Source organism: Somniosus microcephalus, chromosome 26, assembly GCF_052327205.1.
Source record: "Somniosus microcephalus isolate GS21.2 chromosome 26, FLI_Smic_1.0, whole genome shotgun sequence".
Taxonomy (NCBI): domain Eukaryota; kingdom Metazoa; phylum Chordata; class Chondrichthyes; order Squaliformes; family Somniosidae; genus Somniosus; species Somniosus microcephalus.
This window is the reverse complement of record NC_141012.1, coordinates 9,233,477-9,294,424: the sequence shown is the minus strand read 5'-3', so window position 1 is coordinate 9,294,424 and position 60,948 is coordinate 9,233,477. Positions and strand designations below refer to the sequence as shown.

Sequence of the window (60,948 nt, the reverse complement as noted above, 5' to 3'; positions counted from 1 at the left end):
ATTAGGGTTGTATACCCTAGAATTTAGAAGGTTAAGGGGTGATATGATCGAAGTTTTCAGAATATTAAGGGGAATTGATAAGGTAGATAGAGAGAAACTATTTCCGCTGGTTGGGGATTCTAGGACTAAGGGGCATAGCCTAAAAATTAGAGCCAGACCTTTCAGGAGTGAAATTAGGAAACGCTTCTACACACAAAGGGTGGTAGAAGTTTGGAGCTCTCTTCTGCAAATGGCAATTGGTGCTGGGGGTCAATTGTTAATTTTAAATCGGAGATCGCTAGCTTTTTGTTAACCAAAGGTATTAAGGGATATGGGGCAAAGGTGGGTATATGGAGTTAGGTCACAGATCAGCCGTGATCTCGTTGAATGGCGGAACAGGCTCGAGGGACTGAATGGCCTCCTCCTGTTCCTATATTTCTAACATTTATAAATTTTTTAAAATAGCGCTATGATTTTCTCCCGGGGTTTGCTCGGAGCAGTGTCCAGGAGATTAATCTTCAATTCCTGGAGACTCCAGGGCAATCCTGGAGAGTTGGAAACCCTCGCTCTATTAAAGGGCAGATTTCACACAGTTTAATGGTTTCGGGGTTAACTCCTGCACCAAGAAAGCACACAGAGGAATTTAGTACAAACCTGTTAAACGTTCATATGGGTACAATGTCAGTCAGGAAATATCAGGTTCACATTTCGGTGCAGAGTTTCGAATGATGGAATGTGTGCAAGAATTTGAAGGTGGAGGTTCGTGTTCAGTGACTTGCCTGACTTTATATCCATCATTTGTAATGGACACTCACCTCGAAAATCAAAAAATAAAAAGGGCAAATTTCATGAGGTTTAACGGTTTGCGAAATATGTTAACATTTTAAAGGATGAATGTGGCTTAGGCTGGCCCAGGCCAAGCCCAAGTGTTGGATGCCAATCGTCCTCTGTTCCAGCTGTAGAGTGGAGATCCGGAATCAAATCACAGGCCTCAATAATGTGTAGGGAGAATCTCAGGCTAGGGTTGCCAACGCTGGTTGAGCATACTCCTGTAGTTCTGCGCTCTTCCAATTCTGGCCTCTTGCTCACCCCCTGATTTTAATCGCTCCACCATTGGCGGCCGTGCCTTCGGCTGCCTGGACCCTAAGCTCTGGAATTCCCTCCCTAAATCTCTCCGCCTCTCTACTTCTCTCTCCTTTAAGATCCTCCTCTAAAAACCTGCCTCTTTGACCAATTCTGTACTAATATCTTCTTATGTGGCTCGGTGTCAAATTCTGTTTGATAACCGCTCCTGCCAAACGCCTTGGGACGTTTCCCTATGTTAAAGGCGCAAGTTGTTGTTGTTGTTGTAGGGAGAGAGGGATAAGAGAGAAAACAAAGAGGTTGTTATTTATAAAAATGCAAAATTTATTGTTAAACTTCAGCGAAATGCAGTGTTGAGTTCATAGTAAAATTTAGGGATATGTGGGTAACATTTGCAAACATTCGGTTCTGCCACAAAACCTGTTGTAGGTGCCACTGGCCCCAAGATCCAAAACCCCACCGTGCGATCAATGCAGGTACCGCCCAGGAGGGGGCACAATTTTGTTAAATCCTATTCCCCCCCCTCCATGGTGCCTGGCTAATTTAAACTTTATTTTTTACATTGTCTATCAGTTTTCTTCTTTGGAATACAAATAAATTTTATTCTAAATAAACTACTCTTTTATTCATCTTCTCTTCCCTGCCCCACCCCCATCCCGTCCATTTTTCTTTTTATTGTTCTCAAACCTTCCGTTCAAGCATCGATCTGGATTCACCGATCCCGCACCCCCAGCATGGAGACTGCTGTAAACGGACAGCAGGGGAAGAACTAGTTGTAGGAGCGAGAGAGAGAGAGAGAGAGAGAAAAGAGAGGTAGAGAACGGGAGGATGGGAGGGAAAGAGAGAGATCTGCACTCCAAGTCTTCAAGAGACTTTTCAAAGTCAAGTCTCATTCCGTGAGTAAAACTGCTCAGAAAGCTGCTGGTCCGTCTCTGGTAGAATAATTTCCCTAAAGACAGTAACCAGGTATCTTCACAACCACTTTGAGTGAGATTGTGAATCGCCAAATTATGAACACAGTGAATCAAGGGATATGGCGATAGGGCCGGTGAATGGAGTTGAGGTAGAAGATCAGCCATGATCTCATTGAATGGCGGAGCAGGCTCGAGGGGCCGTATGGCCGACTCCTGCTCCTAATCCTTATGTTCCTATGAACAGGTTGGTGCTACAGTGCCAAATTAGCCGGGTTGAGGCATCCCCAACATTGATTTCACATAAAGGCCCTGGCAGAGTGAGGAGGCTTTCATTTAGCCCAGGTCCCAGATACAGAAGAGTTATTTCCTAATGAACTTCACCTCCCCAGCCCCTTGGTTATTACATTCAAAGTCTTTGAGTTTGAGGGTCAGATACAGTGGAATCGTACAACATACGAATCTAAGGCTATGAATCGGCCTTCGACGACTCCTCCCCTGTAAGTACACTGACCACACTTTGTTTCCGGTGTTTCATGGATAACTGGAGGGGGGTGTTCCGATATGTGTCCTCAGCTTTCAGGTCTGCATTGTGTCTTATCAGCGTCCTTACAATTGTAGCATTGCCATTCAGGGCACCCAAGTGCAGTGAAGTCCACCCAAATCTATTGGCAGCATTGACATCGGCTTTGTGATCAAGCAACATCACAAGACTGCGGAGTCTGCCTTTGTGGGCAGCAAGATGCAGTGGCGTCCACCCTGATTCCTCAGTTACATTGGGATTGGCACCGCTTACAAGAAGCTCTGAGACAACCTCCTCTTGGTTGTAGCATGTTGCCAAGTGTAAAGGAGTCCATTCCATATCTCCACCGATATCAAGGTCAGAGGAACTTTCAATTAGCAGGTGGACGGTTGTTATTTGCCCCTTCAGAGAGGCAAGGTGCAGAGGCGTCCAATTCTGTAAGGTCTTTTGATTGATATTAGCCCCATTTTTCAAGAGATACCTACAGATCCCCGTGTGACCATTCAGTGCCGACAAATGCAAAGGGGTGGAATGAGAGTGGTCCAGACAATCGACATCAGCTCCGCTGTTGACCAGTAGCCTTGCAACCCTGAAGAAACCCCTTTCGGCCGCCAAATGGAGTGGCGTCCTGAGGCCAACCTGTGTTTTGTTTAAATCAGCTCCTTGCCCAATCAGAAGCTTGGTGATGTTATAGTGGCCGTAATAGGCTGCAAGATGAAGAGATGTACGATTGTCACTCTCCTGTAAGTTGAGATTGGCCTGGCGCGTGAAGAGAACTCGGATTACATTTTCATGGCCATTCTGAGAGGCCAGGTGGAGAGGCGACCAACCATCGTACTCCTTTACGTTGACATGGGCATCCTTATCCAACAGCAGCCGGCCAATCCGGTCATCCCCATTTTGAGATGCAAAATGCAGAGGTGCCCAATTGTCTTCATCTGTTAGATTGACATCAGCTCCCTCCTCAATTAGTAACACACACAAGTCCACAAACCTGTTCTGTACGGCTATAATCAGGGGTGTGAACCCTCTGGATGTTTGGGCATTTACAGAGCCTCCGTGCTTCAGTACAAGCTGAACAAACTCCACATCTCCAGTGAGAACAGCCAAGTGCATCAATGTGTAGTCTTCCACAAAGATCAGGGCAACATGTTCTTTTCTTAATATTCTCTTCAAGTTACTGATGTCTTTTTCTAACAGACGCTGCAGGAGTTCCCTTCTGGAGTCAATGGAGTCATCTACAATAAGAAAACATAATTACTGTAGAGTGTATGGATGGATGGTACACCATGCTATTGAATTGAATGCTAGTGACCTCTGGTATCATTAACTTGCAACTTAATCCACTTCATGTTTTGTATCTGACACTAGCGCTGCCTGATTACCAAAGATAAGAAGTGAAAGAGTGAGTAGCAGGAACCAGTTTTACCGGCTAGGCCCTGGGAGCTGTTTTATGCAATTAATTTGAACCGTTTTATGTTTTATTTTTATTCACCACAGACTCACGTAGGTATTTGGGGTGAATCTTTAAATAAGCTTAAATTTTGAGAGCGTCTGAAATTTGAATTCTCAAATCCAAACTCAGTGAAAAGGCTAATATGTGAATAGAGGAGAGCATTGAACAGACCACAAGGGAACATAGGAACAGGAGGAGGCCATTCAGCCCCTCGAGCCTGTTCCACCAATCAATGAGATCATGGTTGATCTGTATCTTAACTCCATCTACCCGCCTTGGTTCTGTTACCCTTAATACCCTTGACTAACAAAAATCTACCAATCTCAGTTTTGACATTTTTGATTGACCCCCAGCCTCAACAGCTTTTTGAGGGAGAGTTTTCCAGATTTCCACCACCCTTTGTGTGAAGAAGTGTTTTCTGACATCACAGTCTGGCTCTAGGTTTAAGGTTACACCCCCTTGTTCTGGACTCCCCCCACCAGAGGAAATAGTTTCTCTCTATCTACCCAATCAACTCCTTTAATCATCTTAAACACATCTGAAAGGGAACATACTACAGTACCTCATTAAATGCCAGGGACTCCAACACATCTCAACTACAACAGAGCAGATGGGTGCCCACCAGGGGACACAGATAGATTGTCATTAATCCAGTTCTCTGTAAATGTTGACACTCACGGAGACCACCCTGTCCTAACTTCTGAGATACAGAAGGCAATTTTAACCCTACCTGCCAGGTAGAAACCGGGCGGGTGGCCAGTTAAAATGCCCCCCCCCCGGTGACCTACCGGCCTGGTTTGTGCCGATCCTGATTTTAACCTGCTCTTCTGCGCCGGTGGGAAAGGTCCAACGCCTGAAGCCGGCAGGATCCTTCTTTAAGTACAGGAAACTTTCTTTCAACCAGCACCTAAATATTCGGAAATCTCTCTTAACCGGCAAAATTCAGGAGTCGGTTCAGGTAAGTTTTACTGTATATTAGTGGCCATGTAACCGGGGTTCCTGCACCTGTGGTCGTGCAACAGGGACTCCTGCACAAGTGCTGTGTAACCGGGGTTCCTGGATCTGTGGCCATGTAACCGGGGTTCCTGCACCTGTGGCCATGCAACAGGGACTCCTGGATCTGTGGCCGTGTAACCGGGACTCCTGCGCAAGTGCCGTGTAACCGGGGCTCCTGCACCTGTGGCCGTGTACGGGGCTCTCGTACTTTGGTAAGTATACCTCTCTGTAATCCGGACTTTTTGATCAACCGGCACCACGCCAGTCCCGTCGGTGCCAGATAAAAAAGAGTTTCCTGTACTGGGTTGATGAGGTCATCAATTTTAACTCCGGCCTGAGCCGCTGTGGTTTTTTCCCGCCAGGTGAAGATAGGAGAGTCAGCGACCATTTAACGGAAGTTTTAGTTTATTTTACTTTCCTTGTGGGGCCAGGAGAAGCGGGTGTTTTCTTTGCTGAATTACAATTACTCTTTTTACAATTTAAACACGAGCTGGGATCTCAGCCTGTGGACACCTTCACAGACACAATCTACTCAGCTCATCAAAGACACAATGAAATGATGGCCTGGGATTTGGCCAACATCCAGTTTCACCTCTGTCCCCTCCCAAGTGACCTAATTTAATGTGTAGACTGCTGCTGGGTCCAGGAAATTGACAGTCTTCCCTGGCAGACAGATTTTATAAGTTCTCAATTCATGTACCGTGAAAAGAAAAATTACTATTAGAATAATAAAAAGCACCCAGGTGAGTGCAGCTTTCACAGAATGTTAAACTATTAACAAGGATGCGTCTTGCAAGCAGGATCTCTGTATTCAAATTAATAAAAGTCATCAGGCAGAGCTTGACACAGCCTTATTGCAACTGATAGTCAACCCTTGAAGATCGCAAGAGATAATTTGTTGCTGGAATAGTTTAGAGAACGAGTTTGTAAAGGAACTGCTACCAAAGTAATTCCAGTTAATGATTGGATTGAGCAGCGATGATTCACATAAAATCCCGAAAAGAGGAAGAGGGTGGAGTGTAGTTTAGGGTTCAGACATTTGAAAAACACGTGAAAGAAGGAGGCAGGTTCCTACAACTGGACTCTGGGACCGCGTGGGGCTGAGGGAAATTACCTGCTCCGTCGCAGAATACTAGCTCGAAGGTTAGCCCAGGCTGGATGGAATGAATGTCCTTCTCTTCTACCTAAACTTATCTTCGAATTGGCTCTGTGTTCAATAAACAATGCTTTTCCTGAGACAGTGTTGCACCAAAGTGAATGGATAAGCTGAAGCAGGTAATTTAGAAAAGCAAAATACTGCGGATGCTGGAAATCTGAAATAAAAACAGAAAATGCTGGAAATGCTCAGCAGGTCGGGCAGCATCTGTGGAGAGAGAAACAGAGTTAACGTTTCAGGTCGATGACCTTTCGTCAGAACTGGAAAAAAGCAGGAAGTGGAACAGTGTTCCATTTACTGCTTTTTTCCAGTTCTAACGAAAGGTCATTGACCTGAAACGTTAACTCAGTTCCTCTCTCCACAGATGCTGCTCGACCTGCTGAGCATTTCCAGCATTTTCTGTTTTTATTTCAGGTAATTTAGATCTTGCTTTAGGGTGCAGAATATTCTAGAGACAGATTGAGTAATTATTGGTACATATGTATCTGTATAATGATGATTATAAGAGTTGATGAGGTAGAGAAACTATTTCCTCTGATGGGGGGAGTCCAGAACAAGGGGGCATAACATTAAAATTAGAGCCAGGCCGTTCAGGGGTGATGTCAGGAAGCGCTTCTTCACACAAAGGGTGGTGTAAATCTGGAACTCTCTCCCTGAAAAAGCTGTTGAGACTGGGGGTCAATCAAAAATGTCAAAACTGAGATTGCTAGATTTTTGTTCACCAAGGGTATTAAGAGTTATGGAACCAAAGTGGGACGATGGAGTTAAGATACAGATCAGCCATGATCTAATAAGATGACAGAACAGGCTCGAGGGGCTGAATGGCCTTCTCCTGTTCCTATGTATATAGCACCAGCCGTTTTGGAGAGCTGGGGAACAGTGAGTGCTTCAGAAAGCAGTGACTGAGCCAGGGGAGTTTCTTGTAAGTACAGATATGAGACATAAATCTTTCTCGAAATCATTAAAAAAAAGCAGTGAGTTTATTTCCCAGAGACCTCAGAGGAAATTTTAGCTCTTCCCCAATCAGCAGCTAAGCAGCGGGAGAGCTGCTAAAAATGAGCGGCTCCATTTCCTGCTCCGTTCCTGCCAATTCCCCATTTTAACGGCTGTTGATTTTGTCGGATTCTGGTGGGAGACTCATTAATAAATGATGTGCATGGGATCCAGATGGCAATTTAACCCACTCCTACATAGAAACACCCATCGCAGCCATATCCTGGCATGGTAAGGCTGTTGGGTAACTAGTGACACCCTCTAAGGTCAGAGTGCTTCTCTGCCCCCCCCCCCCCCCCGCCACATGGATGGTCCGGACTTCTGCTGCCTTGGCCTCCCCTCCCCCCCCAGCCATGAGATCTTCGCAACACCTCCCCCCCCCCAACACCCCCACCGCCTAGACCTACCTTGCTCCCCACCCCCCAGCTTTCTCTTGGTGATGGCGGGCAGATTCAGGGCTCCCCACCCTTCCCCCAACTTTTGACCCAACCTGCTGCCATCTTCCACCCGAAGCAGGCGAGCAGCTGGCTGGCGGCCTTAAAAATCCTCCGATGAAGACTGCCGCACAGGAGTGCCGTCCACTCAAGCGAGCTTCCCAGCCAGTGGGAGTTAGAAATTGGCCCTTCAGTGTACAGCGAATCCCTAAGTAAATGTGGGAAGAATTGCTCTCCTTGGTATTTCAAGTGAATTCAAACGGCAGAAGAAATATTCCCATGCCTGTTCATTATGTCTCCACATGCTGTGACTGGAGTAGATCATCGCCACACTGAGACAGAACAAGCGTTAAAGTTCCCGCTCTCTTGTGATTGGCTGCAGAAGCTGCAGACTGCGCCTGGGGCTGACTCTGTCACACATTGCATAACTCTTTACTACTAAGCAAAAACCACAACAGTTTCTGGTACACTAATAACAGTATCAGCAATGGTTATCGTTGTGACTTGAAGGTTTATTCTTAGCCTCTCCTGTTCCAAAAGGGGAACTGTTCAAATAATGAAGAAAATTGATTTATGCATAAAAAAATGCATGTGGCGCATTTACTTTCCCTGGATTCAGAGTGTGTTTGGATTTGCTGTGAAAATGGGACAACTATAGGTGGCATCTCAATCTGATCTTGGCATTCGACCTCTGCCAGGAGTTGTGGAATTGAAGGCACCAATCTTTGGTACCAATCTATCTCTATTGCACACACGTACAACCAGTCACACAGGTAGATAAATTCACACTTCAAGGTACTGACTGATGTTATGGTAATTTTCCATTGGCATCAACATCAATCTAACACCTCTCCCAAGTGGCCATCCTTCATGTGTAAGCCTAGACAGCAAGTGTCAACAACAACATTTATATAACCCCTTTAAGATAGTAAAATGTCCCAAGGCGCTGCACAGGGGCTTTATAAAACAAAAATTGACACCCAGCCACATAAGGAGATATTAGGGCAGATGACCAAAAGCTTGAAAAGAAAAAAAAGAAAGACTTGCATTTCTATAGCGCCTTTCACGGCCACCGGGCGTCTCAAAATGCTTTACAGCCAATGAAGTACTTTTGGAGTGTAGTCACTGTTGTAATGTAGGAAACATGGCAACCAATTTGCACACAGCAAGCTCCCACAAACAGCAATGTGATAATGACCAGATAATCTGTTTGAGTGATGTTGATTGAGGGATAAATATTGGCCAGGACACCGGGGAGAACTTCCCTGCTCTTCTTCACAATAGTGCCATGGGATCTTTAATGTCTCATCCAAACGACAGCACCTCCAACAGTGCAGCACTCCCTCAGCGCTGCACTGGAGTGTCAGCCTAGATTTTTGTACTCAAGTCCCTGGAGTGGGACTGTGAACCCACAACCTTCTGACTCAGAGGCGAGTGTGCTACCCACTGAGTCACTGGCTGACACTTGGCCACAGAGGTAGGTTTTAAGGAGTGTTTTAAAAGAGGAGAGAGAGGTAGAGAGGTGGAGATGTTTAGGGATGGAATTCCAGAGCTTAGGGCCCAGGCAGCTGAAGGCACGGCCACCAATGGTCAGTAGGTTATTTGGTCATGGGGAGGGTGGGCGTTAGAGCCAAACCCAGTACTGGGCTCACCCATTTACGACCCACTCACAGTCAATGGGCAGAAAGTCATACCAGTATTCACACAAGTGCAGGGATTGCACACACACCATGGCTACATTTGGAGAGGGATATATATAGTATATACACACTTAGAGCAATGTATATGTAGACAGTTAGTATATGGGGTACAGCAGTGTAGTGGTTATGCTACTGGACTAGCAACTCAGAGATTATAAGTTCAAATCGCCCCATGAAAAGTTGTGGAAAAATGGCCATGTACGCTGCCGGGTTTTAATTTAAAAATCTGACTGGTTCTCTGATGCCCTTCAGACAAGGGAACCTGCTGCCCCCTACCCAATGAAGGCTGTCTTTCAGATAGGACATTAAACCGAGGCCCCGTCTGCTCTCTCAGGTTGACGTAAAAGATCCCATGGCACTATTTTGAGGGGAGTTCGCCCCGGCGTCCTGGGGCCAATATTGATCCCTCAACCAACATCACTAAAACAGATTATCTGGTCATTATCACATTGCTGTTTGTGGGAGCCTGCTGTGCGCAAATTGGCTGCCACGTTTCCCACATTACAACAGTGACTACACTTCAAAAATGTACTTCATTGTCTGTAAAGTGCTTTGAGACATCCTGAGGTCATGGAAGGCGCTATAGAAATGCAAGTCTTTCTTTCTGTGACTCTAGCTCTTCAAGTGCTCCGAATTAGTCTGGCAAGCCACAACAATGGCTACTAGGAGCCCCACCACCACCTCTTCAGGGCAACTGGGGAAGGCGGATAAATGTGACCTGCCAGAATTGCCCTCATCCAGTGAACTAATTAACAAAAGAAATTCGTACTATTTAAAGTTTTTATATCTGCCAGACAACAACAACAACTTGTATTTATATAGCGCCTTTAATGTAGTAAAACATCCCAAGGCGTTGCACAGGAGTATTTTAAGACAAAAAATTTGACACTGAACCTCATAAGGATAAATTAGGGCAGGTGACCAAAAGCTTGGTCAAAGAGGTAGGTTTTAAGGAGCATCTTAAGGGAGACAGAGAGGTTTAGGCAGGGAATTCCAGAGCTTAGGGCCCAGGCAACAGAAGGCACAGCCACCAAAGGTTGAGCGATTATAATCAGGGATGATCAAGAGGGCAGAATTAGAGGAGCACAGATAACTCGGGTGGTTGTGGGGCTGGAGGAGGTTACAGAGATAGGGAAGGACGAGGCCTCGGGAGGGCTTTGAAAACAAGGATGAGAATTTTGAAATCGAGGCGCTGCTTAACCGGGAGCCAATGTAGGTCAGCAAGCACAGGGATGATGGGCGAACGGGACTTGGTGCGAGTTAGGACTCTAAAGTTATACGATTGTAAAGAGCAAACATGTCAGATTGTAGAGTTCCCAGAGTGTTCCTGATTTGCCAATGTTAACCACGTGAAGACATCGTCGCCATGGACCAATCACAACACTGCAATCAATTCCAAATGAACACACAAGGCAGCCATTTTATGTTGATGGTGTCTCTTCCCCCCATTGTTTTACTCGATATTCCTATTTTATAATATTTGCTGCAATTTTATTTTCCAGTCTTCTTTTTTTTTAAATAGTGTTAGTGTTTTTCACTTTCTTTAGTTTAATTTCTTTCTCTCCCGCATGGCCAGGTCTCGACTCGTTCATTCAGTAGCTCTGCCCCACTCGATCTAAGCACGGCCACGTGAATCGAGATTCCAGCCGCGTCACAAAATACAGTGCGTTCGTCACTTTTAAATGCAGCCTGAAATCCGGGAGGCCGAATGATGCCTTGGTGCAAGCAATACCTCTCCACTCACCTGGCCTCGGACCCTTAGCATGGGTACAATAAATACCCTGGACTCTGTAGTATGGGCACAGTGTACATACTCACCACTGCTACCGGCCTCTGACAACAGACTCAACTTCTGCAATTCATTTCTCGTGATCTCTGCAATTATTGTTTCGTTCTGCAGGAAGGGAGAAAAAGAATGGGGCTGGATTTTTCGGGGTTGTAGTCCTGCCTCCATTGAGTTCTAGCCAACCCACGTGATTTTGACTTGATTGGCCTTGTTGAGCCCGCCCAGTGGGCTCAGCAGGCCAATTAAGGGCCACCCGGCAACAGGTGATGTCACAGATTGATATTTCATCTGTCAAGACCTTTTGACAGATGAAATATCAGCGTTTGACAGCTGTTTGAAGCTGTCAAACACTGACAATCTGTACTCCAGGTTAATTCCTTCCTCTCAGGATGATTTAGAGATCTCCCCGGAACAGAAAGCAGAGGCTGCAGATTTTGACAGCTCGCGGCCATTCTGCTTTCTGTGCCGGTGAGATGAGGGACTCCCGAGACCTGAAGGAAGGAAGGAAGGCTGTAAAGGTAAGTAAATGTATGTAAAACTTCTTTAAACACTTTACACACACCAAACACACTTACCTCTGCACTCATGCACCCATCACTCACCTGAACACCGGACATCTCGACCCCACCAAGCCCTTCAGCGCGATGGTCCGCCTCCTCTAACTTGGCGTGGTTTGGAGCCATTGGGAATCCCACACTTCAACATTAAAAATAGGGATTAGGCTAAAAACTGCCTGTTAACTACCTGTTAACAGACAGTTAATTGGCACTAATCCCCTTCCCGCCTCGGGGAGGCGGGTCCCAGCGCGGGTCGGGTACCCGCCTCCTTTGAAACTGGCATGGAGGCGGGTTGGGGGCGGGATGGGTTCGTGCCCCCCGATTTGGGAATTTTAATCCCCCACACGCCTCCAATCCCGACTCCACAGCCCAATGAAAATCCTGCCCAATGTTTTTCTTTCGATTAGACACTTTACAGCCTTCTGGACTCAACATTGAGTTCAACAATTTCAGACTTTAACCCCTGCCCCCATTTTTCAGGCTGTTTATTATTCTGCCATCCGCTTTTGCAACATTTAATCTCTCCTGCCTCCTGCCCAAGCACAGACTGTTCCATCAATTCTTTCCTCCCCTCCCCTCCCCTCCCCTCCCCCCTTTCCCTGCCTCCGCACCTGCTTAAACCCTGTTACACCTCGAACCTTTTCCAGTTCTGATGAAGGGTCCCAGACCTGAAACGTGAACTCTGTTTCTCTCTCTACGGATGCTGCCTGGCCTGCTGAGTGCTTCCAGCATTTTCTGTTGTTATTTCAGATTTCCAGCATCCGCAGTATTTTGCTATTGTAGAAAAAGAAAGTTGGCTGACTGTCGGGAAATTCTAGACCTCCTCTTTTTATTTGCTTAAGCAACGCTCAATAAGTTGCTTGTCGTCTTGTTAAATGATGAGTGTTTGCTGACTGAATTAGCGCGCACATCAAGGTGAGGAATGTCAGTGTTGAGGAGTGGAACACTCTTTGGAGTTTAGAAGAATGAGAGGTGATCTCATTGAAACATATAAAATTCTTAGAGAGCTTGACAGGGTAGATGCTGAGAGGCTGTTTCCCCTGGCTGGAGAGTCTAGAACCAGGGGTCACAGTCCAGGATACGGGGTCGGCCATTTAGGACTGAGATGAGGAGGAATTTCTTCACTCAGAGGGTGGTGAATCTTTGGAATTCTCTACCCCTGCGGGCTGTGGATGCTCAGTCGTTGAGTATATTCAAGACTGAGATCGATTTTTGAGAACTAAGGGAATCAAGGGATATGGGGATAGTGCGAGAAAGTGGAGATGAGGTAGAAGATCAGCCATGATCTTGTTGAATGGCAGAGCAGCCTCGAGGGGCCGAATGGCCGACTCCTGCTCCTATTTTTGATGTTCTTATGCTATCCAATACCACCTGCAGCAACTCCCAGTCCACAGAACCCTCTCTCTGCCTGGCTAACTCCTCCAGAAGTGAAACAGAACCACAATCTCGATCACAGTGTCGCAGCAAAATAAACCACCAGTAACAACGCTTTGATTTAAGTTCCGACTGGTCATCATAGAATAAAATCAGAGAATGAAACAGCAGAGAAGGAGGCCATTCGGCCCATTGTGCCTGTGCTGGCTCTCTGAAAAGCTTTGAAAGAAGGTACCAGACTGATACCTGGGATGGCAGGAATGACGTATGAGGAGAGAGTGGGTCGATTGGGCTTGTATTCGCTAGAGTTTAGAAGAATGAGAGGGGATCACATTGAAACATAAAATTCTAACAGGACTAGACAGACTAGATGCAGGAAGGATGTTCCCGATGGCTGGGGAGTCCAGAACCAGGGGTCACAGTCTAAGGATAAGGGGTAAGCCATTTAGGACTGAGATGAGGAGGAATTTCTTCACCCAGAGAGTGGTGAACCTGTGGAATTCTCTACCACACAAGACAGTTGAGGCCAATTCATTAAATATATTCAAGAAGGAGTTGGATATATTTCTCAAGGCTAAAGGGATCAAGGGATATGAGGAGAAAGCAGGGACAGGGTACTGAACTTGGATGATCAGCCATGATCTCATTGAATGGCGGGGCAGGCTCGAGGGGCCAAATGGCCTACTCCTGCTCCTATCTTCTATGTAATCTCTCCAATTTAGTCTCACTCCCCAGCTTGTTCCCCACAGCCCAGCTTGTTCCCCACGGCCCAGCTTGTTCCCCACGGCCCAGCTTGTTCCCCACGGCCCAGCTTGTTCCCCACGGCCCAGCTTGTTCCCCACGGCTCAGCTTGTTCCCCACAGCCCTGCAAATTAGTTCTCTTCAACTACACATCCAATTGCCTTTTGAAAGTTCCTATGAAATCTGATTCCACTGGCCTTTCAGTTACAGGAAACTCTTTTTTATCCGGCACCGACGGGACCGACGTGGTGCCGGTTTATCAAAAAGTCCAGATTACAGAGAGGTATAGTTAAAAGGTACGAGAGCCCCGTACACGGCCACAGATCCAGGCGTCCCTGTTGCATAGCAACAGGTGCAGGAACCTCGGCCACAGATCCAGGCGTCCCTGTTGCATAGCAACAGGTGCAGGAACCTCGGCCACGGATCCAGGCGTCCCTGTTGCATAGCAACAGGTGCAGGAACCTCGGCCACGGATCCAGGCGTCCCTATTGCATAGCAACAGGTGCAGGAACCCCGGTTACACGGCCACAGATCCAGGAACGGCCACTAATATGAAGTGAAACTTACCTGAACCTACTCCTGAATTTTGCCGGTTAACAGAGATTTCCGGTTATTTAGGTGCCGGTAAATCGAAAGTTTCCTGTAGTGCGTTCCAGATCATAACAGCCCTCTGTGTGAAGAATTTTCTCCTCATTTCCCTTCTAGTTCTTTTGCCGATTATTTTAAATCTATGATCTCTGGTTGTCGACCCACTTGCCAGAGGAAATCGTTTCTCTACCACTTGCCTACTTGATCTGGGTGAAGCTATTTACAGAAAATTACATAGAATGTACAGTACAAAAAACAGGTCATTCGGCCCAACTGGTCTGTGCGCCGGTCATTATGCTCCACACGGGCCTCCTCCCACCCTGCTTCATTCTCACCCCATCTGCATAACCATCTATCTGCATATCCTTCTATTTAAAGCAACAACACTCAATCCAATCAAACACAACTCTTTGCCAAGTAACTGATATGAAGAGAAAGGCCATCGTGGGAGATCACCGTACACGGAGGCTGCTACTCGATGATCGGGGAGCCAACTTTGGCTTTTCCGTTGGTTTGTTGATTTGAATATCTGGAAATTGTAACAGGCCGTACAGCATTTCAGTTTCCACAACGATTTCTGGAGAAGAAAATGTTTAAAAGTTAGTTTCCGGCCGAGAGGTTTATCAGCTTGAATTTCCTGGGAATTTTCAGCGTAAGTACACCCTAAGAGCAGAGCTGCGCCATATTCCCCCCTCCCCCACCGAGGAAATTCGCCCGTGACTGATTTACACTGGTTTTACATCGAAACTTCGCTGCGCGTGAATTCCCTCGATCATTTGCGCTGCTCCCAAATTATGTCCTTCTGAACGCCACTGGACTCATTAATATAGCCCCGCCTCCGCGCACGAGACCAGAGAACGCGAGTTTCCTGCATTTGGGTCAGTTCTGAATGGGTGCAAATTTAGTCCCAGCGGGACCCAAAATCACTATTTTTGGTATAAAAACAGAAAATGCTGGAAATACTCAGCAGGTCAGGCAGCATCTGTGGAGAGAGCAACATCAGCATCTGTAGAGAGAGAAACATCAGCATCTGTAGAGAGAGAAACATCAGCATCTGTAGAGAGAGAAACATCAGCATCTGTGGAGAGAGAAACATCGGCATCTGTGGAGAGAGAAACATCAGCATCTGTGGAGAGAGAAACATCAGCATCTGTAGAGAGAAACATCAGCATCTGTAGAGAGAGAAACATCAGCATCTGTGGAGAGAGAAACATCAGCATCTGTGGAGAGAGAAACATCAGCATCTGTGGAGAGAGAAACATCAGCATCTGTGGAGAGAGAAACATCAGCATCTGTGGAGAGAGAAACATCGGCATCTGTGGAGAGAGAAACATCAGCATCTGTGGAGAGAGAAACATCAGCATCTGTGGAGAGAGAAACATCAGCATCTGTGGAGAGAGAAACATCAGCATCTGTGGAGAGAGATTTCCAGCATCCGCAGTACTTTGCGTTTGTATCACTATTTCTGGTATTTTATAGCCAAGTTTTTGCAATTACCTTTTTTTTTATTTCAGTGGATATTTCTTTGAATTTTTTTTTTAATGGCACCAGAATCTGTTACATTAAAGAGAGGAAAAAACTTCCACGATTACAGTTTCATAAACATGCTGCAATGAATGTGCATAAATGGTGGTTTAATGGCTTCAATCTTTAATTTTTATAATATCAGTAATATAAAGAGGGACTTAAAGAAGAGAGATGTTCTGCATGTTCTGTGCTTTCCTCAGGCCCGATTAGATCCGATGATTTCTGCTGGTTTAATGCTGGTTTTTATGTCGGGTGTACACCGATGAGATTCTCAGGAAACTTTGGCATAGGTTGCCATCGGCAGCAACACCACAGGGACCCAGTAAAGTGCGGTGTCATTTTGGTGTAAGTCGGATTGAAGAAATTCTGGCCCACGTCATATTACCTTGGTGACAATAATAACATGTATTGTGACGAATTCCCCCCACTTCCTTCGTCCCACCATTGGCAGCCATGCTTTCAGCCATCTAGGGCTTAAACTCTGAAATTCACTCCCCGCCTCACTACCTCTCTCTCCTCCCTTAAGACACTTCTTAAAACCTACTTCTTTGGCCAAGCTTTTGGTCACTTGACCTCATGTCTCCCTTCTTTGGTTGGGTTTCAATTTATTTAGTCTCATTACCCTCCTGTGAAGCACCTTGGGACATTTTACTACGTTAAAGGCGCTATATAAATATATAAGTTATTGCTGTTGCTGCCACCAACTGCACAAAACTCAGGGGTTGGGAACCAGTGGCAATGGCAAAACGCTAAACCACCGATAAAACCAGCCCATGATGAGCCACAATGACACACAGTGGGCACATTCAAGGGTCCTACAGAAAGTTATTGGTTATAAATCAAGAGGTAGTGAGAGAGCTGCTGGGGGCAGGTATAGCTCGGTATTTATTGGAGGGTAAAAGAGACAAGCGGAAATCCCGTCGGAGAGAAGAGCAGAACTTCTTCAAGGTGGGCATTCCTGGAAGAGAGGTGGCGGTGATACAAAAGCAAAATACTGCGGATGCTGGAAATCTGAAATAAAAACAGAAAATGCTGGAAATACTCAACAGGTCAGGCAGCGTCTGTGGAGAGAGAAACAGAGTCAACGTTTCAGGTCGAAGACGAAGGTTCTGACGAAGGGTCATCGACCTGAAACGTTAACTCTGTTTCTCTCTCCACAGATGCTGCCTGGCCTGCTGAGTATCTCCAGCATTTTCTGTTTTTATTTCAGATTTCCAGCATCCGCAGTATTTTGCTTTTCTATTTATTATAGGGTGTTGCTTAATGTAGTTGTTTGAAATTTGTTTTGGTAACAGCTGTTGAGTGGAATCCAAGAATGTGTTGGCAGGTTATAGAAGGCTCGAGTCACCACTGGACAATGTGTTAGGAATTTCCATGTGCACAGTTCAAATCCAAACACTTTCTTAATCCCTGGCCTGTATTTTGTATGTAAACAATGTCCACAATTCCATAGACCCACTGCCCGTCCCCAAGTTCAGGGGGTCTAGAACGAGGGGTCACAGTCTCAGGATACGGGGTAGGACATTTAGTATTGAGATGAGGAGAAATTTCTTCACTCAGAGGGTGGTGAACCTGTGGAATTCTCTACCACAGAAGAATTTTTTGCCTCTGTGTTCACTATGGAGAAAGACGATGTAGACATAGAAGTCGGGCAAGGGGACTGTGACATACTTGAACATATTAGCATCGAGGGGGAGGAGGTACTAACGGTTTTAGCAGGCCAAAAAGTGGATAAATCCCCAGGCCCGGACGAGATGTATCCCAGGCTGTTGTGTGAGGCAAAGGAGGAGATTGCAGGGGCTCTGACACAAATTTTCAGAACCTCTCTGGCCACAGGGGATGTACCAGAGGACTGGAGAACAGCTAACGTAGTACCATTATTCAAGAAGGGTAGCAGGGATAAACCAGGGAATTACAGGCCAGTGAGCCTAACATCTGTGGTAGGGAAATTATTGGAAAAAATTCTGAGGGACAAAATTAGTCTCCACTTGGAGAGGCAAGGATTAATCGGGGATAGTCAGCATGGCTTTGTCAAGAGTAAATCATGTCTGACCAATCTGATTGAATTTTTTGAGGGGGTGACTAGGTGTGTGGATGAGGGAAATGCTGTGGATGTGGTTTACATGGACTTCAGTAAAGCTTTTGACAAAGTCCCGCATAGGAGACTGGTCAAGGAGGTAAGAGCCCATGGGATCCAGGGGGCCTTGGCGCGTTGGATCCTAAACTGGCTGAGTGGCAGGAGGCAGAGGGTGATGGTCGAAGGTTGCTTTTGTGACTGGAAGCCTGTGTCCAGTGGGGTACCTCAGGGATCGGTGCTGGGTCCCTTGCTGTTTGTGATCTACATTAATGATTTGGATGAGAATGTAAAGGGTATGATCAGTAAGTTCGCGGATGACACGAAAATTGGTGGGGTGGTAAATTGCGAGGAGGAAAGCCTCAGGCTACAGGACGATATTAACGGGTTGGTCAGATGGGCAGAAAAGTGGCAAATGGAATTTAACCCAGAAAAGTGCGAGGTGATGCATTTTGGACGGACAAATAAGGCAAGGGAATACACAATGAGTGGTAGGACCCTAGGAAGTACAGAGGGTCAGAGGGACCTTGGTGTACATGTACATAGATCCCTGAAGGCAGCGGAACAGGTAGATAAGGTGGTTAAAAAGGCATATGGGATACTTGCCTTCATTAGCAGAGGCATAGAATATAAGAGCAGGGAGGTTATGATGGGGCTGTACAAAACGCTGGTGAGGCCACAGCTGGAGTACTGTGTGCAGTTCTGGTCGCCTCACTATAGGAAGGATGTGATTGCTTTGGAGAGGGTGCAGAGAAGATTCACCAGGATGTTACCTGGGATGGAGCGCCTCAGCTATGAAGAAAGACTCAACAGGCTGGGGTTGTTTTCCTTGGAGCAAAGGAGGCTGAGGGGGGACCTGATTGAGGTGTACAAAATGATGAGGGGCATAGATAGGGTAGATAAAGAGGAACTTTTCCCCTTAGTAGGGGGGTCAATAACAAGGGGGCATAGATTCAGGGTAAGGGGCAGGAGATTTAGGGGGGATTTGAGGAGGAACTTTTTCACCCAGAGGGTGGTTGGAATCTGGAACTCACTGCCTGAAAGGGTGGTAGAGGCAGGAACCCTCACAACATTCAAGAAGCATTTGGATGGGCACTTGAAATGCCATTGCATACAAGGCTATGGACCAAATGCTGGAAAATGGGATTAGACTGGACAGGGATTGATGGACGGCGCAGACACGATGGGCCGAAGGGCCTCTTTCTGCGCTGTAAAACTCTATGGGCTAGATTTTCAGTATAGGCAGTTTTGGGGCGCTAACCTTAGCGCCCGCCCGAAGTTAGCGCCCGCCCCAAAGTAGCGCCCCGTTGCCGGGAATTCAGTGGCTTCGCCCTAAGAGGTTGGTGGAGCGCTAAAAGAGGCGTTCCACTACTCTCTTTAGGCGCTAAGCCGGCGGTCCAGAGGGATAGCGCCCAGGCGGGGCGCAGCACGGGTGCGGTCATTTTTGCACTGACAGCAGACCCCGTGGTGCCGACCAGCTCTTAAAGGGGGAAGGGACGAATTGGTCTGCTGCCACGCCCTGCACACTGCAGCCTTGCAAAGAGGCCTCAACACTACTGCTCAGCCCCAGGGAGTCATGGCAACGCCAGAGAAGGCCCGTCAGCGTGCCCTGCGCTTCTCAGAGGGTGATCTGGACATAATGGTCACAGCTCTGGAGGTGAGGCGCAAGATCTTGTTTCCAGACAGTGGGAGGAATCCAACCCACCACGACTACACCAAAGCCTGGAAGCAGATCGCCCAGAGGGTGACGTTCACCGGCGAGGCCCCCAGGACCCACACACAATGCCGTAAGAAATACAACGATCTGACCAGGATTGTGAGGGTGAGTAGCCTTTCCAGTCTCCTCCTCATTCTTGCATGTACACCTGACATGATGGGCAAAGGGACCTGAAAGTCCTTTTGGCCAGCCCTCAGCCAGCAGCATTGGGACAGTCATGAGCATCAAATGGCCATTCGGCACTCTACACTTTGGCCAAGCTATTCCACCATGGGAGGCAGTGGACAGTACATCAGGGCTTCACTCTGTCCAAGCTATTCCACCATGGGAGGCAGTGCACACTACATCAGGGCTTCACTCTGTCCAAGCTATTCCACCATGGGAGGCAGTGCACACTACATCAGGGCTTCACTCTGTCCAAGCTATTCCACCATGGGAGGCAGTGCACACTACATCAGGGCTTCACTCTGTCCAAGCTATTCCACCATGGGAGGCAGTGCACACTACATCAGGGCTTCACTGCGCACTTACAGCCCGTCCTTTCTCTTGCAGGCTAAAGTAGCGTTTAATCGCCAGGCCCGTGCCAGGGGTGGCCGCGCCAAGCTGCAGAAGCTCACTCGGCTGGAGGAGCGCGTGTGTGTGCTCATGGGAGCACGTGTGATTGTCCCCACAGCGTGCGGTGTATCCGACCCTCCACTGCCCGGCAATGGTAAGGACCTCGCCTTTTGGCCCTCTCGCGTCGCACTGGCCCATCCGAGCTACCTCCTTTGCCACTGTCCCACCAATGCGCTGAATCCCACCAGTCCTAACTCCCTCGCTGACGCCGTCTCCTCACTCTGAAGCTACTCTTGTGCATTCCTGCTTTCAGCTGGTGACGACCAGGACCCTGAGGCTGCCAGTGACAGCACCTCCGACCAGGAGGAGGAGGAGGAGCAAGCCGGACCTTCGGGGGAACAGTCACGTCCCGCAGGAGAGGAGGAAATGCTCGACACCTCCTCACTGGACGAGTGCCTGGAGGAACTGTCGCAGGGCAATGCAGCTTCTGGGACCAGTGGCGTCCAGCCACCCAGCAGCCGTGCGCGTGGCCCGCGGCCTTCCCCCCAAAGGGGGGAAGGATCAGAGGGGAGTACTGCTGCTCGGCACACTCGCCGTCACCAACGCGGCAAGGGTCCCCTAGTTCGGCCCCCTCCTCCCCAGCGGGAGAGTCGCAACTCCAGTCCGGACACCTTCACTTCGGAGGAGGTGCGGAAGCTCGATCAGATGGCCGACGACTCGGACCGGCGCCACACGGAGCTCATGAGCGTGGTGGGGCGCATGCCTGAGGCCATCGAGTCGCTGGCGACCAGTGTGCGCGAGTTCGGGGCAGCAACTGCCGCGACTGGCCGCATGCTAACTGATGCCATCAAGACCCTGGCGGATGTGATGCGCGCGCACACCAGGACCACAGGGCCACTCACTGCTGCCACACGCGCTGTCTCAGGCAGGCATCGCCAGGGCAGGCGCCGCGCTGGACCATCCCAGCAAGCCGGCCGTCGGCTGATTGCTGCGGATCCTGCAGTGCGGGCCCGGCCGAGTGCCACCGCGCCACAGCACCAGCCAGCGCATCCCAGACGCCAGCTGGCCCACATTGCGCCATCCGTCGCCGCCATTCCCCCTCTGGGGCGTCAAGGGCAAGCGGCTGCAGCTGATGGTGGCCAGGCTCAGGTGCGCCACTCAGGAGACGGCCCCTCGAGGCCCAAACGCCGTGTAGGCCGCCCCCCAGCGGCATCTGGCGGAAGGGCATCTGAGCCTCAGGCGCCTTCCCCCAGCCTCGCAGCAGCCACTGGGCAGAGCTTGCGAAGGAGCAGCAGGCAGGGCAGGGGAGGCAAAATGCTGGCCAAGGTCTCGCCCTCGCGGGCCACTCAGTAGAGGGTGTGGCCAGCTTTCCTTTAATATGGCGGTGGCCATCTTTATTTTGCCCATGGTTGTGCTTTTGGAGGGCTTTTTTTTTGCGTTAGGCCGACGTTGAGGCCCGGTTTCAATAAAGGTGGAGTGGCTCCTCCCCAGTTTGTGGGAGTGAGTCGTTTGTTGGGCTTTTTGTGGGGCCCGTTTATTGTTTTTGGGGATTCATGTGGGAAGGGCTTTTCATTTTTGTTTAATAAAAAATTATCTTTATTCATGCAGTCTCCATGGTTGTTCTTCTTAGTGTTTGTTGGCTTCGCCGGCTGAGGGCTTGCGGAGCGGCTGCATTCATCTTCCCTCATGGCCCCTGGCCATTCCCTGACAGGGGGCTTAGAAGTACCGTGTAATAAGGTGGCGTCGTGCGGCCCTTGGCCCTGGTCGCTCCCTCCTGGGAACGTACTCCTGCTCCTCCTCCTCCTCCTCCTCCTCCTCCTCATGCTCCTCCTGCTCCTCCTCCTGAGGTGCTGGTCCAACGTCAGGTGGCAGTGCCTGAGTCCTGCGGATAGCCAGGTTGTGTAGCATGCAGCAAACCACCACAAATTGGGAGACCCGGTCCGGCGAATACTGGAGAGCTCCTCCGGAGCGATCAAGGCAGCGGAACCGCTGCTTGAGGACCCCAATAGTTAGCTCGATGATGTTGCGGGTGGTTTGATGGCTCTCGTTGTAGGCCTCTTCAGCAGCGGTCCTGGGCGCGCGGAGCGGGGTCATGAGCCAGGTGCACAAAGGATAGCCTTTGTCCCCGAGTAGCCATCCTCTTGGGGGAGGCTGTGCCTGGAACATGTCATGCACAGTACTCTGCCGCAGGATAAAGGCATCGTGGCTGCTGCCTGGGAAGCTGGCATTGACTGCCATGATGCGCTGCTTGTGGTCACAGACCAGCTGCACATTCAGAGAATGGTAGCCCTTCCTGTTGCGATACTGCTCGCCATGCTCCAGAGGGGCCCGCAAAGCCACATGCGTACAGTCAATGGCGCCCTGCACCAAGGGGAATTCCCCGAGTCTGGAAAATCCCAATGCGCGCTGATGCTGGCTCTCCAGGGCCATGGGGAAGGAGATGAATTGGCTTCTCCTTCTGAACAGTGCTTCGGTCACCTGGCGGATGCAGCGATGCGCGCCGTACTGGGAGATGTTTGCTATGTCCCCAGCAGCGTATTGGAAGGAGCCGGTGGCATAGAAGTTCAATGCCACCGTCACCTTCACTTCCACCGACAGAGACGTCCTGCACCTGAGCTTTGGCCGCAGATCTCGGCGAAGCAGGTGGCAGATCTCTGCAATCACCCCCTTTCGGAATCGGAGCCTTTTAACACATCGCGCGGCACTCATGTTTAGGTAGGAGCGCTGCTGGCGGTATAGCCTGACTGGGTAAGGCCTACGTGGCCGACGCCTGTAGCCCCCTCTGCCTCTAGCCAGGGCTGCCCCTCTCACAATGCGTCTGCGAGCCCTACGGACATGGAGCTGCAGCTCCGCGTTGGCACCCCATGCAACCCCCATCAAATCCTGGCAAACAGTCTAATTTCCAAATGGCCACTTGCAGCGCTATTGCCTGAGTCCAAAAATACCTGGCTCTTGCTGCTTGAAACCAGTTAGCTATCCTCCTTGTTGTGTCTCCAGAAATGCGTTGCACAAGACTGTTTTCAGAAAAAAGGATGGCCTTTATACTGGAGAGGACGTTCCCTTTAATTAGCGCCCCCCGGGGCCCGCACTGGTTGTGTTGCGTTCCTTTTTCCAAACGCTCCGGCCGCCCGCCGCACAATGGGGCGGTCCGACTGAAGTTTGCAATCGGGGCGGCCAAAGGGCGTTGCACGAGGATGTGACGTCATTTTCTGCGCGCGCATCCGGGCGGGCGCTAAACTTTGCGCCGGCGCTAACGGGCAACTTAATTTGGGGCGGGGCGCAAACTGCGCTGCGCCCGGGCGCTACACGCATAGCGCCCGGAAATCACTTCTCTTAAGGCGCTAACTGCTGGCGCAAGCAACTGAAAATCTAGCCCCTGGACTCTATGACTCTATAAGGCTGTGGAGGCCAAGTCACTGAATATATTGAAGAAGGAGATAGAAAGATTTCTAGACACAAAAGGCATCAACGGGTATGGGGAGAGAGCGGGAATATGGTATTGAGATAGAGGATCAGCCATGATCATATTGAATGGCGGAGCAGGCTCGAAGGGCCGAATGGCCTACTCCTGCTCCTATTTTTCTATGTTTCTATGTTTCACAGCACTTTTAAAGACTGTTTGTTCAATTATAAATGAACCGCATGCCTGAGAACACAGGTCGTCGTTTTGGGTCCTGATCCCAGCATCTCTGCATCATGTCAACCATCTGTGCACACTCCTGCGGACAACTCTCTGGAATTAATGTAAGGCACGGCCTCTCTCCTGCCACCACTTTCACAAACACAGCCATTATGTTTGTCCCTGAAATGTGAAGAAAGAGTCAGAATCATTTAGATACTCAACAATATCAGTTCTTTCTTAAATCAAAGTAAGACCCAAGCTGGTTGTACCAAAGCTTAGATACCCAAGTACAGCACCATCTAGACCACAAGCTAAGTAATTGTACACATACACGCACCCACACATATATACACATATGCATGCACACATACATGTACACACATATATACACATATACATGCACACATACATGTACACACATATATACACATATGCATGCACACATACATGTACACACATATATACACATAATACATGCACACTCTTCTTTCTTAGGCAGTCCCTCGGGAACCGAGGATGACTTGCTTCCACATTAAAAATGGGTTCGCAGGTGACTGATGAGTCCAATGTGGGACCTACAGTCTCTGTCACAGGTGAGGCAGACGGTGGTTGAAGGGGCGGGTGGGTGGGGTGCTTGGGTTGACGTGCGCTCCTTGCGCTGCCTGTGCTTGGCTTCCGCTTGCTCCCGGCGAAGAGACTCGAGGTGTTCGCTGCTTTCCCGGATGCTTCTCCTCCACTTTTTGCGGTCTTGGGCCAGGGATTCCCAGGTGTCGGTTGGGGTGTTACACTTTTTCAAGGAGGCTTTGAGGGTGTCCTTGAAGCGTTTCCTCTGCCCACCTGTGGCTCTCTTGCCGTGTCAGAGTTCCGCGTAGAGCGCTTGTTTTGGGAGTGTCGTATCGGACATGCAGACGATGTGACCCATCCATCGGAGCTGATCATAATGCACACACATGTACACACATATATACATGGACACACACGTGTACACACATATATACACATATGCATGTACACATACATATACACATATACACACACACACACATACTTGCATACACGCACAGCTACATGTTGTTCAGTTGTAAACCAAAAACAGACTTAATTTAGAATACAGCCATGAATTCTCCTCAATTACTTAAAGAACCTGACAGGAAGAAACAACTGTTGAATTGTTGCCTGCAATCCACAAATCTTTGAGAATGCATTAACAGGTTGATTTTAGCCTTTACTTTTACATTAAGGGTTCATTGCTCTGGTAGCACGCTGGTTAACATAGCTGCATATAGTTTCTTTGTGCGTTTCTGAAACGCAGTCACTTACCCATTTATTTTAAACAGATTTATGACCATGTTAGAATACCCCACAAGGGGATTAACCAGTGCACTGCCAGAGCAAATTAAACTGTTTTGGTGTCATCGTGAATCAGAGGAACTATCAAACTCTTTGCTGAAGAGCAGTATGGCAAGGCCTCTTCAGGGTCACTGTGTACCATCATGATGATATCGCCAAGCAAACAGACAAGATAATTCTATTCAAACTCTTCCACCTTTAACAACCACGAAACTCTAGATCAAAATGAAAATTTGTGATCATGATTAAACGTTGTGATAATGATGAACAAGTCGGTCACAATAGGATCCCACGGTGGTGGGAAAGGAAAGTTGGCCTTGCTCCCGGTAAATCAGGATCATCCTATTCGCAAGGTTTGTGAATTATTCTGAGAAGGGATTAGCAGTTGCCCAGGTTGACTGGAGTGGTCTGGGTGGACGAGCTATCAATGATGGCGTTACCTGCATAGGACTTTTGCTGTGTCAGGACCTCCCACGTAATGATGGAAAAGCTGGAAGAAAAAAAGTTTCCGTTAAGTTTCCTCGTGACAGGAAAGCAAGTCGAAGTAACTTATTTGTCCAATACTGGAATTTTACAATTGGATGAACAAGTAAATTTTTAATGCAATACAACAACAACAACTTGCATTTATATAGTACCTTTAACATAGTAAAATATCACAAGGCGCTTCACAGGAGCGTTATTAAACAAAATTTGACATCGAGCCACATAAAGAGGTATTAGGACAAAATCTTGATCAAAGAGGCGGGTTTTAAGGAGCGCCTTAAAGGAGGAGAGAGGCGGAGAGGTTTAGGGAGGGAATTTCAGAGTTTAGGGCCTTGGCAGCTGAAGACACGGCCGCCAATGGTGGAGCAATTAAAATCAGGGATGCACAAGAGGCCAGAATTGGAGGAGTGCAGATATCTCAGGGTTGTGGGGCTGGAGGAGGTTACAAAGATAGGGAGGGGCGAGGCCATGGAGGGATTTGAAAACAAGGATGAGCATTTTAAAATCAAGGCGTTGCCGGACTGGGAGCCAATGTAGGTCAGTGAGCACAGGAGTGATGGGCGAACGGGAGTTGGTGCGAGTTGAATACATACAAGGCACTAAAAGCTTTATTAACAAACTCCATAATAACCGTTTAAATCCTGACTGCTAAATGGTACAGTGGCTATAACTCACCAGCAGAATGGTATTATGACACAGGTTTCTAACTAGTATTAGTAGTAGAATTTGGCTGCCAGTGGGATTGTGACTTCCATCTCTCTCTAAACAACTGTACAGTAGGGGTCACCGGACAAGAAGCAAAGGCCTAGCAGTGCAATGTAAAGCAAACACAAACTACACACTTACTGGAGAGGGAGTGAGAGAGAAAAGGGGAAGAAGGGGAGGAAGGAAGGAAGGAAGGAAGAAAGGAAAAGGAAGGAAGGAAGGAAGAAAGGAAAAGGAAGGCAGGAAGGAAGAAAGGGAGGAAGGAACGAAGGAAGGAAGAAAGGAAGGAAGAAAGGAAGGAAGGAAAAGGAAAAGGAAGGAAAAGGAAAAGGAAGAAAGGAAGACTTGCATTTATATAACGTCTTTCATGACCTCAGGACATCCCAAAGCTCTTTACAGCCAATGAAGTACTTGTTGAAGTGTAGTCACTGTTGCAATGTAGGAAACTTGCCAGCCAATTTGTGCACAGCAAGCTCCCACAAACAGCAATGTGATACTGAGCAGATAATCTGTTTTAGTGATGTTGATTGAGGGATAAATATTGGCCAGGACACCGGGGATAACTCCCCTGCTCTTTTTCAAAATAGTGCCATGGGATCTTTTCTGTCCACCTGAGAGGGCAGACGGGTCCTGGGTTTAATGTCTCATCTGAAACACGGCACCTCCGACAGTGCTGCACTCTCTCAGCACTGCACTGGGAGCGTCAGCCTAGACTTTGTGCTCAAGTCGCTGGAGTGGGACTTGAAGACATCCCTGAGTTCTGCAGTCTCATTAAACTCTAACCTGTAGACATCATGCTTGACACCAGAAGGTCTGGATGATAGTTCAGGTGGCATGTAACTAACAGTCCCTCTCACCGCAGACCTTTCAATTTGTTCCATACTACTTAAATAATCTTCCCATTTTGATAATCCAAAATCCGCAATCTAAAAGATATAACAGTCGCACGTCATTTATTGAGCACAAACCTTATGTTTCACCTAAATGCCTTCACAATGATAAAAAGACTATTGTGGTTTTGTTATACTGCAGGTATCGATTTGACACCATTAAGAGAGGTGCAGAGACAGAAGCACTGAATTAGTGTCTCAGCTGCATACCACTCCATAGAGGCAGCTCTGCTCAGCAGTATTTAAAGAGATGGCTTCATACTGTTGCACTAATATTGATATGACTCTTTGAAGTGGCCTCTCACCACTTGGCAGAATTTGAATACCCTTCAATTGATGACTTCAGTACATAGCTACACTTTCAATTCGTGTGTTGTAGCTACAAGGAAACCATGCTGAATTGACGCAGAAGTTTCAGTGTTAGCAGCTCATCTCTTACGATAGATAGAATCTATATAATTCTGCTGCATCAATCTACAGCCCGTCTTTCGGATGAGACATTAAACCGAGACGGGGCCTCCGTTTAAAATCTCATGAAGGCGGCACCTCCGACAGTGCAGCACTCCCTCACTACTGCACTGGAGTGTCAATAACCAGGGGGCATAGATTTAAAGTAATTGGTAGAAGGATTAGAGGGAAGTTGAGGAGGGTGGTGGGGGTCTGGAACTCACTGCCCGAAACGGTGGTAGAGGCAGAAATGCTCATCACATTTAAAAAGTACTTGGAAATGCACTTGTAGTGCCGTAACCTACAAGGCTACGGACCAAGAGCTGGAAAGTGGGATTAGGCTAGAGAGCTCTTTTTCGGCCGGCACAGACACGATGGGTCAAATGGCCTCCTTCTGTGCCATAAATTTCTATGATTCTATGGCCGTGATCTTACCTTTCGGTGCGAGTTGGGAGCGGGTCAGCTGACTTGCGGGTTCCGATCCCGCTCCCCAACGACGCCCGACGCACAGACGCTATTTTATGTCAATTGGCCTTGTTAAGCCCCGTCCTGCGGGCTTGCCGGCCAATTAAGAGAAAGCCGGTGTCAGATGATGTCAGTTGATGATGCATTATCTGCCGGTTTTCTTAAAGGGGACGTGCTCATTTTTGTTTGACAGCATTGAGGTGCTGCAAACACTGACAATCACTGTACAAAGGTGAGCCCTTGCACCCAGGCTCTCCAGAGACTCTCTCCTGAGGATAAAACAGATGGCAGCTGCAGGTGCGGTTACAGAAGCGATCTGTCACTGGTGAGAGTGGTTCTCCCAATGAGCTGAGAATACACAAACACTTCAAACCTTATTACCTATAAAAAAAGTCTAAATACATTAAAAATGATTTTCCCAGCATTTCCTTACCTCTGAAACTCACCGGTGTACCATTGAATCCTTCACAGCACTTCTGCAGCTGTCATCAATGAAGAAACATTACAGTAGACTCACAACATGCCACACTTACCTGGAATGGTGTCCGGACGTCGGGAAGCCTGCAGTCGACCTGGCAAAATTGGAAAAAGCCTCTTAACTGCCTGTTAACTACCTGTTAACAGGCAGTTAAGTCCTATAATCCTCTTCCCACCGCTAGGAGTCGGATCCCTGTGCAAATCGGGGACCCGATTCCCGGGAAGATTGATTGGAGGCGGGTTGGAAGCGGGTTCGGGATCCGTTGCCAATCTTTTTGTTTTTGCCAGCAGTCCTGCCTTCAAACCCGACCCCTGAGCGCCGGCAAAATCGCCCCCTTGGTGTCAGCCTGGATTTTGTGTTCAAGTGTCTGGCGTGGGGCTTGAATCCACAACCTTCTGACTCAGAGATGAAAGAGCTATCACTGAGACAAGGCTGACACCTAATTAGGACTTGAATCTCTCACTGAATACCTTTAAAATCTCAGATATAATACACTCCAGTCTGACTATTTAACATAGCAACCTTGATATGAAGGTTCTCATCCACGAGTATGTTTGCAGGCTTCAGATCCAGGTGAAGTAGGGGTGGGTTCATACTGTGCAGGAAATTCATCCCCATTGCCATCTCATGAATAATCCGGAACTTCATTGGCCAAGTTAACGTGTACCTGACGAGCAGCTTATCCAGGGAGCCATTCTCCATGTATTCCATTACAATCCCAGCCGGCCTGGTACAAATCCCATATATTGGCAAAATATACTTAAAGTTCATTTTCAACATCTGTGCTGCCTCCTCCACCAGATGTTTCATGTTCCTGTAACAAGTTAATGAGAAAAGATTGTTGTAATTATCAATTTCCCGCAGTAATCCTACTGTAACTCACTCGTTCACAGGACTTGAACTATTAGCTTCCCAATTTCCCTGACCATCTTCAGGTGTTTAAAACCCAAGTGAGCTTTGACTAAACACAACTTGAGTTACCTATTCCCTCCTGCTCCATTCAGTCTTGGTCATGTTCTGCCCCAGTAAGCCTTGCCTCTGCAATAAGGTTTCTCAATTTTTCTCCAGACCTGTACATTCATATATGAACATACGAAAATGATGGACAGGCAGACCTACTGGTCCATCCAGCTTTTCACACAGAGCCATGTAATGCCTTCTGCATCACAATACAGGCACTCCCCACCCCACCCAGAGCCATGTAATCTCCTGGGAGAGGCAAAAAAAAAGATTTTAAAAAACCCCCAGGCCAATTAGGGAGAAAAAAAAAACCTGGAAAATTCCTCTCCAACCGCCTTAGTCGCTCGAAACTAGTCCAGGAAATCACATTGGCTCTGCTTTACATTAAGGATACCCACTGTTATAAATCTCATCATCATCAAGAAACTACTCATGAAATAACGCTGGGCGGCCAGCTGGTGGCGCCGTCCAAGGAGTATAAATACTCGGGCGTGGGCCCCAGCTTGCCCAGGGACATTTTGTAAGACAGGAACTAGTGAAGTACAACTAGACCTCCATGTTCTGAATCAAGTTGATTAAAGCCTTGCTTTATACTCAAACCAAGTGCGTAGTGAGTTTTATTACATCACCCACCTCTTGTACGACATGATCTCCGCCCAAGCCAGAAACAGGTCCAGCTCTCGCTTGAAGGAATTCAGCGAATCAGCGTCCACCCAACAAGGCGACAGCCTGTTCCACGGGTCCGCTATTCTCTGGGTAAAGAAGAACCGTCCAACATCTAACCTAGTTCTGCCCTTACATAACTTGTAAGCATAGGCCCTGGTCCCCACTATGATTCTACGACAAACCACAGCACGAGGATTTACTGAAGATCACCGGGGTCCCGCCATTTCAATGATACAGCACTGATAAAGTGTGCGATTGTGCCATCAACCTCAACTATTATTAGCCAACAATTTATGTAAATGTTCAATCTCTACAGGATATAGTAACAGGCAAATTCTTCCCCTTAACCGGATCTATTAACTAAGAACCACTGTACTCTGCATAAATAATACCAACCAGGTTTAGCTGCTGTTTATTGATTGCCGAAGTATTAATTACCAGTTCATATCTCCTTAAAAAATATTAGTTTATCATGATTTAACTTTGATCATATTGTCTAGGATTGAAAAAAAGATTTGCATTTCTATAGCGCCTTTCACGGCCACCGAACGTCCCAAAGCGCTTTACAGCTAATGAGGTACTTTTTGAAGTGTAGTCACTGTTGTAATGTAGGAAACGTGGCAGCCAATTTGCTTTTGGTTGAATAGTCTATATAACAGAGTGTGCCACGAGGATCTCGATTCACACCGTTAGCTGTAATCCCTGGTACCCACCTTTCAAACGAAGACGATTCTTCACACAACAAATGGCAGCACTTCACAGCCAGGTTCACCCTCCACAGTTTGTGTTTTGCTTTGAAGACAGTTGCAAACCCTCCCGAGGCAATCTTGTTGAAAGACACAAAGTCGTCCTCGGTGAAGCAGTTGACTGCGGTGCACGGCGGTGGGAGGAAAGGGTCCGGCAGCTCCCCTGCCATTGCAAAGAGGAGAAAGCAGCTCCAAGGACAAGTCACTGCCAGCTCAACTTCCTGCTCAAGAGAGTGGGCGGAGACTCGAGTGCAAAAACTAAACTATGGACTTTCAGAACAGGAATGAGACCACACCTTGAGTATTGTGTGCAGTTTTGGTCGCCTTATCTGAGGAAGGATGTTCTTGCCATGGAGGGAGTGCAGCGAAGATTCACCAGGCTGATACCTGGGATGGCAGGAATGATGTATGAGGAGAGATTGGGTCGATTGGGCTTATACTCGCTGGAGTTTAGAAGAATGAGAGGGGATCTCATTGAAACTTATAAAATTCTAACAGGAGTAGACAGACTAGATGCAGGAAGGGTGTTCTTGATGGCGGAGGAGTCCAGAACCAGGGGTCACAGTCTAAGGATAAGGGGTAAGCCATTTAGGACTGAGATGAGGAGGAATTTCTTCACCCAGAGAGTGGTGAACCTGTGGAATTCTCTGCCACGGAAGGCAGTTGAGGCCAATTCATTAAATATATTCAAGAAGGAGTTAGATATATTTCTTAAGGCTAAAGAGATCAAGGGATATGGGGAGAAGGCAGGGACAGGGTACTGAATTTGGATGATCAGCCATGATCTCATTAAATGGCGGAGCAGGCTCGAGGGGCCGAATGGCCTACTCCTGCTCCTATCTTCTATGTTTCTATGTTGTAACTCATTACTATGCTGGATACACTGAATGTTACAGTCAAGGCTGTTGCCAAACCATTAATAAAAGCACGGATTTGTTTAGTAGAATAACTCAGCAGGACCAATAAAGAAAGAGAGACTTGCATTTCTACAGCGCCTTTCACGACCACCGGACATCTCAAAGTGCTTTACAGCCAATGAAGTACTTTTTTTGAAGTGTAGTCACTGTTGTAATGTGGGAAACGCAGCAGCCAATTTGCGCACAGCAAGTTCCCACAAACAGCAATGTGATAATAACCAGATAATCTGTTTTTGTTCTGTTGGTTGAGGGGTAAATATTGGCTGAGGGCACCGGGGATAACTCCCCTGCTCTTCTTCGAACTAGTGCCGTGGGATCTTTTACGTCCACCTGAGAAAGCAGATGGGGCCTCGGTTTAACGTCTCATCCAAAAGGCGGCACCTCCGACAGTGCAGCACTCCCTCGGCACTGCACTGGGAGTGTCAGCCTGGATTGAGAGCTCAAGTCTCTGGGGTGGGACTCTGAACCCACAACCTTCTGACTCCGAGGTGAGAGTGCTGCTCACTGGGCCACAGCTGATGATGTGGAATTTTCCCTCATGGATTACATATTTCAAATACTTTAATTCTTTTCATTTCACATTTTTTTCTCTTCCTCTGCCTTTGGACTGTGGGGGTGGGGGGGCGGCACAAAACGGACAATAACGAATCAGCCGCCATTTTACCCCCCGCCTGATTATCTTTTCCATTGAATTTGGGCAGGGGGTGTAAAATGCTTTGCCGATTCACTATCACCCATTTTGTGCTACGAATTTCACCCCCACTGACTCATTCTGGACTCCAGTTCACTCACTCATGGATGGGGTACATCGAGTTCCATAGAATCTACAGCACAGTAACAGACCATTTGGCCCAACTGGTCTATTCGGGCGTTTATGCTCCACATGAGCCTCCTCCCACCTGTCTAGAGTTTATTGACTCACATTGTAACGTTGGGTGAGAGATAAATAAATATCGGCCAGGTCGCTGGGGAGAACTCCCCCGCTCTTCATCAAATGGTGCTGTGGGATCTTTCAAGTCTACCTGAGAGGGCAGATGGTTTAACATCTCATCTGAAAGATGGCACCTCCAACAGTGCAGCACTCCCTCAGCACTGCACTGGGAGTGTCAGCCTGGATTGAGAGCTCAAGTCTCTGGTGCGGGCCTCGAACCCACAACCTTCTGACCGAGAGGTGAGAGTGCTCCCCACCGAGCCAGGGCTGACACCAAATACAAAGCAAACCTGGAAGTAGCAACAAAAAAAAATATTTGGGACATCTGCTACCTTATAAAATGATGCCCTGCGGCAGTGCCTCCTGCTTATAATACAATTGCCTTGTTGTAAGATGAAGTTCTGCAGGTCCAAGGCTTCATCATTTTTACACATGTTATGGGAAACTCTAGAATGTGAGTCTCTCAGGCACCGTGTTGTAATCAGACCTTTGCCTGGCATCACATGCTGAACATACTGAACAACCTGCCAGACAAGCATCTGAATGACACAAACCACAAGCCCGACACTAAGGCTCAGTGATAATTTTATACTTAACTGCCTGGGCACTGAAAGGAGTAGAAATACAAGATTGTCTTACATGATAGGATGTGAGATCTGATTACTCCAAGAACACTGTGAATGCTTAACTGTTCTGAGGGAGTAGCTGAACGCTACAGACCAGGAGTGTCTCTCACTGAATCGTTGGCCTGTGGCGAGCTTGCTGATCTTCACCAGGGTGAAGGTTAGGGGTGTTAGAGGTGGCCCTGAGTCCCCCTTGGCTAGGGAGGGAGAGTGAGTTAGAGTTTCCACTCCTGGTCACTACCCTGTGACCCCTGCTGGACGTGTGTGAACATCAGGTGAGGACAAGGACAGGCTCAGCCCCGATGACCCCCTATGACTGAATAGCCCATCAGCACCAATTGCCAACGCTCACACCTCAATTATAGCCATTTGGTCAAGATACTACAGGCCAACATTGCCCATGAAACCATCTCCCAACACAAGTCGGTGCCGTCAGGAGGATCGGGGAAGCTTGCATATTGGATTGAGCAAAAACATTACTTGGAAGCTCCTCACTTTCAGCTCTTCATTTCAGAGTCCTGTCTTCAAACTTTCCCTATTGAGTCTAGAGGGTCAGGGCATGAACCTCAGTTGAGATTTGTCACTACTGCATTCCCTTCAGCCAACATACCTAGCTTCCCTAACAGGGTCCCTGAACTGTGGCTGTAATAGTTTAAAAACCTCCAGTCAATTCACTCATAGATCAGATCAGACAGAGCACCTTGTATGAGTCCTGATAGGACGGTCACTGGATAGGTTCACTAGATTGATTCCTGGGGTGAGAGGGCTGTCCTATGAGGAGAGATTGAGTAGATTGGGCCTATCTCTCTGGAGTTAAGAAGAATGAGAGGTGATCTCATTGAAACATACAAGATTCTGAGGGGGATTGACAGGGTAGATGCTGAGAGGCTGCTTCCCCTGGCTGGAGTGTCTAGAACCAGGGGGCATAGTCTCAGGATAAGGGGTCGGCCATTTAAGACTGAGATGAGGAGGAATTTCTTCACTCAGATTGTTGTGAATTGTTGGAATTCTCTGCCCCAGAGGGCTGTGGATGCTGAATCGTTGAGTATATTCAAGGCTGAGATCGATAGATTTTTGGACTCTAGGGGAATCGAGGGATATGGAGATCGGGCAGGAAAGTGGAGTTGAGGTCAAAGATCAGCCATGATCTTATTGAATGGCGGAGCAGGCTCAAGGGGCCGAATGGCCGACTCCTGCTCCTAATTCTTATGTTCTTATTTGGTGCACTTACAGTAAATGAAACAAAAAACATTTTATATTTTTTGGCACGGTGACTTCTAATTGAAATTATTTGGTGGAATGTTTTTAAATCTCGACTCAGGAGAAGCAAGGCCAGTAGCAGGGGTAGAGTTGGAGTAGAGTTTCTGCTTTGGGTGCAATCGGGAAATTATGCCCAAAGTGCGCTCGAAATGACGCTGGTTAGGTTAGCCTAGGCTGCAAGGTTCCACTAAAATTAATTCTTCTATGAACCAGCACAATCGGGCAGTGTAACAGAACGTAATAGATTCCATTTTTTTAATTTTTCCATTAAAAAATATTCCTCGATGTATTTAAGAGTGGCAACCTGGTGCTAAAAATATGCATTTTTAATAAGCGTGTCCAATCCTCCATCTGTGATTAACATGATTTAAAATCACTGCAAATGACTAAAAAAATCTATACTGAACCATTTAATAGTTTCATTGGCGTGCACTAGTCTGTTCCTTAGTAAATTAAACATGTTTTGACGTGAAAAAGAACTTTTAGAATGAGCCTACTAGCACCTGCGTGCCTCAGAAATTTGAACGCAATTTGAGGAGCCTTCCTGAACTCCTCAATTATAGCCATTTGGTCAAGATACTACAAGCCAACATTACCCGTGAAACCATCTCCCAACACAAGTCGGTGCCGTCAGGAGGATCGGGGAAGCTTGAATATTGGAATAAGGAAAGAACATTACTTGGAAGCTCCTCACTTACTTTCAGCTCTTCATTTCAGAGTCCTGTCTTCAAACTTTCCCTATTGAGCGCAATCGACGGAATCTGGGAATTTCGACCCGTGGTTGTGGCCAGTGCCTGACCTGGGCAGACTGAATCCCTGAAGCAGCATCAAAGATCGCGGAAAACACGAACGTAAGTGGTTTTGGACGTAGCTGACTTACGTTTAAAATTCCCCGATCTTTTGCACTGGTTTGGCTGATACTTCTAGCGGATACAAGAGGAAGCCCCACCCCCCCGCTCCCCACCCTTGTCCTCTGGTAATGGAGCACTTTTACTTTTATCATAGTATGACTACTGTTATAAATCTCATCATCATGAAGAAACGACTCATGAAATAACACTGGACGGCCGGCTGGTGGTGCTGTCCAAGGAGTATAAATACTCGGGCGTGGGCCCAGCTTGCCAGGGACATTTTGTAAAGACAAGGAACTAGTGAAGTACAACTAGACCTCCATGTTCTGAAACAAGTTGATTAAAGCCTTGCTTTATACTCGAACCAAGTGCGTAATGAGTTTTATTACGTCAATTACATTCAAACGTGAATTGTAGACTTTTAACCCAGTACAGCACTCAGAAAAAAAAACTTATATCTATACAGCACCTTGCTAAGTCTGCTTCCAAAGTTCTTCACGCACCATTAATTATCTTGAAGTGTTTGCCCATAAAACTGTTGTTTTATAGGCAAACACGGCAGCCATCTTTGTGCATAGCAAGGTCCCCCACACAGTAATGGGACGCACGGCTGGATTAATCTCTTTATGATGATGTTGCCGGAGGAAAGAATATTGGCCAGTACCATCTACAAGATGCACTGCAGTGACTCGCCAAGGCTTCTTCGACAGCACCTCCCAAACCCGCGACATCTACCACCTAGAAGGACAAGGGCAGCAGGCGCATGGGAACACCACCACCTCCAAGTTCCCCTCCAAGTCACACGCCGTCCCGACTTGGGAATATAATCGGCCGTTCCTTCATCGTCGCTGGGTCAAAATCCTGGAACTCCCTCCCTAACAGCGCTGTGGGAGCACCTTCACTGCACGGACTGCAGCGGTTCAAGAAGGCGGCTCACCACCACCTTCTCAAGGGCAATTAGAGATGGGCAATAAATGCTGGCCTTGCCAGCGACGCCCACATCCCGTGAATGAATAAAAAAAAGTGAACACAGAGCTCCCAGTTCTTCTTCAACCTTTAACCCAGTCCCTTGTGACGATTTCTTTTTTATCTCTCAACCATGCCAGAATGTTCGGAGTACTGAAGTTAAATAGAGCTTGTTAGCCGAATTGAAGGGAATGTGAATGGTTGATTAATCCATTCACACTCTGCTCAAGGGGGCATGGGGCCAGTGTGTGCAACAAAACCCAGGCTGTGAGTTTGAGCATTTTATTCGGTACAGGGTTAAGCTTCATTATACATTCACTAACTACTTCAAAAGTTAGTTGAAGAAAAATGACGATATATGCTGCAGTGGGCTTTGCAGTATAAACCCAGTGAGGTCAGTGATATTTCTGGCTCATTGTACTGTAATAAGATTGCAAAGCTGCTGCTGATTCTGAGAATATTGTGAATGATGAAATATTTTTAGTTCACCATCTAGTTCTATAATATTCACAATAGGTCATTTACAGAAAATTATATTTGGTTTGAATTTGACAATGGTTAATTTGGCTGCAGAATGATTTGTAGCATAGCCATGTTTGCACAAAACACATTGTGCAGTAAATTTGCTGACTAGTCTTTTTAAAAAAAAAATGTAATTTGCTCCTGCCCTCTCCTGGAGGCACCTGTGTTTTTGTTGCTGGACTATGCTGCAAGCTCTCCCAAGAGCCCATGCTTTGCATACCAGTCTAGAGAGCACCAGCAGACTGGTCAGGTATGCGAGGGGGGAGGGAAAGCATCACGCAACCGAGCCCAAGCCCGCGCTCGCCTGGCACCCACACTTTCCAACAGGGGCCTCCTGGAGCGAGATCAGAATGGGAACCATGCTTTATATATATATTTCAATTCCCCAGCCTATAGCCACAATATATAACAACAACAACTTGTATTTATATAGCGCCTTTAACGTGGTAAGACGTCCCAAGGCGCTTCTCAGGAGCGTTATCAAGGAAAATTTAACACCGAGCCACATAAGGAGAAATTAGGACAGGCGACCAAAAGCTTGGTCAAAGAGGTAGGTTTTAATCAGCGTCTTAAAGGAGGAGAGGTAGCGAGGCGGAGAGGTTTAGGCAGGGAATTCCAGAGCTTAGGGCCTAGGCAACAGAAGGCACGGCCACCAATGGTTGAGCGATTATAATCAGGGATGCGCAAGAGGGCAGAATTAGAGGAGCGCAGAGATCTCAGGGGTATTGTGGAGCTGGTGGAGATTACAGAGATAGGGAGGGGGGCGAGGCCATGGAGGGATTTGAAAACAAGGATGAGAATTTTGAAATCGAGGCATTGCCGGACGAGGAGCCAATGTAGGTCAGCGAGCACAGGGGGTGATGGGCGAACAGGACTTGGTGCGAGTTAGGACCAGCGCACCCAAGCTGTGATGAGCTAATTTAGCACAGATTGGAGATTTTAGTTGGGATCCTCTAGTACAGCACTGGCTCGTGCCTTGATCCACTCGGGCTGGGGGCAGGGGCTGTAGGGGTGGGGAAGCTCGATTCCATAGTTTGCACATGACATGGTGCACGATTACCAACCTCTCAAATTTTATACTTGAGTTCAACCGTTGACTCTCGTCATTCAATCACACCTGTGACTTTTGTTTGGGCTCAGCTAGATTTTCAGAAGTTGCCCTCGTTTTGTAGGCTGTGTTTTGGCTGGGTAGCGGAGCGAGCGACTTGGGGTGCGCCACGTTTACAGTGCAGCCGGGCTCTGGGTAAACATGGCGTCCAACTTGATCCCGGCCTTCAACGCAGGCTCGCTGTGACAGTTTGCCCGACCGCGCGCTGCAGCAAGTACAGGCGATATCGTGGCCTCAACGCACGATGGCAGGCAGGGCAAGAGCTCCACACTTCCACCCGGCCAAGTGCGTCAGCGCACAGACGACACAACGAGCGACTTGAACCTGCAGACTTTTACTGGAGTCAAGTAGAGCAGAGATAGGCCCCAAGATATTTACCCAGGAGATAGGCCCAGCTTGGTTCATCCATGTGGAAAGACCCTAAAGTTGCCTCATTGCAGCATCCAAGTAATAAAAGGTTCCAGAGTTTTCACCTTCACTACTCTATCCCGGAGTCCATTCCACATATTGATCCGTCCTTGTGAGAAGAACTTCTGGATACCAGTGCTGGTTTGCCTTTTGCTAGTTTAAACCAGTGTCCCCTTGTTCTAGTCTTGCACTGTAATTGGATATCTCTTTCAAAGATACGGATTAGGCAGGATGGGCTGAATGGCCTCCTTCGGTGCTGTAGGATTCTATGATACTAACTTAAGGTAGTTTTCCAGATTTACCTTTTCCATATCATTAATTATCTGATATACCTCTGTGAGATCACGGGCAGGATTTTCATTGGGCCGTGGAGGCGGGATTGGAGGCATGTGGGGGGTTAAAATCCTGAAATCAGGGGGGCACGTGCCCATCCCGCACCCAACCTGCCTCCATGCCAGTTTCAAAGGAGGCGGGTACCCGGCCCACACTGGGACCCGCCTGCCCGAGGCGGGAAGGGGATTAGTGCCAATTAACTGCCTATTAACAGGTAGTTAACAGACAGTTTTTAGCCTAATCCCTATTTTTAATGTTGAAGTGTGGGATTCCCGACGGCTCCAAACCATGCCAAGTTAGGGAGGCGGGGCCGTCGGGATGAAGGGCTTGGAGGGGTTGAGATGTCCGGTGCTCAGGTGAGTGATGGATGCATGAGTGCAGAGGTAAGTGTGTTTGGTGTATGTAAAGTGTTTAAAGAAGTTTTACATACCTTCACTTACCTTTACAGCCTTCCTTCCTTCCTTCAGATCTCGGGAGTCCCTCATCTCACCGGCACAGAAAACAGAATGGCTGCGAGCTGTCAAAAATTGCAGCATTCAGCTTTCTGTTCCGGGGAGATCTCTAAATCATCCTGAGATGAAGGAATTAAACTGGAGTACAGATTGTCAGTGTTTGACAGCTTCAAACAGCTGTGAAACGCTGATATTTCATCTGTCAAAAGGTCTTGACAGATGAAATATCAATCTGTGACGTCACCTGTTGCCAGGTGGCCCTTAATTGGCCTGCTGAGCCCGCTGGGCAGGCTCAACAAGGTCAATCAAGTCAAAATCACGTGGGTTGGCTAGAACTCGATGGAGGCGGGACTACAACCCCAAAAGTTGTAGTCCCGCCTCCTACCCGCCTCCTCATTGAAAATCCAGCCCCACATCTCAGACTCTTCCTTTCAAGGTGGAAAGGCCTGAGTTTCTCCAGCCTTTCCTCTCAGAGTCGGACCTTTGGCACAGGGATCAGCTTTGTGGTTCTTCTATGCATTGCCATCGATTAAAGAAAAAAGGGCTGCCTAAAGTGACACCAGCTAGAATAGAGATGATTGGGGAATTGCTCCAATCACGCCTGGAGACCACACTGCTGCAAATGACCGGCATTGGGTTTTCGCACCAGAATTGTATTATGTAATTTTGCTGGAGAAATAATCCTGCTATACTTGGGAGACAGTTTGCTGTAATTTCGGTCATGAGTTGGGAGACTCTGCTGTAGTTTCGGTCATGAGTTGGGAGACTCTGTTTGCTGTAATTTTGGTCATGAGTTGGGAGACTCTGTTTGCTGTAGTTTCGGTCATGAGTTGGGAGACTCTGTTTGCTGTAATTTCGGTCATGAGTTGGGAGACTCTGTTTGCTGTAATTTCGGTCATGAGTTGGGAGACTCTGTTTGCTGTAATTTCGGTCATGAGTTGGGAGAATCTGTTTGCTGTAGTTTCGGTCATGAGTTGGGAGACTCTGTTTGCTGTAGTTTCGGTCATGAGTTGGGAGACTCTGTTTGCTGTTGTTTATGAGTAAATTAAAACCACAAGAACCACCCTGCCTCTAACTCATTGGCTGACACAGAGGTGTCAATATTCACTCTATAAAAAAAGGCTTGAATTTCATTAGCGCCTTTCCCGCCCACCAGATGTCCCAATGCGCTTTACAGTGAATGAAGGACTTTTTGAAGGGTAGTCACTGTTGTAATGTAGGAAACGCAGCAGCCAATTTCCGCACAGCAAGCTCCCACAGACAGCAATGTGATAATGACCAGATAATCTGTTTTTAGCGATGTTGATTGAGGGATAAATATTGGCCAGGACACCGGGGAGAACTCCCCTGCTCTTCTTCGAAATAGTGCCGTGGGATCTTTTACGTCCACTTGAGAGAGCAGATGGGGACTCGGTTTAACGTCTCGTCTGAAAGACGGCACCTCCGACAGTGCAGCACTCCCTCAGTACTGCACTGGGAGTGTCAGCCTAGATTTTTGTACTCAAGTCTCTGGAGTGGGACTTGAACCCACAACCTTCTGACTCAGAGGCGATAGTGCTGCCCACTGAACCATGGCAGACACTAGAAAAATAAAGGTGTCTTCCTAGCCACCGACATCATAAAACTGGCTCCGCAAAACTCACATGTCAGGAGCCAGCAGCAGGTCAAAACAAAGCAGCGTTGGCAATGTCACTTGTATTGCTGAGGCATGCCCCTGTGTGGTGATCCTGTAATTCAAGTTATTACCAGAGAGCACAGAACATGCACCTACAATTCAGAAGAGTCAGAGCAATTTTTTCCCAGCAGTATTATTTGATTTCTGTGTTCCTTGAATCATTATTTTATTCTGTGAACTACAGTTCAGCATTCAGCGGAGTAATCATTTTCAAGAATGCAACGTAGAGATGATAAAAATGTTAGGTGAATTATCATTGGACTGTTGAGGGAACAGCAAATTATTCCACCTTTATTTTTTGAAGATTTGCATTTTTCTCGGCGGGAATGCACCCTTTTTTCCTCAGATTTTCCTCCATTCATGGATTCCTCCCCCAGACCACACAGTTCCTGTACCTGAAACATAGAAACATAGAAGATAGGAGCAGGAGTAGGCCATTCGGCCCCTCGAGCCTGCTCCGCCATTCAATGAGATCAAAGCTGATCATCCAATTTCAGTACCCTGTCCCTGCTTTCTCCCCATATCCCTTGATCTCTTTAACCTTAAGAAATATATCCAACTCTTTCTTGAATATATTTAATGAACTGGCCTCCACCGCCCTCTGTGCCAGAGAATTCCACAGGTTCACCACTCTCTGGGTGAAGAAATTCCTCCTCATTTCAGTCCTAAATGTCCTACCCCTTATCCTTAGACTATGACCCCTGGTTCTGGACTCCCCGACCATCGGGAACATCCTTCCAGCATCTAGTCTGTCCAGGCCTGACAGAATTTTATAGGTTTCGATGAGATCCCCTCTCAATCTTCTAAACTCCAGTGAGTATAAGCCCAATCGACCCAATCTCTCCTCATACGTCATTCCTGCCATCCCAGTTTTCAGCCTGGTGAATCTTCGCTGCACTCCCTCCATGGCAACAACATCCTTCCTCAGATAAGGCGACCAAAACTGCACACAATACTCAAGGTGCGGTCTCACCAAGGCCCTGTACAACTGTAGCAAGACATCCTTGTTCCTGTACTCAAACCCTCTCGCTACAAAGGCCAACATACCATTTGCCTTCTTAACTGCCTGCTGCACCTGCATGCTTACCTTCAGCGACTGGTGCACAAGAACACCCAGGTCTCTTTGCACTTCCCCTTCTCCCAATCTATTGCCATTCAAATAATAATCTGCCTTCCTGTTTTTGCCACCAAAGTGGATAACCTCACATTTATCCACATTATAGTGCATTTGCCATGTTTCTGCCCAATCACCTAACCTGTCCAAATCGTACTGGAGTTTCATGACATCCTCCTCACAGCATACCCTCCCACCCAGCTTTGTGTCGTCTGCAAATTTGGAGATATTACATCAAATTCCCTCGTCCAGATCATTAATATATATTGTGAGCAGCTGGGGTCCTAGGACCGATCCTTGCGGTACCCCACTAGTCACTGCCTGCCACTCGGAAAATGACCCGTTTATTCCAACTCTTTGCTTTCTGTCCGCCAACCAGTTCTCTATCCAAGTCAATACCTTGCCCCCAATCCCATGTGCCTTAATTTTGCACGCTAATCTCTTATGCGGGACCTTATCGAAAGCCTTCTGAAAGTCAAAATACACCACATCCACTGGTTCTCCCTTATCTATTTTACCAGTTACATCCTCAAAAAATTCCAGTAGATTAGTCAAGCATGATTTACCTTTTGTAAATCCATGTTGACTTTGTCCGATCCTGTCACTGCTTTCCAAGTGCTCTGCTATTACATCTTTTACAATGGACTCTAGCATTTTCCCCACTACCGATGTCAGGCTTATATAATTCCCCGCTTTTTCTCTGCCACCTTTTTTGAATAGTGGGGTAACATTAGCTACCCTCCAATCCATGGGTACTGTTCCAGAGTCTATTGAGTTCTGGAAGATGACCAGCAATGCATCTACTATTTCTAGGGCCACTTCCTTAAGTACCCTGGGATGTAGATTATCAGGCCCTGGGGATTATCGGCCTTCAGTCCCATCAATTTTCCTAACACCATTTCCCTACAAATACTGATTTCTTTCAGTTCCACCCTTTCATCAGACCCTATGTTCCCCGGTATTTCTGGGAGGTTATTTGTGTCCTCCTTTGTGAAGACAGAACCAAAATATGTATTTAGTTGGTCTGCCATTTCTTTGTTCCCCATTATAAATTCCCCTGATTCTGACTGCAAGGGACCTACGCTTGACTTCACCAATCTTTTTCTCTTCACATATCTATAAAAGCTTTTACAGTCAGTTTTTATGTTCCCTGCAAGCTTACTCTCATATTCTATTTTCCCTGTCTTAATTAATCCCTTTGTCCTCCTTTGTTGAATCCTAAACTGCTCCCAATCCTCAGGATTATTGCTTTTTCTGGCCAATTTGTATGTCCTCTCCTTGGATCTTATGCTATCCCTAATTTCCCTTGTTAGCCACGGTTGAGTCACCTTTTTTGTTTTATTTTTATGCCAAACTGGGATGAACAACTTCTGTAGTTCATCCATTCGGTCTTTGAACGTTTGCCATTGCCTATCCACCGTCAACCCTTTGAGTGCCATTCCCCAATCAATCCTACCCAACTCGCTCCTCAGACCACCGTAGTTTCCTTTATTTAAATTGAGGACCCTAGTTTCTGAGTCAACTACTTCATTCTCCATCTTAATGAAGAATTCGATCATATTATGATCGCTCCGGCCCAAGGGGCCTCGTACAACAAGATTGCTAATTAATCCTTTCTCATTACATAATACCCAGTCTAAGATGGCCTGATCTCTGGTTGGTTCCTCGACATATTGGTCCAGGAAACCATCCTGTAAACACTCCAGGAATTCCTCCGCCACAGTATTGTTACTAATTTGGTTAGCCCAATCTATATGTAGATTAAAGTCACCCATGATGACTGCTGTGTCCTTATTGCACGCTTCTCTAATTTCCCTTTTAATGCCATCCCCAACTTCTGCCTTACTGTTTGGAGGTCTATATACCACTCCCACGAATGTTTTTTTCCCCTTAGTATTTCTCAATTCTACCCATACAGATTCCACATCATCAGAGCTAATATCCTTCATTACAATTGTGTTAATCCCTTCTTTAACCAGTAATGCTACCCCTCCTCCCTTTCCTTTTTGCCTATCTTTCCTGAATATCGAATACCCCTGGATGTTGAGTTCCCAGTCTTGGCCATCCTTGAGCCACGTTTCCGTAATCCCAGCCAAATCATATTCGTTTACCTCTATTTGCGCAGCCAATTCATCCACCTTATTACAAATGCTCCTCGCATTAAGACACAAAGCCTTCAGGCTTGTTTTTTTAACGCTCTTAGACCTATTAGAATTATTATTTACTGTGGCCACGTTTGATTTAAACCGTTGATTTCTCTGACTGCCACTTTTGTTTTTCTCCTTCCTATCTTTTGCTTTTAGCCTTGTTTCCCTTTCCTCTGTCTCCCTGCTTAGGTTCCCAACCCCCTTCCATTTTAGTTTAAACCCTCCCCCACAGCACTAGCAAACAAACCCCCTAGGGCATCGGTTCCAGCCCTGCCCAGGCGCAGACCATCCGGTTTGAACTGGTCCCACCTCCCCCAGAACCGGTTCCAATGTCCCAGGAACTTGAATCCCTCCCCCTGGCACCATTCCTCTAGCCACGTATTCATCTGAAGTATCCTTCTAGTTCTACTCTGACTAGCACGTGGCACTGGTAGCAATCCTGAGATTACTACCTTTGAGGTCCTGTTTTTTAATTTACCTCCTAACTCCCTATATTCCGCTTTTAGGACCTCATCCCGCTTTTTACCTATATCGTTGGTGCCTATATGCACCACAACAACTGGCTGTTCATCCTCCCCTTCCAAGATGTTCTGCAGCCGCTCGGAGACATCCTTGACCCTTGCACCAGGGAGGCAACACACCATCCTGGAGTCTCGTTTGCGGCCGAAGAAACGCCTATCTATTCCCCTTACAATTGAATCCCCTATTACTATAGCTCTACCACTCTTTTTCCTCCCATTCTGTGCAGCAGAGCCACCCCTGGTGCCAGGAAGTTGGCTGCTGCTACCTTCCTCTGATAAGCCATCCCCCCCAACAGTACTCAAAGTGGTATATCTGTTGGAGAGGGGGATGGCCACAGGGGACCCCTGCACTACCTGCCTGTGCCTAATACTCTGCCTGTTGGCCACCCGTTCCCTTTCTTCCTGTCCAACCTCTACCTGCGGTGTGTCCAACTCCCTAAACGTGCTATTCACGATGTCCCGAGCATCATGAACGCTCCAGTATGCATCCAATCGCAGCTCCAGCGCCGCAATGCGGTCTGTCAGTAGCTGCAGCTGGGTGCACTTCCTGCACACGTAGTTGTCAGGGGCACAGGAAGTGTCCCTGAGTTCCCACATATCGCAGGAGGAGCAGATCACAGGGCCGGGCTGTACTGCCATGACTTACACTTTAATTAATTGAGTTTAAATTAAATCAATCAATCCCACTAATTACACTACAGTTAAATAGTTTACCAACAGTCCCCGTTACACCAGAGAGACCTTAGAAACTATAAACCAGAGTTAAAGTTTAAAAAAGAGGGAAATACTCACCAACCAATCACTTACCTGCTTCCTGCTGACGTCACACTTTGATTACTTTTTACCTCTCTCCCCTGCTGCTGAATTGGTCGGGCCTCGTTCACTGCCGGTTTTAAGCTCCGCCTCGCGCTGCAATCCTCACCCAGGTCCGATGCTCTGGTCGGGCCTCGCCTCGTTCGCTGCCGGTTTTAAGCTCCGCCTCGCGCTGCAATCCTCACCCAGGTCCGATGCTCTGGTCGGGCCTCGCCTCGCTCACTGCTGGTTTTAAGCTCCGCCTCGCGCTGCAATCCTCACCCAGGTCCGATGCTCTGGTCGGGCCTCGCCTCGTTCGCTGCCGGTTTTAAGCTCCGCCTCGCGCTGCAATCCTCACCCTGGTCCGATGCTCTGGCCGGGCCTCGCCTCGTTCGCTGACGGTTTTAAGCTCCGCCTCGCGCTGCAATCCTCACCCAGGTCCGATGCTCTGGTCGGGCCTCGCCTCACTCACTGCCGGTTTTAAGCTCCACCTCGCGCTGCAATCCTCACCCTGGTCCGATGCTCTGGTCGGGCCTCGCCTCACTCACTGCTGGTTTTAAGCTCCGCCTCGCGCTGCAATCCTCACCCTGGTCCGATGCTCTGGTCGGGCCTCGCCTCACTCACTGCCGGTTTTAAGTTCCGCCTCGCGCTGCAATCCTCACCTAGGTCCGATGCTCTGGTCGGGCCTCGCCTCGTTCGCTGCCGGTTTTAAGCTCCGCCTCGCGCTGCAATCCTCACCTAGGTCCGATGCTCTGGTCGGGCCTCGCCTCGCTGGTTACCTTACTCCCAGGCCACTACTAATCCAGGTCAAGGTCAGCCGTCAATGGCACGCTGGCGGAGATCTAACTTCTAACCCTCCACTCCATACAGAAGCACTTCTCTTCCACTTACATAGGAACGGGAGTTGGCCATTCAGCCCCTTGAGCCTGTTCCGCCATTTAATTCGATCATGGCCGATCTGTATCTAAAACTCCATTTACCTGCCTTGGTTCCGTAACCCTTAATATCCTTGCCCTACAAAAGTCTATCTATCTCAGTTGTGAAATTTTCAATTGACCCCCCCCCCCACCTCACCACCCCCCCAGCCTCAACAGCTTTTTGGGGGAGAGAGTTCCAGATTTCCACCACCCTTTGTGTGAAGAAATACTTCCCGACATCACCCCTGAACGGCCTGGCTCTAATTTTAAGGTGTCCTCTTGTCCTGGACTCTCTCACAAGAGGAAATAGTTTCTTTCTATTGATCTTATCAAATCCTTTAATAATCTTAAACACTTCAATTAGATCACTCCTTAATCTTCTATATTCAAGGGAATTCAAGCCTAGTTAATGCAACCTGTCCTCATAATTTAAGCCTTTTAGCCCCGGTATCATTCTGGTGAATCTGCGCTGCCCCCCCTCCAAGGCCAATATATCCTTCCTGAGGTGGGGGCCCGGAACTGAACCCAGTTACGCCAAATGGGGTCTAACCAGAGCTCTGTACAGCTGTAACATAACTTCCACCCCTTGGTACCCCTTGGTACATTGCTATAGCAGAGCAACAACAGCTTTCAGTTATATTGCTCCTTTAACATAAAAAAAAACAGCCCAACGCGCTTCACAAATGGAAATATGCCAAGCCTCAGAGAGACAAAGATGGCTGATCAAAAGCCTGGTTGAAAAGATGGGTTATTGAGAAGGTTATTAAAGGAGCGGAGAGTAGTGGAGATGCAACGGGGTTTGTGGAGGGAGTTCCAACAATTGGGACCAGGCCAGCTGACAGGGCGTGGAGCACAGCTGAGATCAGACATTTGACAGTAATCCGTATTTTCCTGTTGCACATTCAATAAAAATAGAAATGGTTGGAAAAGCACGCACATTGTGATGTAGGAGAACTACTAGGCACTTGGTCTGAGCGTTAAACAAGGCTTTAATCAACTGTTTTTCAACATGGAGATCTAGTTGTGTCCTTCACTAGTTCCTGTTAAAGAATGTCCTGAGCAAGCTGGGCCCATGCCCGAGTATTTATACTCTCCCTGGACAGCGCCACCAGCAGGCCGCCCAGTATTACTTCATAAGTCATTTCCACATGAATGACAGATTCATGTCACATTGCATACCTGAATCTCTGATTATATGCTCCCAGCAGGCATGCTGGCTGTGTGAAGTGAGAAAATTATCGCTGCAATGTAAACTTTAACTCCCTAATCAGCCATCTGTGGGTGATCTCTGCGCTTCTCCAATTCTGGCCTCTTACATATCCCCGATTGGCGGCCGTGCCTTCAGCTGCCTCAGCCTAAGCTTCAGAATTCTCTTCCTAAACCTCTCCGCCTCTCTCTCCTTCTTTAAGACGCTCTTTGAAACCTACCTCTTTGACCAACCTTTTGGTCACCTGTCCTAATATCTCCTTATGTGGTTCGGTGTAAATTTTTGTTTGTTAATCACTCCTGTGAAGCGCCTTGGGATGTTTTACTATGTTAAAGGTGCTATATAAATGCAAGTTTTTGTTGTTGATTGCTGAAGGGTCGATACTATGGATCGCAGTGATCCTTTGCTTTGAGTCTGTGGAATACCGAGAGATACAGAACTGCAGATGATATAAGGACGATGGCAAGCAGTGAGCCCAGAAACATCATGCCGATCTTCAGCGCAGTCAACCCTAGGAGAGAAAGAAAAGGAAGAGTTTGATTTTCATGGTTAATGAGTAAATGTGCACATTTATAAGTCAGTGCTCCAAATTTTCGGTATGAGGTCTTGACGGATGAAGCTCACCCCTTCCCCCCTCCAGCCCCGATCACAACCCGGGGTTCTACCCCCTAGAACGCAACATATGGAATGAACTTCTGGGTAGGGTTGTGCGGGCTAAAGCCCCTGGTGTATCTATTAAAGTTCCCATATGGCGAGGGTCTTACAGTAACTGACATGAATCTTGCCATTCATGTGGAAATGACTTATGAAATGATACTGGGCGACCTGCTGGTGGCGCTGTCCAGGGAGAGTATAAATACTCGGGCATGGGCCCAGCTTGCTCAGGACATTCTTTAACAGGAACTAGTGAAGGACACAACGAGACCTCCATGTTGTAAAACAGTTGATTAAAGCCTTGTTTAACGCTCAGATCAAGTGCCTAGTAGTTTGCTTACATCAGGAGCCACATCAAAATCAGGCACAGACAGAGGATAACCAGCCCCGAACAGGCTGCTCTTTCCTTAAGTAAAGAGAAGGCTGAGAGGTGACCTCATAGAGGTCTTTAAAATTATGAATGGGGTTCAATAGGGTAGACGCAAGGAAGATGTTTCCACTTGTCAGAGGAGCCCAAAACTAGGGGACATAAATACAGATAGTCACTAATAAATCCAATACGGAATTTAGGAGAAACTTCTTTACCCAGAGAATGGTTAGAATGTGGAACTCGCAACCACAGGGAGTGGTTGAGGTGAATAGCACAGATGCATTTAAGGGGAAGCTAGATAAGTACATGAGGGAGAAAGGAATAGAAGGTTGTGCCGATAGTGTGAGATGAAGAAGGGCAGGAGGAGGCTCGTGTGGAGCATAAACACCAACATGGACCTGTTGGGCCGAATGGCCTGTTTCTGTGCTGTAAGTTCTGTGAATTTTCACCCATTCTGCATCACGCTGGATGCACCTTCAGCTGCGATCTAATGGGCTAGGGGGCTGAGCTGCTACATCACTTGCTGAGCTCCCTTTCCCTTCAGTGCTGCCTGCCACTTCTTGCTGAGCTGCCCGTTCAACCGTGGCACAGACTTGGCACTCGATGGACTGGATGGCCTTTTTCTCATTCCCAGATTTATGAGGTTGAGATGTCTCTAGAGGCTCTTCAAAGACTTGCTGAATTTTTGTCCCCCTGTCATGACGCTTCCCTTCAATTGTGCGAATCCCCTTAAATTCCAGTGACACATGGATTTTCCTCTCCCACCACTTGTGTCCTCCCAAGAACTATCTGAATCTGCGCAGTTGCTATCAAGAATTATGCAAGCGAGCTGAAAGTGGAAAAGTCAGTGTGAGCGATGCTTGACCTTCAGGGTGGGATTTCTACCAGTTCTACATCTTCAGGCTAATTTAGATGAAAATCGTCCCCAGGATACTATTCTACCATGAAGTGCATCACAACCAAGCCTGATCCTGTCCTCATAGGTGAGCAAGGCCATAAAAAAAATGCAAACCAAGCACTAGGGTTTATTTCTAGAGGGATACAATTGAAAAGTACAGAAGTTATGCTAAACCTGTATCGAACTTTGGTTAGACCACACTTGGAGTACTGTGTACAATTCTGGTCGCCATATTATAAAAAGCATATAGAGGCACTGGAGAGGGTGCAGAAAAGATTTACAAGGATGGTACCAGAACTGCGAGGGTATACATATCGGGAAAGGATGAACAGGCTGGGTCTCTTTTCTCTTGAAAAGAGAAGGCTGAGGGGTGACCTAATAGAGGTCTTTAAAATTATGAAAGGTTTTGATAGAGTGGATACAGAGTGTTTCCACTTGTGGGGAAGAGCAAAACTAGAGGCCATCAATATAAGATAGTCACCAAGAAATCCAATGGGGAATTCAGAAGAAACGTCTTTACCCAGAGAGTGGTGAGAATGTGGAACTCGCTACCACAGGGAGTGGTTGAAGCGAATAGTATAGATGTATTTAAGGGGAGGCTGGACAAGCATGAGGGAGAAGAGAATAGAGGGTTATGCGGATAGATTTAGATGAGGAAAGACGGGAGGAGGCTCGAGTGGAGCATAAACGCTGGCATGGACTGGTTGGGCCGAATGGCCTGTCTCTGTGCCATATATCCGATTTAAACCTGACACCCACCCCTCCCCCCTCCCCCTCCCAGCAGCAGTCACTAAGGTCGCCAACTCTGGTTGGACGGATTCCTGAAGGTTTCATCACGTGACCTCCTGCCGCCAACCGCCCCGCCCAGTCAAACAGCCGCTCTTCCCATCTCCACTATTTTCATAACTAATGAACTAAAAGCGCGCAAAGGAAATGCAGCTTTTTCATCCCCGCTATGATTTTTCTCCTCGGGTGTTGCCGGCAGTGCCCTGGAGATTGGTCTTTAATTCCTGGATACTCCAGGGCAATCCTGGAGAGTTGGCGACCCGAGGTGTCACTGGATAGCAATCAGGAGCAGGAACCCTGGTTGACCTTTCCCTCTGCTAGATAAATTGTAGCGTCTCAATTCCTACCCCGAGAACTCATAGAATTATAGACTGAAGCAGCACCTAAGGAGGCCATTCGGCCCATCATGCCTGTGCCGGGTCTATGAAAGAGCTCTCCAATTAGTCAGTGTCAGCTGTGGCTCAGTGGGCAGCACACTCGCCTCTGAGTCAGAAGGTTGTGGGTTCAAGTGCCTGCTCCAGGAACTTGAGCACATAAAGCTAGGCTGACACTCCCAATGCAGTGCTGAGGGAGTGCTGCACTGTCGGAGGTGCCGTCTTTCAGATGAGACGTTAAACCGAGGCCCTGTCTGCTCTCACAAGTGGACATAAAGGATCCCATGGCACTATTTTGAAGAAGAGCAGGGGAGTTCTCCCCGGTGTCCTGGCCAATATTTATCCCTCAATCCACAGAACAAAAACAGGTTAGCTGGTCATTATCACATTGCTGCTTTGGGAGCTTGCTGTGTGCAAATTGGCTGCCGCGTTTCCCACATTACAACTGTGACTACACTTCAAAAAGTACTTCATTGGATGTAAAGCCCCGCTCTTTCCCCAGAGCCCTGCAATTTTCTTCCCTTCAAGTATTTATCCAATTCCCGTTTGAAAGTTACTATTGAATCTGCTTCCACTGCCCTTTCAGGCAGCGCGTTCCAGATCACAACAACTCGCTGCGTAAAAGAAAAATTCTCCTCATCTCCCCCTCTGGTTCTTTTGTCAATTACCTTAAATCTGTGTCCTCTGGTTACCGACCCTCCTGACACTGGAAACAGTTTCTCCTTATTTACTCTATCAAAACCCTTCATGATTTTGAACACCTCTATTAAATCTCCCCTTAACCGTCTCTGCTCTAAGGAGAACCGTCCTCTGTTATTAAACACAATCTTCTTAACAAGAAACAGGCCTGACATTATTATTTCTGGAATACTGAAGGAAGTTGCAGAAAGTGTATGAAAGAGAAACAAGGAAAATTGCTAACAAGGAAATACCAGGTGCGCCATGATCAACTCGATCCTCCATCACACGGTGCAGCGAGCCAAAGGAAACCACATAGCCAGTGTCTCTGTAACCACCCCTGATGGTTTCTTCCATATGATATGGAGTGGGTTCAGAGCAGCCCTTTAAAGAAAAGAACAGAGGATTACACTGAATTTAATGCACAATCGATTGTATCTCCCAATAGAAGCTTCACTGTGACTGTGCAGAAGAACAAACTTGTATTTATACATTTATACAGAACCTTGTCACAGCAACAACGTTCCAAGGTGCTTCACAGAGGGGATTATCAGACAACATTTGGTACCAGGCCAAATAAGGAGACATTAGTACAGGTGACCAAAAGCTTGGAGATCTTGGAGAGTTGCATTTCATTATTTTTTAACAACATGACTTGGTCAGAAAATCTTTGAACTGGTGGAGTGGATTAACTTCTGTCGAGACCCATCATTGGCCTCCTCTGCGCCTCCCATTAGCGCCTCCGGGGGGGCGATAACAGGGCGCTAAGGCCTTACTGACCGGGTGCGGCGAAATTACCGACGCCCACGAACTTCCACGGCAGGTTAGCGCTGGCGCTAAAACTTACCGCCTCGCTCTCCTGCGCCCCAGAGATCATGATGTCATCCGGTGCGCAGCACCCCGTAATCGCCCCGGATGTAAAATCCGCTTCCGCCCCCCTGCAGAATCGCAGGGCGTCAACAACAGCAGCCGCAGGAGGCGTTGTCACCTCGGCCGGCCGGCCGCTTGTGGAGCCCTAATTAAAGGCAGTGGTGGTCAGGTCGGCCAGAATGTAATAATGTCCCCAGTGTGCTGCATTTTGATTTTTTTCCAGCCCGCGATTGACCAGCCCTGCGCTCTCTTAGAGTATCGCAGGTGCTGTCGATGACCATTCCCAGCCTTGGCCTTCAATGACCGCAGCATTGGCCCTTCCCTTTAAGGGAGGGAAGGAGCCTGTAAAACCGGCAGCGCTGCTCGGAACATTGCGCAGCGTTCTGCTGCTCCCGCCTCTCTCGCTCCCTTTAGTGCTCTAAGGGAAGTGGTAGCACTTGATTTAGCGCTCCAGTTCCCTCTTGGAGCGCTAAGCCGGAAGTTCCCGTCGGAATCAATTGTGCAGCGCCCGACGATGTTTTTGCGCTCCCGTAAAAGTTAGCGCCCCATCCGGGGCGCGACGTAATTTCTAGCCCATGGAGTTCACAAGGGAGAAAGGGTGGTTAGATATCGCCATCTGTTGGTCACGTTTGCACATTTAAAGAACCCAGTTGGTAAATAAACAATCATAGAATCATGGAATGATTCAGCACAGGAGGAGGCCATTCAGCCCATCGTGCCTGTGCCGGCTCTTTGGTAGAGCTATCCAATTAATCTCACACCCTGCTCTTTCCCCGTAGCCCTGCAATTTTCTCCCCTTCAACTGTTTATCCAATTCCCTTTTGAAAGTTACTATTGAATCTGCTTCCACCGCCCTTTCAGGCAGCGCGTTCCAGGTCACAACAACCCGCTGTGTAAAAACATTTTCCTCATGTCGCCTCTGATTCTTTTGTCAATCAATTTAAATCTGTGTCCTCTGGTTACCGACCCTCCTGACACTGGAAACAGTTTCTCCTTATTTACTCTTATCGAAACCATTCATGATTTTGAACACCACTATCAAATTTCTCCTTATCCCTCTCTGCTCTGAGGAGAACAACCCCAGCTTCTCCATCCTCTCCACATAACTGAAGTCCCTCATCCCTGGTACCATTCCAGGAAATCTCCTCTGCAGCCTCTGCAGGGCCTCGACATCCTTCCTAAAGTGTGGTGGCCAGAATGCCTGATCAAATCCTCATTCCCACTAATCTGGAAGTAAAAACGGATTTTTCTTCAGAAATTATGTCCCAACAAAATACACAAATAATTCCTGGGCACACCCCAACGATATTAGAAATATCTTTCTGAAGACAGACACTTAATGCGATGAAATGCAACTCACCTTAATACAGTCAGAATAGTTTCTCAGGCAGATGGAAACTTTACAGTGTAGATAGACTGACGAGTAATTTGCCATCCCAAAAATCTGAATGGTGAACTTTGCAGCTTGGGAATGTCTGTTTTGGAACAGGTGGACATGTTGCCATATCAAAGACCTGAATAAGCAATAAAATATTTTAGTGGAACAAATCCAGTTTGTCAACTGTGTTAGTCGGCCATATTAGTTTTGGGTTTGCTTGGCAGTGGAGGCCTCCTCCCCCATATTTTTATCTAAAGGGTCATAAAGTGGCCCAATTCAGGTCACTTTGGCTCCCCGTACCTCCTTGGTCTGCTAATCGGTCTTGTAGTGCGATCTGAGAAACATCTCAGAATGAGTCATAAAATGGACCTAATCATAACAGTTTAAGAGAATTACATAGAATTTACAACACAGAAACAGGCCATTCGGCCCAACAGGTCTATGCCATTGTCCAGGCTCCACATGAGCCTCCCCCCACCCCTCTTCATTTGACCCTATCAGCATTGTAGTTTGCCTCTGCTATTTTTCATGCTCACCATATTAAGAGATGTCATTGCTGGGAAATGAACACAGTTCCCTTTATTCCCAACCTCATTTAGGGGAGGTATAGCATAGGTTGGGTGGAAGGTAAATCTGAACCAGTAGAGAAATAATCCCTTCACTGTACCAGTGTGAATTTCCATTTCCCAAACCAACTATTAATTTAGCCTCGCTGAGTGACACCTTCAAATAGTTCCAAAAAATGGTCAGTTTTGTGCTATTGAGTCACATCCACGAGAAACTGGTTGAATTGCTCAACACAAGCACGGTGGACTGAAAGGCTGCCTTCTGCATCAAAATTTCTGAACGGGGAACTCGCTGCCACATGGAGTAGTTGAGGCGAATAGTATAGATGCATTTAAAGGGAAGTTGGATAAACACGAGGGAGAAAGGAAGGATATGCTGATGGGGTGAGATGAAGAGGGGTGGGAGGAGGCTCATGTGGAGCATAAACACCAGCACAAACCAGTTGGGCCGAATGGCCTGTTTCTGTGTTGTAAATACTGTGCAATTCTATGGGGGAAAATTCGGTTGTTTTGCGCCACTCGTTAGCGCCCTAAGAGGGCACTAACGGGGCGCAAAGCAGCTAGCGCCCGGGCGCGGCGATGTTAGCGCCACTCGCGAAGTTGACCAGTCGTTTTGCGGCGGCACTAAACACTACCGCCACGGTCCCCTGCGCCCACAGATTGTGATGTCAGTCAAGCGTACAACGCCCTAGACCGGATATTGAGTCGCGCCCCCTGCCTTAGCACCTGCCACTAGGAATGACAGGTAGAGGGGAACGTTTTCAAGTCGGGAAGGGGCTGGGGGTGCGCTATTTAAAGGGGGGCACTTCCTGCCTTTTCTTGTCAGCAAAATTTTTGGTTTTAACGCTGTCCTAAGGAGTTTTGGTCCTCAGCACCACTTTTGAGGTTCCTAAGCGCCGAGCTCTTTCCCTGGGCCTATCCATTAGTGCTTCCAACACAATTGCTTCAGAGGTCTCTCCAGGCCGAGATTCAAGGCTGTAATGAGCAGGGAGTGGCTGGCCAGCAAGATGGCCCCTCCCCTTTAAGAAATGGATGGCGCCAATCTGTCTGGCTTCCATGGTAACGGACATCGCCTGAGCTTCGGTAGCGTTCTGAGGTAGCGCCTCGCTCCCTGACGTTTGCACCTTAAGAGGTGTGTAGCGCCTGATTTAGCGCTCCAATCACCTCCAGGGGCGATAGAGGCCAATTTTGCAGTCGGAGGCGATAATTAGCACCGGGTGCTAAACTTTGCACCCGGCCGATATTAGCGCCCCAGAATGGCTGATGCCGAATTTTTCCCCCACTGTGATTTTATATGGCTGTCATTGTCATATCTGACAAGATAATGCCCAATACCAGCACTGACTACAGAGCAGAGTGAATGTTAAATATCTAACCATTATCATCCACTGAATAAATGGATACTTAAACCATCAAATAACATAAAATGATTGAGCAACATGTTACCCTATTTCCCTTAGCAGAGAGGCCAATAACCAGAGTACATAGATTTAAAGTAATTGGTAGAAGGATTCGAGGGGAGTTGAGGAGAACTTTTTTCACCCAGAGGGTGGTGGGGGTCTGGAACTCATTGCCCGAAAGGGTGGTAGAGGCAGAAACCCTCATCACATTTAAGAAGTACTTGGATATGCACTTGAAGTGCCGTAACCTGCAGGGCTACGGACCAAGAGCTGGAAAGTGGGATTAGGCTGGAGAGCTCTTTTACAACCAGCACAGACACGATGGGCCGAATGGACTCTTTCTGTGCCGTAAATTCCTAAGATTCTTTGTGTTATATTTCTGCATTATTCAAAGTCACTTGTTGAACTGGGTACCAAAGGGGCAAGAGTAACAAGAGTTCACGTTAATTATTCAATGGTAGAAGCTAACTGATTATACACTGCCAGGTGCGGAACTGAGGCGCACCGACCAGGACGGTCCCAGTTTCTATCGCCAAGGCTAATCTCAGCTAGGGTGGCCGGACAGGCACTCCAATCAGTCTCAGTGCCCCTGGGTTAGGAAGGGCAATATTCAGCCAAGCTTCCCACTCCTGATCACGATCCAGTGATGCCTGCTGGAAAGCATTTATGAAGAAAGAAAAAAAGAAAGGAGAGACAGACAGACAGACAGACAGAAAGAAAGACTTGCATTTCTACAGCGCCTTTCATGACCTCAGGATGTCCCAAAGCACTTTACAGTCAATCAAGTACTTTTTAAAGTGTAGTCACTGTTGTAATGTAGGAAATGTGGCAGCCAATTTGTGCACAGCAAGCTCCCACAAACAGCAATGTGATAATGACCAGATAATCTGTTTTAGTGATGTAGTGGGTTCAAATCCCACTCCAGTGACTTGAGCACAAAATCCAGGCTGGCACTCCCAGCACAAGGCGAAAATATATTTATAAACTCAGGGATATACCTGTTTATACACTGTATGAATGGAACCGCGTTTATGTGTTCAACCATAAATGTATTTTGATGCTTTGGCAACATAAGATGTACCTTATCATGCCAATAAAGCGATTTGTATTGTATTGTATTGCTGCACTGTCAGAGGTGCCGTCTTTCGGATGAGACGTTAAACCGAGGCCCCGTCTGCTCTCTCAGGTGGACATAAACGATCCTATGGCACTAAAACAGGACTGGACTTGGTAATGAGGGCCCCCCTCCACCCCCACAGTCAAATAGCTTCCTGATCCTTGTGGTCTACGCTCACACATGAAGAATAGCCTTGTGGAATTGTATGAGTCAGCGGCCATGGCGAGGCGGCGGGGGGAATTATTTTCTGATAACCCAATGACATCTTTTATAAACAGACTCATCCGATTACCTTACCTGGTAAAAATGCAGCAGATAGTATTGGATTCTTCTGGTCTGGATGTTCGTGACAGACAGCAGGATGGCAGGGCCAATATAACTCGGCTGCTGTTGGTTTCGAGAGCTACAGTAACATAAAGGTCTTCCTGTGCATTAAAAAGATCGCCAGGCCTTAGCGGCCTTTGTAAGCCAAGATTCATACGAACCACATAATTCCCACTCCCGCAGTTATCATCAGACACATGTCCGATGCTGCAAAGAGTAGGGAAACACGGGAGATTACTTAAGTATCTTTTCGCCCCCTTCCCCTAAGAACATTATTTTGTTTTGCTAATCAATGTAATTACCCATTAAGAGTTGCACTAGAAGCCAAAATGAATTCCTGTTCTAGCTCCAGTCTTTTGGACCTATTGGAACCAGACTTTGGAGAAACCATTGCCATGAATTCATACTCTGGTTGGCTCCAAGATGTCTCTTTCTCCAACCGAATGGTTAATGGTGTTGCAGGGGTCCAAGACCTTGGGCTTTCAGAAGATCTTAAAGTCACTGCAGTTGTTAATAAAGTGAAAGTGATCCCATGTAAGGTTGGTGATGAGGGGGCGCTGCATAAATCTGTACGATTCATTAATCCTGGAGTGTCAACCACGGTTGGAGTATTGACACCACCTTTGTCATTTCTTCTCAGATTAGAACGTGTGGCTCTTTGAACTGAGGTGGCCCCATTTGGTTCCACTGGAGATCTGCTTGGTTCTGGAGAAGATTGGCTGCTGTGTGTTGGAAAGTGTAAAAGCTTTGTAGGTTGATTTGTCTGCTCTAAGTTGGGGTGTTCTTCTATCTGAGCTGGCTCTGCATTTAATAGAACGATTGCAGTGTTCTCCTCTGGGGCTGAATAGGCCAGGGTTTCAGAGTACTTGAAAAGTGTTGAATCAGTTTGTGAAGCTCCATCATATATAGTCCCACGTGGAGAATGGACACCCGCTTTTCTCTGAATTTTATGAACAGTTATTGTATGCTCAGGTGACCAAGGGATTGAGTGTTTTATATCATAGTCACGTTTTGTGTCCTTAACTTCATTCTCTTTTGGTGTAACCCTGTTATTTACTCCTGACTTCCCTTGAAAAGCAGTTGCTTGCTGGTCACTCTGATTGCTTCTATATTCCTCACTTTTGTAAGTTCTTGATAAAACACTATCAGAACTCCCTTCGCTTGTAAATGTTACCCCTTCAGTCTCATCTGCCTTAAATGGCTTTGGACGTGTGATTGTTTCTGGGCTCGGTTTAGCTCTGGATGCATTACGGAGCTGATTTAGTGACAAATAAGAAGCTTCAGAAGGTTGGGACACATCACCTTGTGCCAAAGAGGGCAGCGGTGATGGTTTAAGTGTAGAAAGTTTCACAAATTGCGGCGTTTTTACCGACATCCATCTAGCTGCTGGGGACAATGTGGGTGCTGAAAGTGGTTCTTGTACTGCACTAGAAATTGGTGCTGATCGATAGAGAAGAGAAGCAAACGAACGCACCGGAGCGCCAAGACCTTTGTCTGATGAGGTTGCCAAAGGCAGCGCCGTTACAGGAGGGAGAACTAAATGGTTGTGAAAAATGGAAGCTAATTTTGTTGAAAAATATTCCCTTCCAGTTTCTAAATGACCTGTGAATGCTATGCTGAGTACTGAAGGTGATTCAGGGATGGTTTGTTGCGCCTGGGTAGTTCCCGGAGATCCATCCCGAGTTATTCCATCATTGCTAAAATAATTTATAGGAGCAACTGTTGTGAAAAAAAATGGCCTATTATTCCCCAATTCAGAAATAATGGAATTGTGCACTGTGGCAGCTGAGGGGAAGGAATTGTTGGATGCAGTCAATTTTGTATCTGGAATTATATTTTGTAGTGTTGTTGGTGATAACTGTGCTGATGTAACATGTCTCACGGGCCCAGCTTTAGGAACAGTCTTTGCTTTGTTTTTTTAAACTGGCACCATCAAAAGTTGAAGAAGTTTTCAATGAGGTCACTGACACCTGTTGGGGTGGATCACTCAGTGGACTACCGTGCTGCACTTTAGGGCTCTCCGGGAAAGAAAAGGTGTTTTTTGATGAAGTGGAAACCTTTTTTCCTGGGTTGTTGGAAGAGTGAAAGCGTTGCTTACAGATGGCCCCATTCCTTTAGACATTTGGTGGCCGTTTTACCCCTGTGAACTTATAAATGTTCATCCGAAGTCTGAGATAATGGAAGGCTGTCATTATTTGGGGATTGTGTTGACTGACTATTTTCTGTTGCAATATTTGATAAATAAATGGTTTGGGACTTACTTGCTGGTTGAGGATTAGGTGTGCTTGCAAATATCCTTGGTTTATCCTTGAGGGAGGCATTTTTCACCTTGGAATCGTGTGTATTTTGCAAAGATGTTTGAAGTATTGAAGGCCCATTAAACTAATGCTAGCAGGGAAGGCACAACAGCGACATTAATGTTTAAGGATGACGTTGGATCTGAGCTTTCTGACAAATTGCTATTGGAACCTATAAGTGAGGAGGAAGTTGGAGTTTGCCTGCCTTTCTTCTCCGAGACAGATGTGACAATACGACCCACGGACTGATTTATGGTCATGCATAAAGAGGATGTCAAAAATATTTCTGAAAACAGGGAATGTTGAGCCTTGCCAGAGAGATTTTTTATCATCATGTTTGACATTTGTTCTGTGACTGCGTCGCCAATCTCTTCGAAAGTAAAATTAGAAACCATCCCGGATTTTGGCAATGCTACAATTGATCGCTCAGAGACCTCCTCAAATAAAGGGGCCAGTGAATGACGGCTCACAGTCATTAAAACTTTGGCAGCCTGTTTTGTTGATAGCAGTGGAGTTGGTAAGACTACACTCACTGCAGCTTTGATTGATTTTGTGGTTTCGGGAGATGTTGCTTTAGGAGTTCGGGATGCCAACGTACTTGGGACAAGAGGAAACTGGTTAGCATCTGTTGTATACTCTTGGCCAGTGATAGTTTTTTCCTTGAAAAGTACACCAATCATCATTGAAACGGCACTGTCTCCAATAAATGGAAACAGGCCAGGACTAATTAATCCTGGAGTGTCAACCACGGTTGGAGTATTGACACCACCTTTGTCATTTCTTCTCAGATTAGAACGTGTGGCTCTTTGAACTGAGGTGGCCCCATTTGGTTCCACTGGAGGTCTGCTTGGTTCTGGAGAAGATTGGCTGCTGTGTGTTGGAAAGTGTAAAAGCTTTGTAGGTTGATTTGTCTGCTCTAAGTTGGGGTGTTCTTCTATCTGAGCTGGCTCTGCATTTAATAGAACGATTGCAGTGTTCTCCTCTGGGGCTGAATAGGCCAGGGTTTCAGAGTACTTGAAAAGTGTTGAATCAGTTTGTGAAGCTCCATCATATATAGTCCCACGTGGAGAATGGACACCCGCTTTTCTCTGAATTTTATGAACAGTTATTGTATGCTCAGGTGACCAAGGGATTGAGTGTTTTATATCATAGTCACGTTTTGTGTCCTTAACTTCATTCTCTTTTGGTGTAACCCTGTTATTTACTCCTGACTTCCCTTGAAAAGCAGTTGCTTGCTGGTCACTCTGATTGCTTCTATATTCCTCACTTTTGTAAGTTCTTGATAAAACACTATCAGAACTCCCTTCGCTTGTAAATGTTACCCCTTCAGTCTCATCTGCCTTAAATGGCTTTGGACGTGTGATTGTTTCTGGGCTCGGTTTAGCTCTGGATGCATTACGGAGCTGATTTAGTGACAAATAAGAAGCTTCAGAAGGTTGGGACACATCACCTTGTGCCAAAGAGGGCAGCGGTGATGGTTTAAGTGTAGAAAGTTTCACAAATTGCGGCGTTTTTACCGACATCCAT

At 47.3% G+C, this 60,948-nt stretch overlaps 1 protein-coding gene across 1 annotated transcript; it reads right to left on the bottom strand.

Annotated features, from left to right (window-relative positions):
• Positions 1–1,360: 1,360 nt before the first annotated feature.
• Positions 1,361–31,182, bottom strand: ankk1 (ankyrin repeat and kinase domain containing 1). The gene is made up of 8 exons (XM_085967796.1): positions 30,933–31,182; positions 29,116–29,407; positions 27,097–27,239; positions 25,563–25,612; positions 23,797–23,952; positions 14,739–14,854; positions 11,050–11,125; positions 1,361–3,734 (listed from the first exon to the last, which is right to left on the bottom strand). Exons 1-8 carry the CDS (start codon positions 31,133–31,135, stop codon positions 2,443–2,445), a joined length of 2,328 nt encoding a protein of 775 aa, XP_085823922.1. The 5' UTR covers positions 31,136–31,182; the 3' UTR covers positions 1,361–2,442.
• Positions 31,183–60,948: the final 29,766 nt, after the last annotated feature.

What these genes read in the sequence shown, in the direction of transcription:
- ankk1 (XM_085967796.1), bottom strand. Translation starts at nt 31,135, where the DNA reads ATGGCAGGGGAGCTGCCGGACCCTTTCCTCCCACCGCCGTGCACCGCA. An exon ending in GAATCGTCTTCGTTTGAAAG is followed by an intron (nt 29,408 to 30,932) that starts GTGGGTACCAGG and finishes AACTTGTTACAG; the next exon opens with GAACATGAAACATCTGGTGG. An exon ending in GTCAGAGGCCGGTAGCAGTG is followed by an intron (nt 3,735 to 11,049) that starts GTGAGTATGTAC and finishes TTCTTATTGTAG; the next exon opens with ATGACTCCATTGACTCCAGA.